General features: G+C 46.0%; 3 protein-coding genes across 3 annotated transcripts; 2 read left to right on the plus strand and 1 right to left on the minus strand.

The window, feature by feature from the left end:
- The first annotated feature begins 3,978 nt into the window (after positions 1-3,978).
- LOC123773264 (uro-adherence factor A-like) lies at positions 3,979-14,202 on the plus strand. Its single transcript, XM_069317806.1, has 3 exons — positions 3,979-4,102; positions 8,057-10,183; positions 13,988-14,202. The coding sequence occupies exons 1-3, from the start codon at positions 3,979-3,981 to the stop codon at positions 14,200-14,202; spliced, it is 2,466 nt and encodes an 821-aa protein (XP_069173907.1).
- On the plus strand, positions 13,803-15,872 carry LOC123773308 (fork head domain transcription factor slp1). Its single transcript, XM_045766913.2, has one exon. The coding sequence runs from the start codon at positions 14,349-14,351 to the stop codon at positions 15,684-15,686; it is 1,338 nt and encodes a 445-aa protein (XP_045622869.1). The 5' UTR covers positions 13,803-14,348; the 3' UTR covers positions 15,687-15,872.
- Positions 15,873-20,972: 5,100 nt separating this feature from the next.
- Positions 20,973-55,425, minus strand: LOC138359100 (streptococcal hemagglutinin-like). The gene is made up of 3 exons (XM_069317807.1): positions 54,654-55,425; positions 25,432-26,779; positions 20,973-21,423 (listed from the first exon to the last, which is right to left on the minus strand). Exons 1-3 carry the CDS (start codon positions 55,423-55,425, stop codon positions 20,973-20,975), a joined length of 2,571 nt encoding a protein of 856 aa, XP_069173908.1.
- Between the last annotated feature and the right edge of the window lie 16,664 nt (positions 55,426-72,089).

Below are 72,089 nucleotides of genomic sequence, written 5' to 3' on the forward strand. Positions count from 1 at the left end.
ACCCACATGGTCCCACCTCTACCCACCTGGCCCCACCTCCACCCACCTGGCCCCAGCTAGGTGTGGGTGTGTGTCAGGTGTGGGTGTGTAAGAGTCAGGTGTGGGTGTGTGAGAGTCAGGTGTGGGTGTGTATGAGTCAGGTGTGGGTGTGTAAGAGTCGGGTCTGGATGTGTAAGAGTCAGGTCTGGATATGTAAGAGTCAGGTGTGGGTGTGTAAGAGGCAGGTGTGGGTGTAAGAGTCAGGTGGGTGTGTGTGTGTAAGAATCAGGTGTGTGTGTGTAAGAGTCAGGTGTGGGTGTGCAAGAGTCAGATGGGGGTGTGTAAGAGTCAGGTGTGGGTATAAGAGTCAGGTGTGGGGGTGAGACAGAGGAAGCTACGAGTCTCAGTAGGGGGGGAGGGGGGGGGGGGAAGGTGTGAGGGGTCCCTGGGGTGGGGTAGGGTAGGGAGGGAGGGGGTGTCAGGGGCGGCCGTCGTACACACATCAGGGTGCAGTGGTCCGTGTGATGCCCCTGGACGCCTCCCCTCCCCCCGCTGTGTCCGCCATTTCCCCCCCTCTCCCTCACCCCTCACCCCTCCCCCTCCCCCTACAATGCTTCTCACCCCAAGAACCAACAAAATAACGAAATCATCTTCCAAGAAGTGTAACACTGCAACACAGCTCTGACAGTGGTGGAGCTGGGAGTTGTTCACGGGCCCGGCAGCTTGGTCTGCTCCGGTCAGCGCCAGGGCGTTGGGGCGCGCCGGGGCGTGGGGGCGCGCCGGGGCGTGGGGGCGCGCCTGGGCGTGGGGGCGCGCCAGGGCGCGGGAGGGCGTGGGGGCCTCCATGATGGACCTTCCTGTCACCAAAGAGGTGTTGAGGAGGCAGAGGGCGTGAAACAGTAATGGAGTGAAGAAGTGTGTATGAGCGGGGAGGCGGGCGCTGCTCTCTCACACGCATGGTTGGTGATGATACACACACACACACACACACACACACACACACACACACACACACACACACACACACACACACACACACACACACACACACACACACCTTCCACGTCTCCCAGAGGGTATAGACTCATTCCTCTCAATGTTTGTTGATGATCCAAAAATTATGAGAAGAATCAAGACAGATGAAGATAGACAGAGACTACAGGATGATCTGGACAGGCTGGAGGAATGGTCTAGAAAATGGCTGCTAAAGTTCAACTCAGGAAAGTGTAAAGTAATGAAACTAGGCAAAGGGAGCAGGAGGCTGAACACAAGGTACCATCTAGGAGGTGATATACTACAAGAATCAGAAAGAGAGAAAATTTTGGGGGTTGATATCACACCGAACCTGTCCCCAGAGCCCCACATCAAAAGGATATCATCAGCGGCATATGCTAGACTGGCCAACATAAGAACTGCCTTTAGAAACTTGTGTAAGGAATTGTTCAGGACCCTGTATACCACTTATGTCAGACCAATCCTGGAATATGCAGCTCCAGCCTAGTCCATACCTAGTTAAACACAAGACGAAGTTAGAGAAGATACAGAGGTATGCCACCAGACTAGTCCTGGAACTGAGAGGTATGAGCTACGAAGAAAGGCTAGGGGAGCTAAATCTCTCGTCCCTGGAGACAGAGGAGTAAGTGGAGACATGATAACCACCTGCAAAATTTTCAGGGAAATTGAGAGGGTGGACAAAGACAAACCATTTGGCACGGGTGGAACACGAACACGGGAACACGACACAGGTGGGAACTTAGTACCCAAATGAGCCACAGAGACATTAGAAAGAATTTACTCAGTGTCGGAATAGTTAATAGATAGATTGCTTTATGTAGTTAAGTAGAAACTGTGTATGGAGGCAGACTCCATACACAGTTTCAAATGAAGATATGGTAGAGCACAGTAGATCAGGGATCTGTATACCAGTTGATTGACAGTTGAGAGGCGGGACCAATGACCCACAGCTAATCCTCTACGAGCACAACTAAGTAAGTACAACTAGGCGAGTACACACACACACACACACACACACACACACACACACACACACACATACATACACATAATATGTAGTAAGGAAAGTAAGATAAGAGGGAGAAGGAAGAGGTGGAGTGGGAGAAGTTCTGCTGATAAGATAAGACTGGAGTTTTGAGATGGATATCCAGGGCTGTGAAGGTTATAGTGACTACATAACAGTCACCATAGCAATTGAAGGACAAAAACTTATAGTCATCTTGAGGTTATCTTGAGATGATTTCGGGGCTTTAGTGTCCCCGCGGCCCGGTCCTCGACCAGGCCTCCACCCCCAGGAAGCAGCCCGTGACAGCTGACTAACTCCCAGGTACCTATTTACTGCTAGGTAACAGGGGCATTCAGGGTGAAAGAAACTTTGCCCATTTGTTTCTGCCTCGTGCGGGAATCGAACCCGCGCCACAGAATTACGAGTCCTGCGCGCTATCCACCAGGCTACGAGGCCCCCTAACCACCAAATGACAAAATACACAGATAGGAATATAACAGAAACAACTTGGCCACCATCAATATAATAGAGAGAGCAACTTCTGTCGCTAGCAGGAACGAATCCAGACTACTAATCATGGAAGACTTCAACCATGGGAAGATAGATTGGGAGAACGGAGACCCACATGGAGGACCAGACACATGGAGAGCTAAGCTACTGGATGTGGCAAGAAGAAACTTTCTAAGCCAACACGTCAAGGGACCCACATGAATAAGGGAAGACAAACCAGCAATGCTAGAACTGATATTCACCCTGAATGAGTCGGATATAAGAGAAGTTAGGTTAGGTTAGGTTAGGTTAGGTTAGGTTAGGTTAGGTTCGAAGCTCCCTTGGGCATGAGTGATCACAGTGTATTGATCTTTGAGTGCCTGATAGAGCTAGGAGTATCTAAAAAAAAAACTAGAAAATAAAGGGCTGGCGTACCGAAAGGGAAATTATGAGATGAGGAAATTCCTAAGGGGTATACCATAGGACACAACTCATAACTAAGTCCATACAAGACATGATGGACTATGTCACCCAACATTATCAGGAGGCAGTAAACAGGTTTGTCCCGGCCCAAAAGAAAAAAAATTGGGAAGCAAAACAAGAAACTGTAGTTTAATAGGGCATGTATGGAAGCAAATGAATTGAACAAAACGGGGTGGAGAAACTTCCCAAATACCAGAACATCAGAAAGCAGAGAGAGAGAGAAATACCAGAGAACCAGGAATAAGTATGTTAGTGTGAAAAGAGAAGCAGAGAGAGAGTATGAAAATGATATAGCAAGGCCACAACCGACCAAAACTGCTCCACAGTCACATGAGGCGGAAAACAACAGTGAAAGAACAGGTGATGAAACTTAGAACGGGTGAGGACAGGTAAACAGAGAATAACAGAAGTGTGTGAAGAACTCAACAAGAGATTAACGGAGGTCTTCTCAGTGGAACGATGTGAAGTCCCTGAACTAAGAGAGGTGGCAGTAAACCAGGCGGCCTTGGAAGGGTTCGAAATTACCAGAGATGAGGTCAAGAGGCTTCCGCTACACATAAGGGGCATAACTGGCCGACCCCTCACAGTGTTCAAGAGAGAACTGGATAAGCCCCTCCAAAGGATACCTGATCAACCAGGCTGTGACTCATACGTCAGACTGCGAGCAGCCGCGTCTAACAGCCTGGTTGATCAGTTCAGCAACCAGGAGGCCTGGTCGACGACCGGGCCGCGGGGACACTAAGCCCCAGAAGCACCTCAAGGTAGCCTCAAGGTAGAGGCATCTGTTGGATCTGGACGTGAGAAAGGCTGTTGGGCCAGACGGAATCTCATCATGGGTACTGAAAGAGTGTGCAGAAGCACTGCTTGCCACTCGCCATAGTGTATAGTTCTATCATGCACCAGCTTTGGTCCTGCAAAATGACAAAAGTATTGATAGACTGGAAAAAATGCAAAATGAGGCACTCAGAATTCTATTTGGCTGTCCTATAACTACCAAAGTTCTCAACATGCGGAAAGAATTAAATATACTTAGCATTCGAGATAGAACATTTGAAATCAACCTTATGATGGGACTAAAGCTTCTGCGTGATAACAAAAACATTGTGTCAGTTGAACTGTTAGAACACATACGTAACGGAACTAGCGAGTCTAAATGGATTCAAAGAACAGCCACTCATTAAAATGATGGGACTGCACGATGTATATACAGATGAAAGAGTACAGCACTTCCTTCCACCCTGGCAGATAGTACCTTTTGACATCCTGACCCCTGCATACCCCACCAAGAAACTAATCACAAGCAACCCTCATGCTCAGCTTGCTGCTAAATTAAGCACCATAGAACACATTCACAATATACAAACTGAAAACAACATAGCACAGACCATATACACTGACGGATCACTCAATACAGCTACAGGGAGGGCAGGAAGTGCTGTTATTGCTTATCAGCCCGATGGCAGCACAATTCAAAGGAATATAAGAATTAGTAACTGGGCGTCCACAATGCAAGCCGAGTTGGTAGCAATACTGGTAGCACTCGAAATTATTGACAACACTGAAGTAGACAGCTTAATTATTTCCTACTCCCTTTCCTCACTACGAGCAATAAACAGTTTGGAATCAAGCAATAACGTGCTTGTCTCAGAAGCCAGATATAGATATATAAGAATACTTACCAAGAGGGTATATATAAAAATGTTGTGGATTCCTTCTCACATTGGCCTGCAGGAACATGGTAAAGTTGACGCCCTTGCTAAGGATGCAGTAAATAAAGACAGTATTGAACGGAATCTTGAGTTATCAAATAGGTCTCTTAAAAGTGTCATTAGACGAGAACTCCTGGATGGATTTGAAGAAAGCAGAACAGTGCAAACTGGAACTAGCAGGTCCATTGTTCATCACAATGAAATGTGTGAAGTAAAACATGTGTATGGGGCAAGTAACAAAGTCAGTAGACTAACAGATGTTGTCACAGCTCGTATAAGACTTGGCTACAAGTATCTCTGGCAGTTCGGCTTGTATAGGGATCTAGATGAAGTAAAGTGTAAAGTGTGTGGACAAAGACACGGACACACACTCGAACACTATATCTTGGATTGTAGTAAAATTGAGCCATTTAGAGATAAATCTAAGCTCACTCTGTATGATATGGCAACCGTTCTTATTACCATGGATAAAATACCTGAAATCCTTGCACTGTATCCACATTTTGCTTCCAGTAGATGAACGACATATGAGATTGGGAAGCAAGTAGTGTGTTGTGAGGACTAATAATAAACAGAAGCTCCCCTATGACTCTGTAATATCCCCATTGGCCAAACTATTATGTATTAGCGACAAGACCTACCATTAATGTATAATGACTTACTGTAAATATATAGCTCTTGAAATGGAACATTCTCTGTAACTAGCTGACATTGTAATTATAAGGTGTGAAGGATAGATGAAATTGTTTATGTAATAATCTAAGATGAGGTCTGATAAAGACCTTTTGTGCCCTCTGTAATGCTTTTGCGCTACCGCTCACAGGATGAGTATGGGGTTACCTTACCTTGAGGTGATTCCGGGGCTTAGCGTCCCCGCGGCCCGGTCGTCGACCAGGCCTCCTGGTTGCCGGACTGGTCAACCAGGCTGTTGGACGCGGCTGCTCGCAGCCTGACGTATGAGTCACAGCTTGGTTGATCAGGTATCCTTTGGAGGTGCGTATCCAGTTCTCTCTTGAACACTGTGAGGGGTCGGCCAGTTATGCCCCTTATGTGTAGTGGAAGCGTGTTGAACAGTCTCGGGCCTCTGATGTTGATAGTTCTCTCTCAGAGTACCCGTTGCACCTCTGCTCTTCAACGGGGGTATTCTGCACATCCTGCCATGTCTTCTGGTCTCATGTGATGTTATTTCTGTGTGCAGGTTTGGGATCAGCCCCTCTAATATTTTCCACGAGTAAACTATTATGTATCTCTCCCGCCTGCGATCAAGGGAGTACAGATTTAGGCTCTTTAGTCGGTCCCAATAGTTTAGATGTTTTACAGAGTGGATTCTAGCAGTAAAGGATCTCTGCACAATAACAACAATAAACTACTACATTAAACTAGCCGCCTCCGGCGGCAACAATCAAAATCAATACCAGAAAGTTGGAAGACAGCCATAATGTAGTCCCAGTACTCTAGCGTACCACCTTGTCTCCCAGTACTCTAGCGTACCACCTTGTCTCCCAGTACTCTAGCGTACCACCTTGTCTCCCAGTACTCTAGCAGGGAGACACACAGAAGGTACTGAACTACAGGCATACCTGGACTAAGGTGCATACCATGCAAGGTTATGGAGAAGAGTGTGAGGAGAACTAGCAGAAGATCTGGAGTGAGAGAACTTTGTAACACCACCACCACCACCAGCGTGGGACTCAGGGATGGTAAATCTTGCCTCAAAGGTTTAATTAAGAAAGTGTAGGGAGACAGATTATATTTTTGGACTGTCAGAAAGCCTTTGACACAAAAGCCCATAAAAAGTTGCTGCACAAGTTAAAGATGCAGACATGAGTGACAGGGAAGCACTCAAGGGGTCAAGGGAGTACCTAAGCAAAGGAGGACAGAGCGTCACTGTTTAGGGTGAGGTCTCAGAGGGGCGAGATGCCTTTAGCCAAGTCACACAGGGTTCAGTTCTCGAATTAATCCTGTTCCTAATATATGTAAATGAACTTCCAGAGGGAATAGATTAATTTCTTTCAATGTTTGCTTAAGACAGAGGAAGACAGCAGGAGGCTGCAAGATGACCTGGACAAACTGAAGGAATAGTCCAACAAATGGCATCGAGAGTATAACTCAAGCAACTGTAAGGTAATGAAACTAAGAGAAGGAACCTGGAGGCCACAAACAAGGAATCAATTGGGAGATGAAATCCTTCAAGAGACGGACAGACAGACGGATCTCGGGGTGGATATCACACCTGTCTCCTGAAGTCCTGAGTGAAAGTGACAGTGTAAAATTGTGTAGTAATACTTAGAGATATAATTATATGTTCGTATCCTGGCCGGGGAGGATTTACTGGGCGCAATTCCTTAACTGTAGCCTCTGTTTAACGCAACAGTAAAATGTGTACTTGGATGAAAAAACGATTCTTCGCGGCAGGGGATCGTATTCCAGGGACCATAGGATTAAGGACTTGCCCGAAACGCTACGCGTACTAGTGGCTGTACAAGAATGTAACAACTCTTGTATATATCACCAAAAAAAAAAAATATATATATATTATATATATATACATTATATATATATATATATATATATATATGTCGTACCTAGTAGCCAGAATGCACTTCTCGGCCTACTTTGCAAGGCCCGATTTGCCTAATAAGCCAAGTTTTCCTGAATTAATATATTGTCTTTTATTTTTTTCTTATGAAATGATAAAGCTACCCATTTCATTATGTATGAGGTCAATTTGTTTTTATTGGAGTTAAAATTAACGTAGATATATGACCGAACCTAACCAACCCTACCTAACCTAACCTAACCTATCTTTATAGGTTAGGTTACGTTAGGTAGCCGAAAAAGGTTAGGTTAGGTTAGGTTAGGTAGGTTAGGTAGCCGAAAAAGTTAGGTTAGGTTAGGTTAGGTAGGTTAGGTAGACGAAAAACAATTAATTCATGAAAACTAGGCTTATTAGGCAAATCGGGCCTTGCATAGTAGGCTGAGAAGTGCGTTCTGGCTACTAGGTACGACATATATATATATATATATATATATATATATATATATATATATATATATATATATATATATATATATATATATATATATATATATATATTAGTGAAGTTGATAATATATTGGTGAAGGTGTAATTACGTATAATTTATCCCCCCATTATTCCTTGCACTACTACTGGCCACAGCCAGTTCTGGAAACTTACCATCAACTTGGGGTTGCATCAAGATGAAGACGCTATAAGACACGTTAACAGCCAGTACCTCCTTACTGGCCCAAGCTGCCCTAACAACACCACCTCGTCACTGTCAATACTAAACAATAGTGTCAATTGTGATCATAATTGAGATCTCACAATCAACGAAACCCTCACTATCAATAGGTGACAGCATTATCAAGTGCTATTTCGTCATCAATGAAGCCCTCACCACCAACGGAGCCCTCACCACCAACGAAGCCCTCACCACCAACGGAGCCCTCACCACCAACGGAGCCCTCACCACCAACGGAGCCCTCACCACCAACGGAGCCCTCACCACCAACGGAGCCCTCACCACCAACGGAGCCCTCACCACCAACGGAGCCCTCACCACCAACGGAGCCCTCACCACCAACGGAGCCCTCACCACCAACGGAGCCCTCACCACCAACGGAGCCCTCACCACCAACGGAGCCCTCACCACCAACGGAGCCCTCACCACCAACGGAGCCCTCACCACCAACGGAGCCCTCACCACCAACGGAGCCCTCACCACCAACGGAGCCCTCACCACCAACGGAGCCCTCACCACCAACGGAGCCCTCACCACCAACGGAGCCCTCACCACCAACGGAGCCCTCACCACCAACGGAGCCCTCACCACCAACGGAGCCCTCACCACCAACGGAGCCCTCACCACCAACGGAGCCCTCACCACCAACGGAGCCCACACCACCAACGGAGCCCACACCAACGGTGCCCTCACCACCAACGGAGCCCTCACCACCAACGGAGCCTTCACCACCAACGGAGCCCACACCAACGGAGCCCTCACCACCAACGGAGCCCTCACCACCAACGGAGCCCTCACCACCAACGGAGCCCTCACCACCAACGGAGCCCTCACCACCAACGGAGCCCTCACCACCAACGGAGCCCTCACCACCAACGGAGCCCTCACCACCAACGGAGCCCACACCATCAACGGAGCCCTCACCACCAACGGAGCCCTCACCACCAACGTAGCCCTCACCACCAACAGAGCCCTCACCACCAACGGAGCCCTCACCACCAACGGAGCCCTCACCACCAACGGAGCCCTCACCACCAACGGAGCCCACACCACCAACGGAGCCCACACCAACGGAGCCCTCACCACCAACGGAGCCCTCACCACCAACGGAGCCCTCACCACCAACGGAGCCCTCACCACCAACGGAGCCCACACCACCAACGGAGCCCACACCAACGGAGCCCTCACCACCAACGGAGCCCTCACCACCAACGGAGCCCTCACCATCAACGGAGCCCTCACCACCAACGGAGCCCTCACCACCAACGGAGCCCTCACCACCAACGGAGCCCTCACCACCAACGGAGCCCACACCACCAACGGAGCCCTCACCACCAACGGGGCCCACACCACCAACGGAGCCCACACCAACGGAGCCCTCACCACCAACGGGGCCCACACCACCAACGGAGCCCTCACCACCAACGGAGCCCACACCACCAACGGAGCCCTCACCACCAACGGAGCCCTCACCACCAACGGAGCCCTCACCACCAACGGAGCCGTCACCACCAACGGAGCCCTCACCACCAACGGAGCCCTCACCACCAACGGAGCCCTCACCACCAACGGAGCCCTCACCACCAACGAAGCCCTCACCACCAACGGAGCCCTCACCACCAACGGAGCCCTCACCACCAACGGAGCCCTCACCACCAACGGAGCCCTCACCACCAACGGAGCCCTCACCACCAACGGAGCCCTCACCACCAACGGAGCCCTCACCGCCAACGGAGCCCTCACCACCAACGGAGCCCTCACCACCAACGAAGCCCTCACCACCAACGGAGCCCTCACCACCAACGGAGCCCTCACCACCAACGTAGCCCTCACCACCAACGGAGCCCTCACCACCAACGGAGCCCTCACCACCAACGGAGCCCTCACCACCAACGGAGCCCTCACCACCAACGGAGCCCTCACCACCAACGGAGCCCTCACCACCAACGAAGCCCTCACCACCAACGGAGCCCTCACCACCAACGGAGCCCTCACCACCAACGGAGCCCTCACCACCAACGGAGCCCTCACCACCAACGGAGCCCTCACCACCAACGGAGCCCTCACCACCAACGGAGCCCTCACCACCAACGGAGCCCTCACCACCAACGAAGCCCTCATCACCAACGAAGCCCTCACCACCAACGAAGCCCTCACCACCAACGGAGCCCTCACCACCAACGGAGCCCTCACCACCAACGGAGCCCTCACTGCTGCTGCAATATCAGATTTACCGGGCTATATATATATATATATATATATATATATATATATATATATATATATATATATATATATATATATATATAATATATATATATATATATATATATATATATATATATATATATATATATATATATATTGTATTTACATTATAACATGAATTTTAACATCATATTATGTATTTTAACGTGCACTTGAAAAATATATATTGTATTTAAATGCCATTAGAGATGCACTTTCCCCTTGAATAAATCACTTGCGATAAATATATGATAAAGCATACTTAATTTTTTCCTACAAAATATTCCATTAAGTTTGTTGCTAAATTACGAGGATATTTCGTGATTTTTTTCATAGTGTTTATTTAAAGATTTATTTAAAGTGATTTATTTAGGGGAAAGTGCATTTTTAAGTGCTCGCACATGCAAAATATATATTTTTTGAGCAAGTTTATGTTACTGTGGAAGAAAATACAATATATTGAATGTGGTCGAGGACCAACAACACTTGTCCTGTGGTAATGCCAACTGTGGTAATGTGTGTATAGAATATCTAACACACTTTGAGTTAGGAACACAGTTTCGTCCCCGTGCTGATACATCACTTTAAAATGTTCCCCCATTTTGCACCCGCTAGATAACGTAAGATTGGGGGTGGGTAGATGTTAATCTTCTTGTTTGAGGAGCTGTTCACTTGAGACAGTTAAGCAAGTCCCAGCTGTGTCTGGGTACAAGTGACAGGATGAACAACCCAGCGGGTTTTCTTCCTATTGGGGAGTGTTGTACATGCTGCTATGGCGGTGTGTCCACTCACAGGATGACTGGCGCTGCCCAATACTGTCACTATGGCGGTGTGTCGACTCACAGGATGAGTGACGCTGCCCAATACTGTCACTATGGCGGTGTGTCCACTCACAGGATGACTGGCGCTGCCCAATACTGTCACTATGGTGGTGTGTCCACTCACAGGATGACTGGCGCTGCCCAATACTGTCACTATGGCGGTGTGTCGACTCACAGGATGAGTGACGCTGCCCAATACTGTCACTATGGCGGTGTGTCCACTCACAGGATGAGTGGCGCTGCCCAATACTGTCACTATGACGGTGTGTCCACTCACAGGAAGAGTGGCGCTGCCCAATACTGTCACTATGGCGGTGTGTCCACTCACAGGATGAGTGGCGCTGCCCAATACTGTCACTATGGCGGTGTGTTCACTCACAGGATGAGTGGCGCTGCCCAATACTGTCACTATGGCGGTGTGTCCACTCACAGGATGAGTGACGCTGCCCAATACTGTCACTATGGCGGTGTGTCCACTCACAGGATGAGTGGCGCTGCCCAATACTGTCACTATGGCGGTGTGTCCACTCACAGGATGAGTGACGCTGCCCAATACTGTCACTATGGCGGTGTGTCCACTCACAGGATGAGTGGCGCTGCCCAATACTGTCACTATGGCGGTGTGTCCACTCACAGGAAGAGTGGCGCTGCCCAATACTGTCACTATGGCGGTGTGTCCACTCACAGGAAGAGTGGCGCTGCCCAATACTGTCACTATGGCGGTGTGTCCACTCACAGGATGAGTGGCGCTGCCCAATACTGTCACTATGGCGGTGTGTCCACTCACAAGATGAGTGGCGCTGCCCAATACTGTCACTATGGCGGTGTGTCCACTCACAGGATGAGTGGCGCTGCCCAATACTGTCACTATGGCGGTGTGTCCACTCACAGGATGAGTGGCGCTGCCCAATACTGTCACTATGGCGGTGTGTCCACTCACAGGATGAGTGGCGCTGCCCAATACTGTCACTATGGCGGTGTGTCCACTCACAGGATGAGTGGCGCTGCCCAATACTGTCACTATGGCGGTGTGTCCACTCACAGGATGAGTGGCGCTGCCCAATACTGTCACTATGGCGGTGTGACCACTCACGAGATGAGTGGCGCTGCCCAATACTGTCACTATGGTGGTGTGTCCACTCACAGGATGAGTGGCGCTGCCCAATACTGTCACTATGGTGGTGTGTCCACTCACAGGATGAGTGGCGCTGCCCAATACTGTCACTATGGCGGTGTGTCCACTCACAGGATGAGTGGCGCTGCCCAATACTGTCACTATGGCGGTGTGACCACTCACGAGATGAGTGGCGCTGCCCAATACTGTCACTATGGTGGTGTGTCCACTCACAGGATGAGTGGCGCTGCCCAATACTGTCACTATGGTGGTGTGTCCACTCACAGGATGAGTGACGCTGCCCAATACTGTCACTATGGTGGTGTGTCCACTCACAGGATGAGTGGCGCTGCCCAATACTGTCACTATGGCGGTGTGACCACTCACGAGATGAGTGGCGCTGCCCAATACTGTCACTATGGTGGTGTGTCCACTCACAGGATGAGTGGCGCTGCCCAATACTGTCACTATGGCGGTGTGTCCACTCACAAGATGAGTGGCGCTGCCCAATACTGTCACTATGGCGGTGTGTTCACTCACAAGATGAGTGACGCTGCCCAATACTGTCACTATGGCGGTGTGTCCACTCACAAGATGAGTGGCGCTGCCCAATACTGTCACTATGGCGGTGTGTCCACTCACAGGATGAGTGGCGCTGCCCAATACTGTCACTATGGCGGTGTGTCCACTCACAGGGTGAGTGACGCTGCCCAATATTGACCCAATGACAGTGTGTTCACTCACAGGATGAGTGACGCTGCCCAATACTGTCACTATGGCGGTGTGTCCACTCACAGGATGAGTGACGCTGCCCAATATTGACCCAATGACGGTGTGTTCACTCACAGGATGAGTGACGCTGCCCAATACTGTCACTATGGCGGTGTGTCCACTCACAGGATGAGTGGCGCTGCCCAATACTGTCACTATGGCGGTGTGTCTACTCACAGGATGAGTGACGCTGCCCAATATTGACCCAATGACGGTGTGTTCACTCACAGGATGAGTGACGCTGCCCAATAAACTTGCCCCTCGAGACATAGTTATAATAATAAACACATCGCTGGCCTGGTAACATCGCTAGTTACTAATAGAGTAACAGATGGCAGCACGTTATCTCACTACGCACTTCCATTTATTTAATGTAATTAATGTTAATAATGTAAAATAATAAAAAAAACTTATATATTTGTGAATTTTATGTAAAGAATATTCAGCAAATTTTTCGCACTCTGCTGAGTGCTTCGTCCAGGTCGGAGTGGGTGGTAAGGACCGGACGTCTAACGAGGCTGTTATCCTAGCTCCAATCCTCTTATCCTTCGTGACCGAAACCACTGCCTATTATGAACGTGTTTCCCATGTTATTATGTCTGGGATAAGACATTTCCATTACTACTAATGGTAATAATACAGATGCTAATAATAATTGACTCACAAAGGATACTGCGGCTCCGGTTACAGTGATTACTTAGCGAGTACAGTATTGATATATTTTACAAGCCAAAAATTATGCAGCCATCAGATACGCGAATGTAAAAAAAATATTTGGCAGAAAATGGGTGAATAATTTGTTATGGGCTGCGAGGGCCGGCGTGCCTGGCCGTGGGGAATACGGAGCCCACCCAGACGGCAAGAACAACACGTGTTAAGTCTGGGTTCATAATATTTGTGGAGCAGCTGAGGAGGGCTCCAGGTGGCCCTCGCCGCCTGCCTCGACCCCCGGCCTGGCACACATGGTGCCGGTGTGAGTGCCAGGCTCTCCTCGCCTGGCACTGCAGGGTTGAGGTGTGTGGCGTTGCATCAGCGTCGTGTAGATAGCAGATTTCCCTTATTGAGATCAAGTCACGTTCACACCTCAGTATTGAGGGCTTGGCGGACGCCGCCCCGCCCCCGCACGCGGCGCAACCAATCACGGCCCGCCGGCGCCAGTGGGCGGAGTCTGCGGCGCGAACAGCTGCTGGATTGGTGGAGCGGTAGAGGGGGCGGGACCAGTGGCGGCCGAGGGGGAGGAGCCTGGCGAGGAACAGGGTGGGCAGTACAAGAAGATCTCAATACCATTACAGACGGACAGTAACAGCTAAACCGTGGGGGCAGGAGGCAGGTTCCGCGGCCAGTGACACTCCGGACACCCATTATGGATTTTGATTTGTATCCAATTGTTGCGTGTGTGAAGGATTAGGGCGTGGCGGCGCCCTGGACCCACGCCCTGTTGTACTGACCATGTTAAGCGTGGCCGCGTGGGACGCCCGCTCAGCCATGGCCCGCACGCCACTCAAACACGCCTTCTCCATCAACTCCATCCTGCCGGAGACGGCGCTCGACAACCCCACCGCCATTCCTAGGGACGTGCCCAAGGACGAGCTCCTCATGGACGACGTGGAGATGACCACAGCGGACGACGACGACGACGACGAGGTGGACATTGACGTGACGGGCGCCGTCAGCCCCGGCGCCATGTCCGAGTCGGAGGCCGAGGACCACACCGACAAGGACGACAAAGACGTCAAGAAAGACGAGGAGAAGAAAGACGGAGAGGAGAAGAAGAAGCACGAGAAGCCGCCCTTCAGCTACAACGCCCTCATCATGATGGCCATCAGGTCATCGCCCGAGAAGCGGCTCACCCTCAACGGCATCTACGAGTTCATCATGAAGAACTTCCCGTATTACCGGGAGAACAAACAAGGGTGGCAGAACTCCATCCGTCACAACTTGAGTCTTAACAAGTGTTTTGTTAAGGTTCCCCGTCACTACGACGACCCGGGCAAGGGCAACTACTGGATGCTCGACCCCTCGGCCGACGACGTGTTTATCGGCGGCACCACGGGCAAGCTGCGGCGCCGCTCCACCACAGCTTCCCGCAACCGCTTGGCCGCCTTCAAGCAGTCCCTTCTCGGCCGCTTCGGCTGCTATCCACCCTTCGGCCTGGCGCCGTACGCTGCGGCTGCGGCCGCCGCAGGGCTCGGGGGAGCGCTGGCACCGGGCTCACTCCCCGTGTCCCTGCCAGGGGCTCTCCCGGGATCCCTGGCCTCAACTCCCCTGTATCAGCAAGCCACGGCTGCCGCAGCTGCCGCAGCCGCACTCTACCGCGGGTACTCTCCCTCGTACTATACCAGCCCGCTGCCCGCGGGTCCAGCCCCGCTGACGGGCCCAGCGCCGCCCGCGGGCCTCCCAAAGCCCACCGCCCTCACGCCCGCAGCCTCCCACCCGCCAACCACGTCGTTCAGCGTGGACCGCTTGCTGGCCGACACGCCCGTGAGTGGGCCGCCGTCGACGCTGGGCGGCCACCCATCCCTCCTGCTGGGCGGCCTGGCCGGAGCTCACGCCCTCTCCCACTACGACGTTTACCGGAACTCCCTGCTCTCCCAGGCGGGCCTCGGCCACACCCTGGGGGGCATGACCGCCGCCCTCGGCCCTGGCATGGTGGGCGGCGGCCTGGGGGTGGCGGGGGTCGGAGCCCCAGGCAGCCCCAGCACCAGCGTCGTCACCACCACCAGCAGCGACGGGACGGCCCGCCAGCCCGTATTCAAACCCGTGACGGTTGTGGCGCGGCCCAGCTAGTCGGGCCGCAGTGGGCGGCCACGGTGGGCGGCCACGGTGGGCGGCCAGGGGAGCTGTATATACTGTATGTATGTATGTCTGGTGTGTTGTCTTCAGTCCCTGACTGTGGCGCGCGCCAACGTTGTACAGCACTATGTGTATAAAAGTTGTAAATTATATATCGTAAAATAATAATTATTAAGACAGTTACGTGTTTTCTTACAAGCCTGCTGAACCAGCCCACGGTCCCTGCCCCTAGCCCACGGTCCCTGCCCCTAGCCCGCGCCTAGCTCCTGCCCTTAGCCCGCGCCTAGCCCCTGTCCCGCGCCTAGCTCCTGCCCCTAGCCCGCGCCTAGCCCCTGCTCCAGGCTCCCTACTTTCATTCCGCTCATATACTTGTTGAGGCCGCTTTCTCATTTCCTTGTTCGGCCTTCTAGTCCTCGCTATAGCTTGCCTCGCCTCCTTGCGCAGTCAGCTCCTAGCCTCTAGCCACGTATTTCCATCTCCCTTCCCTCCCTCCTATCAATGCTCGACGAGCTCCTTGCCTCCTCGTGGGCAACACACCTATCCTCTGTTCCTATCCATCTGCTACCTGTCTCTCCCTACGCGCTAGTAGCCCTGTACTACCGCGAACACACACTAACAAGTCATCAGTTGTCTGAAATCTATCTATTAACACCAGCGCGGATGGAGCTGTCTACGTAATAAACCATATTTTATAAAAGACATTTTCCAACGAACTCTAGAGCAGCTGTCAAGTGTCCGGCCCGCTGGGTGTGTTCAGCACGTGCCTGTGTCCGCCGTCAAGGCTCTGCGCATGTGTCCTGAGCTCTCTGGTGGCCCCGCTACACACACACACACACACACACCGTCCCTTATGCTGCACCACTTCACCACTTGCCTCCTCCACTGCTACACTCCCTAATCACCCACAAATGAAATTTAATCTACAATTTCCAACTAAAATTAAAATGTTTGCTAGCTTATATATATATATATATATATATATATATATATATATATATATATATATATATATATATATATATATATATAAATGTAACTCAATATTCTGCTAAGACTGCTGGATGCCTACTACTACTACTAATGTCATGCCAAATAGTCAGAACCGTAATACTTGGCCTAGAAGGCAAGATCCGATTAGACTAACAGGCCAAATGATTTTAGTTATTTTAAAATATTTCTTTCCGGATTGGTTCTTTCTAATAATAATACTCTGTTATATTAAGGGCATCAATTATAGACAGTAAGGTTATGTAAGGATAGGATAGGTTAGGTTAGGTTAGGTAGGTAAGGTTGGGTTAGGTAGGTTAAGTAAGATGAAATTCCTGTTAGTTTTCAATGAAATTAAAAAAAAATCAATTATGTATTGTAATTGAAAGCTGAATATATAATAAAAAATAATTGAGAAATATATTATTTCAGGAAAATTGGGCTTCTTACGCAACTTGGCCTATTAGGTATACAATATATATATATATATATATATATATATATATATATATATATATATATATATATATATATATATATATATATATATATATATATATATGTCGTACTTAGTAGCCAGAACTCACTTTTTGGCCTACTATGCATGGCCCGATTTGCCTAATAAGCCAAGTTTTCCTGAATTAATATATTTTTTCTAATTTTTTTCTTATGAAATGATAAAGCTACCCATTTCATTATGTATGAGGTCAATTTTTTTTTATTGGAGTTAAAATTAACGTAGATATATGACCGAACCTAACCAACCCTACCTAACCTAACCTAACCTATCTTTATAGGTTAGGTTAAGTTAGGTAGCCGAAAAAGTTAGGTTAGGTTAGGTTAGGTAGGTTAGGTAGTCGAAAAACAATTAATTCATGAAAACTCGGCTTATTAGGCAAAACGGGCCTTGCATAGTAGGCTGAGAAGTGAGTTCTGGCTACTAGGTACGACATATATATATATATATATATATATATATATATATATATATATATATATATATATATATATATATATATAATATTATATATATAATATATATTAGGGATACCACCTCTGATGCAATTGTAGGGACCCACAGCCTTGAAGAAGAAAATAAAGAGTATTCAGAAAAGACCTTGTGGAGTGTCACTAAACACTTTAATCTTTTCCCCTCATACCACCCCTATTTTTATATATATATATATATACATATATATATATATATATATATATATATATATATATATATATATATATATATATATATATATATATATATATATATAATATGTCGTACCTAGTAGCCAGAACGCACTTCTTGGCCTACTATGTAAGGCCCGATTTGCCTAATAAGCCAAGTTTTCCTAAATTTATATATTTTTCATTTTTTTTCTTATGAAATGATAAAGCTATTTATTCATTTCACTATGTATGAGTAAATAGTTATTTTTATTTGAGTTAAAACTAACGTAGATATATGACCGAACTTAACCAACCCTACCTAACCTAACCTAACCTATCTTTATAGGTTAGGTTAGGTTAGGTAGCCGAAAAAGTTAGGTTAGGTTAGGTTAGGTAGGTTAGGTCGTCGAAAAACAATTAATTCATGAAAAGTTGGCTTATTAGGCAAATCGGGCCTTGCATAGTAGGCTGAGAAGTGCGTTCTGGCTACTAGGTACGACATATACATATATATATATATATATATATATATATATATATATATATATATATATATATATATATATATAAGTTATTGTTGAATATGACAGAAAGTGTAAGATTAATAATTCTAACACGAATCTTCTCAATATTTCGTACGTTCTTCTTCACTGTCGAAGGTAATAGATAAATTAACTCTCCAAAATTCCATTCTTTATTTCTGGTCTGATGCCTGAACACATTTCGTAATGCTTATTACGTTTTCAAAGACTTAGTTTACACATAAAATACATCATACATCGTTTTGGGTGAGGTGACAGAGAATATGCCAGAACACGAAACAATGGGTATAAATTGAGTATGAAAAACATTAGAATGGAAGTAACTACAGAAGGCCTATTGGCCCATACTTCCTCTTGCTGCTTCTATGTTGGTTCAGGGTCTTGAAGTGGGTGGAATATAGTTGTGCATTAGTTGGCTGTTAATTGCTGGTGTTGACTTTTTGATGTGTAGTGCCTCGCTGATGTCGAGTCTCCTGCTATCGCTGTATTTATCGATGATTTCTGTGTTGCTTTTTAAGATTTCTCTGGTGATGGTCTGGTTGTGAGAAGAGATTATATGTTCCTTTATGGAGCCCTGTTGTTTGTGCATTGTTAATCGCCTGGAAAGAGATACCCTTTCAGTCATATTCAACAACATATGTTTACAAGAAAGACCGCTCCCAATATATTATATATTATATATTATATATTATATATATATATATATATATATATATATATATATATATATATATATATATATATATCGTGTTTCAATTTTAGAGGGGAAATAGAGGAATTTAATGTTTATTTACTCATTACCTAATTCGTGTCTTAAACTTGTAAATATATGGATTATATTGAAGGCCTGCAGTGGCTCCTTTGTTGGTACTACTGTTGACACTACCGTTGGTACTACTGTTGACACTACCGTTGGTACTACTGTTGACACTACCGTTGACACTACTGTTGACAATTGTTGGTACTACTGTTGACACAACTGTTGGTACTACTGTTGGTTCTACTGTTGGCACTACTGATGAGACTACCTGGATCATACCTGGTTGATGGGGTTCTGGGAGCTCTTCTAAACCCCAAGCCCGACCTGAGGCCAGGCTCAACTTGTAATAACTTGATCCACCAGGCTGTTACTTGGAGCGGCCCGCAGGCCCACATATCCAACTGGACCTGGCTGGTCCGGCACTTCTTGCAAGAACTTAAGTGGCTCTTGAATACATCCACCTCTGTTTCAGCAATATTGCTAATGCTTGCTGGGAGGGTGTTGAACACCTGTGGACCTCTGATGTTCAGACTGTGTTCTCTGAATGTGCCTATGGCACGTCTACTCTTCACTTTTTCTATTCTGTTTTGCTTCCATACCTTTCGTTACAGTATGTTGTTATTCTTCTGTGTAAATTTGGGACCTGGCCTTCAAGTATCTTCCCTGTATATATTATTTGATACCTTTCTCGTCTCCTTTCCAGCGAGAATATTTTGATAACTTTGAGACGGTCCCAATAATTTAGATGCTTTATCGTTTCTGTGCGTGCCGTATAAGTTCTCTGTCTTCTCTCTAATTCAGAGATCTCTCTGGAAGGGGAAGTGAGTACCGAGCAATACTCAAGACGGGACATCACCAGTGATTTAAATAGTATTACCATTACTGTGGGGTCTCTGGATTTGAACGTTCTCATAACCCATCCTATCATTGTCCTGGCCGCCGCCGCTATATTTGCTCGGTTATGTTCACTAAAAGTTAGGTCGTCAGACATCATAATTCCCAGATCTTTTACCTGTTGCTCTCCTTCTGAGTAGGTCTAATTGTGTCCTGTATCCTGTGCTTCGTTTAACTTTTTCATTTCCACCATACCTTACCCTGAGGTTACCCTGAGGTGCTTCCGGGGCTTAGCGTCCCCGCGGGCCGGAAGTTCCCAGCCCATACCTAAGTTCCTGTAACTTGTCACCGTTAATAGTCATGTAATTTTCACTTGAGCAATCGAATACCTTATTAATATCCGCCTGAAGGTTTTCAGTCTCTCCAACACAGGAAATTTTCATGCTGATTTCTGTCCCATCTGCAAAGGATGACACGAAGCTGCGACTAGTATTCTCGTCTATATCTGAGATAAGAATGAGCAATAGCAGTGGTGCAAGGACTGTGTCCTGGGGGTATCTTGAGGTTATCTTGAGTTGATTTCGGGGCTTTAGTGTCCCCGCGGCCCGGTCCTCGACCAGGCCTCCACCCCCAGGAAGCAGCCCGTGACAGCTGACTAACACCCAGGTACCTATTTACTGCTAGGTAACAGGGGCATTCAGGGTGAAAGAAACTTTGACCATTTGTTTCTGTCTCGTGCGGGAATCGAACCCGCGCCACAGAATTACGAGTCCTGCGCGCTATCCACCAGGCTACGAGGCCCCATAGGGGTACAGAGCCTTTCACTGCACATGGGCTTGATCTTATTTCAAGCCCAAGGGACACTCCTTGGGACTTGGTATTTAAGTGATGGTATTTGAGTGACCGTCACTCTCTGTATTCTGTTTGACAGAAAGATAAAAATCCAACGCCTCACTTTACCCGTTATACCTGTTGATCTCATTTTATGGACTATCACTCCATGGTCACACTACTGTTGGTTCTACTGTTGACACTACTGTTCACATTACTATTGACACTAATGTTGACACCACTGTTGGTACTACTGTTGACACCACTGTTGGTACTACTGTTGACACCACTGTTGGTACTACTGTTGACACCATTGTTGGTACTACTGTTGACACCACTGTTGGTACTACTGTTGACACCACTGTTGACACCACTGTTGGTACTACTGTTGACACCACTGTTGGTACTATTGTTGACAACACTGTTGGTACTACTGTTGACAACACTGTTGGTACTACTGTTGGTACTATTGTTGGTGCTACTGTTGACAGCACTGTTGGTACTACTGTTGACAACACTGTTGACACCACTGTTGGTACTATTGTTGGTGCTACTGTTGACAACAATATTGGTACTACTGTTGGTGCTACTGTTGACAACACTGTCGGTACTACTGTTGACAACACAGTACTACTGTTGAAACCACTGTTGACACTACTTATATATTTTTTTTTAATTTCGCCCCGAGGGCGAGTTTATTGGGCAGCGCCACTCATCCTGTGAGTGGACACACCGCCATAGTGACAGTATTGGGCAGCGTCACTCATCCTGTGAGTGGACACACCACCATAGTGACAGTATTGGGCAGCGCCACTCATCCTGTGAGTGGACACACCGCCATAGTGACAGTATTGGGCAGCGCCACTCATCCTGTGAGTGGACACACCGCCATAGTGACAGTATTGGGCAGCGCCACTCATCCTGTGAGTGGACACACCGCCATAGTGACAGTATTGGGCAGCGCCACTCATCCTGTGAGTGGACACACCGCCATAGTGACAGTATTGGGCAGCGCCACTCATCCTGTGAGTGGACACACCGCCATAGTGACAGTATTGGGCAGCGTCACTCATCCTGTGAGTGGACACACCACCATAGTGACAGTATTGGGCAGCGCCACTCATCCAGTGAGTGGACACACCGCCATAGTGACAGTATTGGGCAGCGTCACTCATCCTGTGAGTGGACACACCGCCATAGTGACAGTATTGGGCAGCGCCACTCATCCTGTGAGTGGACACACCGCCATAGTGACAGTATTGGGCAGCGCCACTCATCCTGTGAGTGGACACACCGCCATAGTGACAGTATTGGGCAGCGCCACTCATCCTGTGAGTGGACACACCGCCATAGTGACAGTATTGGGCAGCGCCACTCATCCTGTGAGTGGACACACCGCCATAGTGACAGTATTGGGCAGCGCCACTCATCCTGTGAGTGGACACACCGCCATAGTGACAGTATTGGGCAGCGCCACTCATCCTGTGAGTGGACACACCGCCATAGTGACAGTATTGGGCAGCGCCACTCATCCTGTGAGTGGACACACCGCCATAGTGACAGTATTGGGCAGCGCCACTCATCCTGTGAGTGGACACACCGCCATAGTGACAGTATTGGGCAGCGTCACTCATCCTGTGAGTGGACACACCGCCATAGTGACAGTATTGGGCAGCGTCACTCATCCTGTGAGTGGACACACCGCCATAGTGACAGTATTGGGCAGCGTCACTCATCCTGTGAGTGGACACACCGCCATAGTGACAGTATTGGGCAGCGTCACTCATCCTGTGAGTGGACACACCGCCATAGTGACAGTATTGGGCAGCGCCACTCATCCTGTGAGTGGACACACCGCCAAAGTGACAGTATTGGGCAGCGCCACTCATCCTGTGAGTGGACACACCGCCATAGTGACAGTATTGGGCAGCGACACTCATCCTGTGAGTGGACACACCGCCATAGTGACAGTATTGGGCAGCGCCACTCATCCTGTGAGTGGACACACCGCCATAGTTACACTATTGGGCAGCGTCACTCATCCTGTGAGTGGACACACCGCCATAGTGACAGTATTGGGCAGCGCCACTCATCCTGTGAGTGGACACACCGCCATAGTGACAGTATTGGGCAGCGCCACTCATCCTGTGAGTGGACACACCGCCATAGTGACAGTATTGGGCAGCGCCACTCATCCTGTGAGTGGACACACCGCCATAGTGACAGTATTGGGCAGCGCCACTCATCCTGTGAGTGGACATACTGCCATAGCAGCATGTACAACACTCCCCAATAGGAAGAAAACCCGCCGGGTTGTTCATCCTGTCACTTGTACCCAGACACAGCTGGGACTTGCTTAACTGTCTGAAGTGAACAGCTCCTCATACAAGGAGAGTAACATTTGTCAACCCTTAAAAGCTTACGTTATCTTGCGGGTGCAAAATGGGGAATCTTTTAAAATTAAGACCAGTATTAATATTTGACAAATAGTGTTTTCCTAACTCAAATAATGTGGGGTTTATTATTCTACACATATTTCTAATGTATCTCAGGTGTTCACATTCACGTAGATAGTGGTCAAGGCGGTGTCCGTCACTCTCACCACAGATTCTGCAACTCCGCTGATCAACTGTTGTTTCCATTCCATATCTCCATGGATATTAGTATCCAAGACGGATTCTCGCTATTACTGATTCTCTCCCTCGTCCTCCTCCTCTTCGTCCATAATGATTGGGATTGCCAGCTGCAACCATGTTGTACCATCGTATAGATTCACTGGTTTGTGCTTCTATCCTCCTTTCCTCAGTTACCTTGTCACGGTGATGTTGCCTGACAATACCTCTAATTTGTAGCAGAGTCTTGGGTATGAAGTATTCAATATGGTCTCCTTCAGCGCCTTCAGCAGCCAGCACATCTGCTCGTTCATTCCCACATATTCCAACATGGGAGGGGATCCCCAACATGGGAGGGGATCCACAGAAACTTGATGACTCTTCCCTGATTGGTAAGTACTCTCACAGCTCTCTTAATTTCAGCGACTATCGCAAGATTTTCTGCCCGATTTATAGTTAGGCTTTGCAGTGCTCCTTTTGAATCAGTGCAAATCACTGCACCATTAGTGTTCCGTTCAAGAAACCCTAACGCCATAACAAATGCAGTTAGCTCTGCTTGCGTTGAAGACGCATAGTTCTCAATACGCGCTTTTTCTTCATTTCTGCGTTGGAAAGTATTATCCTTGATTACCGTGTATGCTGCACCAGCCCTGCCATTGACAGGATTAGATGACCCATCAGTGTAGATTTGATCTAGTTCATCTCCGGCTTCTTTATAAATGTCCTCGAGATACTTGTGCCTCATTTCTTGTTGTATTATGTTGGATTTTTTCATTGCCATTTCATTTATGATAATCCTGCCTGAGTCATTCTTCCAGGGAGGTAACCTCTCTACAGGCAGGAGCTCACGGGCTTGCTCAAGCAGGTGAAGCTCTTCCAGGTAGCAGACTGATCTGTGATGCCATTTTTTGCTTCTCCTGTTTCCCCCTGAAAGTAGCACAGTGCTCAGTTTTTTCTTAGCAATATCATTGTAATGGGGATCTCTGGCTATCCTAATTGCAAGCTTAGCATTCAGCTCCTGAATTCTGCTTTTAACAGTGGGGAGGGACAACTCCTCTCGTAGATTAGACGTTTTGGCAGATCTTGGAACTCCAAGAATGATTGTCATGGCTTCATTTTGAATGCTTTCGAGCCTTTTCATATCGCTTTGGAAGTAGGTGCACAGAACTGGTGCGGCATAGTCTATGACGGAGCGCACATAGGCTGTGTACATCATTTTAAGCACGGCAATAGAGGCTCCATGTCCATTCCAGGTCATGGCTTTCAGTGCCCTGAGTCGACTTTTGCATGTTCCTATGAGTTGGTTGAGCTCCTCTTTCTTCCCCTTGTTAGAGCCGACAGTGACGCCAAGGTGCCGATAGTGGTCAACCCATTCAAGTGTTACACCATTAATTTGTAGTTCATCATTTTCTCCCCGCTTGTGATGAGAGTATGCCTTCGTCTTGCTTGTGGAGAGAGTGAAACCGAGCTCAATACATTTCCTTCCAAGGAGTTCAATGGACTGTTTAATTTTTCCCAAGGTGGGAGCTTGTATTAGGATATCATCTGCATATCCCACTTGTTGTGTTCCTTCCGGAAAATCAATATTTGCAATGGTGTTCATAAGTACATTGAATAGTGTGGGGCTTAAGACTCCGCCTTGGGGGGTCCCGAGTTCCATACTCATTGTTCTGGAGACTGCTCCATTGAAGCAAACCTTGGCTTTCCTTCCTGTGAGGTAGTCTTCAACCCATTTCATGAGTCTCCCCTTGACACCCATGCATGCAAGCTCGTCCAGGATCGCAATCCCCTGTGCTTTGTCGAAGGCTCCTTTGATGTCAACAAATAGAGTACCTAGCCGTGTCATTAGCCAAGTAATTAACTATACAATTTGCTGTGCTCCGTCCTTTAACAAATCCATAGACCCCCTCCCCTAACCTGCCTATTTTGTGCAACAGTCAGTTTAGGCTGATCCTTTCAATCATCTTACACCAACAGATGTGGTACATTGTTGATACCAACAAAAGTACCAACAAAAGTTGGTACTTTTGTCGGTACTCTTGTTGATACTACTGTTGACACCACTGTTGGTACTATTGTTGGTACTACTGTTGATACTACTGTTGACACCACTGTTGGTACTACTGTTGACACCACTGTTGGTACTATTGTTGGTACTACTGTTGGTACTACTGTTGACACCACTGTTGGCACTATTGTTGGTACTACTGTTGGTACTACTGTTGACACTACTGTTGGTACTACTGTTGACACTACTGTTGATACTACTGTTGACACCACTGTTGGTACTATTGTTGGTACTACTGTTGGTACTACTGTTGACACTACTGTTGGTACTACTGTTGGTACTACTGTTGACACCACTGTTGGCACTATTGTTGGTACTACTTTTGGTACTACTGTTGACACTACTGTTGGTACTACTGTTGACACTACTGTTGGTACTACTGTTGACACCACTGTTGGTACTACTGTTGGTACTACTGTTGGTACTACTGTTGACACCACTGTTGGCTCTATTGTTGGCACTATTGTTGGTACTACTGTTGGTACTACTGTTGGTACTACTGTTGACACCACTGTTGGTACTACTGTTGGTACTACTGTTGACACCACTGTTGGCTCTATTGTTGGCACTATTGTTGGTACTACTGTTGGTACTACTGTTGGTACTACTGTTGGTACTACTGTTGACACTACTGTTGGTACTACTGTTGACACTACTGTTGGTACTACTGTTGACACCACTGTTGGTACTACTGTTGGTACTACTGTTGACACCACTGTTGGTACTACTGTTGGTACTATTGTTGGTACTACTGTTGGTACTACTGTTGACACCACTGTTGGTACTACTGTTGGTACTACTGTTGGTACTACTGTTGGTACTACTGTTGACACCACTGTTGGTACTACTGTTGGTACTACTGTTGGTACTACTGTTGACACCACTGTTGGTACTACTGTTGGTACTACTGTTGGTACTACAGTTGGTACTACTGTTGGTACTACTGTTGACACCACTGTTGGTACTACTGTTGGTACTACTGTTGGTACTACAGTTGGTACTACTGTTGGTACTACTGTTGACACCACTGTTGGTACTACTGTTGGTACTACTGTTGGTACTACAGTTGGTACTACTGTTGGTACTACTGTTGACACCACTGTTGGTACTACTGTTGGTGCTACTGTTGGTGCTACTGTTGGTACTACTGTTGGTGCTACAGGACTGTGGCAGGCGTCGAGGGAGGCAGCGCTGGCAACATATACATCCCCCGCTGGGCTCTAGGGGACTCGAACCCTGGACCCACGTGTGCGAGACGAAGGCTCTATCGACTGAGCTATTGAGGAGTCCTAATAAGGAAAGCTTCCAGAAGCAGCATATCCAGGATTTTTTATTTTTATTTTACGGGTTTTTGCTAATAATTTTGTAGAAGGGCAGGATAATGGCAGGATATTACTAGGGGCTAACATAAGATATATATTATTATAGTAGGCCTGAGATAGCGCTTATCAGGTCTGGTATTTCATTCGTTTAACCAGATAGTATTAATACTGTCATCAATTGAGGATGACTATAACGGTACTCACAGCGGTACTCACGGTGGTACTCACGGTGGTACTCACAGGGGTACTCACAGGGGTACTCACAGGGGTACTCACAGCGGTACTGAAAACAAAAGCCTGGCATTCCGGAAGGGAAACTATGAGGGGATAAGACAATTCCTAACAGATATAACATGGGGAACAGAGCTCAGGGGAAAGACGGCCCAAGATATGATGGACTTCATCACGCAGAAGTGCAAGGAAGCAGCAGACAAATTTGTCCCGATCCAAAAGGAAACAATGAAATGAAGATGAGAAACCCATGGTTTAATCAGAGATGTAGGCTAGTTAAGCAGCAAAGTAAAAGGGCGTGGAGAAACTATAGGAATAACAGGACACTGGAGAGCAGAGAAAGATACCAGAGTGCCAGGAATGAATATGTCAGGATGAGAAGAGAGGCAGAAAGACAATACGAAAATGACATCGTAAGCAAGGCGGAACACACAACGGTACACACAACGGTACACACAACGGTACACACAACGGTACACACAACGGTACACACAACGGTACACACAACGGTACACACAACGGTACACACAACGGTACACACAACGGTACACACAACGGTACACACAACGGTACACACAACGGAACACACAACGGTACACACAACGGTACACACAACGGTACACACAACGGTACACACAACGGTACACACAACGGTACACACAACGGTACACACAACGGTACACACAACGGTACACACAACGGTACACACAACGGTACACACAACGGTACACACAACGGTACACACAACGGTACACACAACGGTACACACAACGGTACACACAACGGTACACACAACGGTACACACAACGGTACACACAACGGTACACACAACGGTACACAACGGTGCAGGTCTTGCTAACAAACTCTGGTGACTTCCGAAGAGAAAATATAAATATATAATAATTATATTTTTACTAAATGCAGTATCAGTAAATCTATTTGTAATAAAAAAAAATAAACTGAATGTTAAATATAATAAAAATGTACTTTTAAAAATATATTTTTATACTATAATATAATATATATATATATATATATATATATATATATATACAGTGTCAGACCACGGAGGAAGAATTGAAACAGGAATGTCCTTAAGTACTTTCGTATTTAATACTACATCTTCAGAAGGACGAGTTACAAGTACATAGATTTGGACATATATAGGCAGGAGAGAGGTGAAGTGAAGTGAGGTAGAATGATACAAATATGACTGGGGTTGGATGGGTATGAATAGAGGCAGCATCCTATGGGTCAATAGACCCGTACATGGATAATGATAGCATACGTACGTTAGAGAATATTAACACTGTCACATTTTTCATCATGTGTTAATTTTTGTGATTTACACTCACGCACACACCACGCGCGCGCGCGCGCACACACACGCACAACCCGAGTAAATGCAAAGTAATGAAACTAGGTGGTGGAAACAGGAGGCCAGACACAGGATACAGAATAGGAGATGAAGTACTTAATGAAACAGACAGAGAGAAAGATGTAGGAGTTGATATCACACCAAACCTGTCTCCTGAAGCCCACATAAAAAGAATAACATCTGCGGCATATGCAAGGCTGGCTAACATCAGAACGGCGTTCAGGAACCTGTGTAAGGAATCATTCAGAATCTTGTACACCACATATGTAAGACCAATCCTGGAGTATGCGGCTCCAGCATGGAGCCCGTACCTTGTCAAGCACAAGACGAAGCTGGTAAAAGTTCAAAGGTATGCCACTAGACTAGTCCCAGAACTAAGAGGCATGAGTTACGAGGAAAGGCTGCGGGAAATGCACCTTACGACACTGGAAGACAGAAGAGTAAGGGGAGACATGATCACAACTTACAAAATCCTCAGGGGAATCGACCGGGTAAATCAGGATAAACTATTCAACACTGGTGGGACGTGAACAAGGGGACACAGGTGGAAACTGAGTACCCACATGAGCCACAGGGACGTTAGAAGGAACTTTTTCAGTGTCAGAGTAGTTAACAAATGGAATGCATTAGGCAGTGATGTGGTGGAGGCTGACTCCATACACAGTTTCAAATGTAGATATGATAGAGCCCAATAGGCTCAGGAATCTGTACACCAGTTGATTGACAGTTGAGAGGCGGGACCAAAGAGCCAGAGCTCAACCCCCGCAACCATAATTAGGTAAGTACAATTAGGTAAGTACACACACACACACACACACACAAAAGCTGCATGAACGCACGAACCATAAATCAGTAAGAACTCTTTAGAACAGGATCAGGATTCGAACCCCCACCGCGCAGGATCACCCCAAAACGTACAGGACACTGTAGTTATCTCTCCTATGATCTGTTGTACCTAAATTTTGTTTAAAAACTGTATCTTAACTGTGCAGTTTAGGTACAGTTTAGGAACCTAAATTAGGTACAAATATGAAAAGCTAAACCTAAATTGCACCACGACTGTCGCCGGGGGCTGGTTAGTCATGGAGCTTAGTTAATATGGACCAGGACTAACTAATCCTTATAGACGATCGTTGGTGAGGTGGTCACGGCGCGCTTCTGGGTGATCCTGGGCGCCGGGGATTCGAACCCTGGTCATAAAAGTTCTAAGTGGTATGTGTGGTATTTAATTGGTCATGTCGCCTAACAAGTCGAATTTTCCTGAAATATTAAAAAAAAAATCACACAATATTTTCTGACGCAATGATAACGCTTTCTATCACAGTATATGATTTGGTATTTTTTGAGTCAAAAATAATATTGTATGAAGCCTATGCTAATCTAGGAGGGGCCTCGTAGCCTGGTGGATAGCGCGCAGGACTCGTAATTCTGTGGCGCGGGTTCGATTCCCGCACGAGGCAGAAACAATGGGCAAAGTTTCTTTCACCCTGAATGTCCCTGTTACCTAGCAGTAAATAGGTACCTGGGAGTTAGTCAGCTGTCACGGGCTGCTTCCTGGGGGTGGAGGCCTGGTCGAGGACCGGGCCGCGGGGACACTAAAAAGCCCCGAAATCATCTCAAGATAACCTCAAGATAAGATCTATCCTAACCTATCTTAACCTATTCTAACCTATCCTAACCCATCCTAGCCTAACCTAACCTATCTTAACCTAACCTATCCTAGCCAGACCTGACCTATCCTAACCTATCCTAACCTATATTAACCTATTCTAGCTTTACATTACTATGTCAGTACACTAATTCTTTTTTCTGAATATAGTATAGTAGTATTAATTGAAACCAAATTGAAAATAGATATTTGAGAATAACGAAAATCACTCTGTACGGTAGGCAAATGTGGCCTTGCATACTAGACCAAGTAGTGCGTTCTGGCTGTTACATTATATATATATATATATATATATATATATATATATATATATATATATATATATATATATAACTACCTTCCAGTAGCTGGCATAACTAGTATGCTTTAACCCACTACACCATCAGACCTTACAAAAGAAGTAGATAGTTCGAGATATATATCTCAAACATCTCCACTTCCCGAAGGCACCAGATGAGTGAGGGGTCAGTCTGCATTTTTCGTCAAGCCACTGTCAATGAGAGAACTCGTGTCCAGCTTATATATGCAGACTGACCCCTCACTCATCTGGTGCCTTCGGGAAGTGGAGATGTTTGAGATATATATCTCGAACTATCTACTTCTTTTGTAAGGTCTGATGGTGTAGTGGGTTAAAGCATACTAGTTATGCCAGCTACTGGAAGGTAGTTGTGCTTTCTGGGTTCGAGTCCCACTGGTGGGTGCTGTCCAAAGATTATTAATCTTCACTTGTGGTTTATGCAAGTATAGGCTTATATATATATATATATATATATATATATATATATATATATATATATATATATATATATATATATATATATATATATATATGTTGTTGAATATGACCGAAAGGGTAAGATTAATGATTCTAAATCTTCTTGAGTAGAGTCTCCTGCTATCGCTGTATCTATTGATGATTTCTGTGTTGCTTGTTAAAATTTCTCTGGTGATGGTCTGGTTGTGAGAAGAGATTATATGTTCCTTGATGGAACAAATGGTTTCTTGATGGTTGCACAAACAACAGGGCTCCATCAAGGAACATATAATCTCTTCTCACAACCAGACCATCACCAGAGAAATCTTAAAAAGCAACACAGAAATCATCGATAAATACAGCGATAGCAGGAGACTCGACATCAGCGAGGCACTACACATCAAAAAGTCAACACCAGCAATCAACAGCCAACTAATGCACAACTATATTCTACCCACTTCAAGACCCCGAACCAACATAGAAGCAGCAAGAGAAAATATGGGCCAATAGGTCTTCGGTAGATTCTTACACACTTATGTTCTCAAATGGAATATATACCCATTGATTCGTGTTCTATCTTTTATCACCTCACCCAAAAATATTTGTCATATCCCCTCACCCAAAACGAATATAAGCATGAAATGATGTCTGTAAACCTGTCTTTGAAAATGTCCTTGCGAAACGCTTTTAGGCGTCAGACCATAAATATAAAATGAGAAAATGAGCTTTGGAGAGTTAATTTTTCAATTACCCCCGATAGTGAAGAAAAGCGTAAGAAATATATGAGAAGATTCGTGTTAGAATCATTAATCTTACCCTTTCAGTCATATTCAACAACACATGTTAACAAGAAAGAATGCTTGCTACCAATTATATTATATTATATATATATATATATATATATATATATATATATATATATATATATATATATATATATATATATATATATATATATATATGAGAACCTGTGCTTGTTCTCCTGACAGTGAGGTGTTCTACTGGCCATAACGTTAGGCACCACAGAGAACTCATGTTCACTCTGATGTGAATATTATACATTTTCACTCGGCAGCAAATATTTTCCTCTTTTGGTTACGTAAACATATATATTTTAAAGCATCATTTGAGTGCATATATTTCTTACGTATAATATAATTTCTTACTAAGCTCCGCTGGGGCTCATATTTCCTGAGTGCAAGTATTTCCATGCTTCCACCAAGGGGGTGGAGTCAGGAGGTGGAGGGGGTGGAGTCAGGAGGGGGAGGGGTGGAGTCAGGAGGGGGAGGGGGTGGAGTCAGGAGGGGGAGGGGGTGGAGTCAGGAGGTGGAGGGGGTGGAGTCAGGAGGGGGAGGGGGTGGAGTCAGGAGGTGGAGGGGGTGGAGTCAGGAGGGGGAGGGGGTGGAGTCAGGAGGTGGAGGGGGTGGAGTCAGGAGGGGGAGAGGTGGAGTCAGGAGGGGGAGGGGGTAGAGTCAGGAGGGGGAGGGGGTGGAGTCAGGAGGGGGAGGGGGTAGAGTCAGGAGGGGGAGGGGGTGGAGTCAGGAGGTGGAGGGGGTGGAGTCAGGAGGGGGAGGGGATGGAGTCAGGAGGGGGAGGGGGTGGAGTCAGGAGGGGGAGGGGGTGGAGTCAGGAGGGGGAGAGGTGGAGTCAGGAGGTGGAGGGGGTGGAGTCAGGAGGGGGAGGGGATGGAGTCAGGAGGTGGAGGGGGTGGAGTCAGGAGGGGGAGAGGTGGAGTCAGGAGGTGGAGGGGGTGGAGTCAGGAGGGGGAGGGGATGGAGTCAGGAGGTGGAGGGGGTGGAGTCAGGAGGGGGAGGGGATGGAGTCAGGAGGTGGAGGGGGTGGAGTCAGGAGGGGGAGGGGGTGGAGTCAGGAGGTGGAGGGGGTGGAGTCAGGAGGTGGAGGGGGTGGAGTCAGGAGGGGGAGGGGATGGAGTCAGGAGGTGGAGGGGGTGGAGTCAGGAGGGGGAGGGGGTGGAGTCAGGAGGTGGAGGGGGTGGAGTTAGGAGGTGGAGTCAGGAGGTGGAGGGGGTGGAGTCAGGGGGTGGAGTCAGGAGGTGGAGGGGGTGGAGTCAGGAGGTGAAGTCAGGAGGTGGAGGGGGTGGAGTCAGCAGGGGGAGGGGATGGAGTCAGGAGGTGGAGGGGGTGGAGTCAGGGGGTGGAGTCCGGAGGTGGAGGGGGTGGAGTCAGGGGGTGGAGTCAGGAGGTGGAGGGGGTGGAGTCAGGAGGTGAAGTCAGGAGGTGGAGGGGGTGGAGTCAGGAGGGGGAGGGGGTGGAGTCAGGAGGTGGAGGGGGTGGAGTTAGGAGGTGGAGGGGGTAGAGTCAAGAGATGCAGGGGGTAGAGTCAGGAGGGGGAGGGGGTCGAGTCAGGAGGTGCAGGGGGTAGAGTCAGGAGGGGGAGGGGATGGAGTCAGGAGGTGGAGGGGGTAGAGTCAGGAGGTGGAGGGGGAAGAGTCAGGAGGTGCAGGGCGTAGAGTCAGGAGGTGGAGGGGGTAGAGTCAGGAGGTGGTGGGGGTAGAGTCAGGAGGGGGAGGGGGTGGAGTCAGGAGGTGGAGGGGGTAGAGTCAGGAGGTGGAGGGGGTAGAGTCAGGAGGGGCAGGGGGTGGAGTCAGGAGGGGGAGGGGGTAGAGTCAGGAGGGGGAGGGGGTAGAGTCAGGAGGGGGAGGGGGTGGAGTCAGGAGGTGGAGGGGGTGGAGTCAGGAGGGGGGAGGGGGTAGAGTCAGGAGGGGGGAGGGGGTGGAGTCAGGAGGGGGAGGGGGTGGAGTCAGGAGGGACAGGGGGTGGAGTCAGGAGGGGCAGGGGGTGGAGTCAGGAGGGGCAGGGGGTGGAGTCAGGAGGGGGAGGGGGTGGAGTCAGGAGGGGCAGGGGGTGGAGTCAGGAGGGGCAGGGGGTGGAGTCAGGAGGGGCAGGGGGTGGAGTCAGGAGGGGCAGGGGGTGGAGTCAGGAGGGGCAGGGGGTGGAGTCAGGAGGGACAGGGGGTGGAGTCAGGAGGGACAGGGGGTGGAGTCAGGAGGGACAGGGGGTGGAGTCAGGAGGGACAGGGGGTGGAGTCAGGAGGGGGAGGGGGTGGAGTCAGGAGGGACAGGGGGTGGAGTCAGGAGGGGCAGGGGGTGGAGTCAGGAGGGGCAGGGGGTGGAGTCAGGAGGGGCAGGGGGTGGAGTCAGGAGGGGGAGGGGGTGGAGTCAGGAGGGGGAGGGGGTGGAGTCAGGAGGGGGAGGGGGTGGAGTCAGGAGGGGGAGGGGGTGGAGTCAGGAGGTGGAGGGGGTGGAGTCAGGAGGGGGGAGGGGGTAGAGTCAGGAGGGGGGAGGGGGTGGAGTCAGGAGGGACAGGGGGTGGAGTCAGGAGGGACAGGGGGTGGAGTCAGGAGGGGCAGGGGGTGGAGTCAGGAGGGACAGGGGGTGGAGTCAGGAGGGGCAGGGGGTGGAGTCAGGAGGGGCAGGGGGTGGAGTCTAAATACCCCCCCTCCAAATGGGGGTGGGGGTAAATACCTAACAGTACTTACCTAAGAGTGACTACTGGGGAGTAAGCTCTAGCTCCTCACACCCAGCCTGACAGCCTTGTTGTACCCGTTGTTATTACTTAACTATTCCCACCTTCAAGTTCTTTGTCGCATCTGACCTTGAAGGTGTGGATGGAGGTGGCTTCCACAACTTCTTCTTCCTGTGTATTTCCACCTGTTGACGCCCCGTACAGGGGACCAGTATACCCTCACATTACTTAGACTCATATGTGTTTCAGGCTTCCACCTGTGTCCACCTGTCCTACCTTCTCCCTATCTGAAGAGGCTATCCTTCTCCACCTTATCTATTCTCCTCAGTATCTTGTATGCTGTGATCATATCCCCTATATTGCTTCTATAATTTATGGTTGTGAGATTAAATTCCACTAGCTTATTCTTGTAGTTTAGCCATCTTAGCTGTAGCATCAATCTGCTTGTAAACCTTTCTTACATTTGGGTCTAATGCTTCACAAGGTGTGGATACCATGCCGATGCTGCATACTGCAGTATTGGTCCCACAAATGTCGTGTAGAATACCTTATTTAGGTTTCTAAACAATGTTCTAATATTTGCCAGTGTCGCATATGCTGCCGATGTTATCCTGTTTGTGTGTGTCTCCGGTGTGAATGTTGGCGCTGTATCCACTCCTAAATATTTATCTCTTTCCAATTCCTGTAGTTGATCACCCTTTATGGTGTATATAGCTCCTGGTCTCGCCTCTTACTTTCACATATTCATTATCATACAGTTGCTGAAATTGAACTCCAGCAACTATTTGTTGGACCACTCCTGGAGTGTGTCAAGGTCCGCCTGTAACTTCCTGCGGTCATCCTCTGTTTTGACATTCCTCATCTACTTGGCATCACCCGCCAAAGTTGACACGTGCGAGCTTACTCCCTCGGGGCAGGTCCTTCACCTGAACCAGGAACACCATGTTGTTGTTGTTGTTGTTAAAGATTCGCTACCTGGAACAAAGTTCCAAGTAGCACGGGCTATGGTGAGCCCGTAGTGGAGTTATTAGCGGTCCCAGGACCCGGGGACTCAGGACCCGGGGACCCGGGACCCGGGACCCAGGACCCAGGACTCATCATACCCCACCACAGTGGAGGGAGGAATGCCTCACCACAGTGGAGGGAGGAATGCCTCACCACAGTGGAGGGAGGAATGCCCCGCCACAGTGGAGGGAGGAATGCCCCACCACAGTGGAAGGAGGAATGCCTCACCACAGTGGAGGGAGGAATGCCCCACCACAGTGGAGGGAGGAATGCCCCACCACAGTGGAGGGAGGAATGCCCCACCACAGTGGAGGGAGGAATGCCCCGCCACAGTGGAGGGAGGAATGCCCCGCCACAGTGGAGGGAGGAATGCCTCACCACAGTGGAGGGAGGAATGCCTCACCACAGTGGAGGGAGGAATGCCCCACCACAGTGGAGGGAGGAATGCCTCACCACAGTGGAGGGAGGAATGCCCCACCACAGTGGAGGGAGGAATGCCCCACCACAGTGGAGGGAGGAATGCCTCACCACAGTGGAGGGAGGAATGCCTCACCACAGTGGAGGGAGGAATGCCCCACCACAGTGGAGGGAGGAATGCCTCACCACAGTGGAGGGAGGAATGCCTCACCACAGCGGAGGGAGGAATGCCCCGCCACAGCGGAGGGAGGAATGCCCCACCACAGTGGAGGGAGGAATGCCTCACCACAGCGGAGGGAGGAATGCCCCACCACAGTGGAGGGAGGAATGCCTCACCACAGTGGAGGGAGGAATGCCTCACCACAGTGGAGGGAGGAATGCCCCACCACAGTGGAGGGAGGAATGCCTCACCACAGTGGAGGGAGGAATGCCTCACCACAGCGAAGGGAGGAATGCCCCGCCACAGCGGAGGGAGGAATGCCCCGCCACAGTGGAGGGAGGAATGCCCCGCCACAGTGGAGGGAGGAATGCCCCGCCACAGTGGAGGGAGGAATGCCCCACCACAGTGGAGGGAGGAATGCCCCGCCACAGCGGAAGGAGGAATGCCCCACCACAGTGGAGGGAGGAATGCCCCACCACAGTGGAGGGAGGAATGCCCCGCCACAGTGGAGGGAGGAATGCCCCGCCACAGTGGAGGGAGGAATGCCTCACCACAGTGGAGGGAGGAATGCCCCGCCACAGCGGAGGGAGGAATGCCCCACCACAGTGGAGGGAGGAATGCCCCACCACAGTGGAGGGAGGAATGCCCCACCACAGTGGAGGGAGGAATGCCCCGCCACAGTGGAGGGAGGAATGCCTCACCACAGTGGAGGGAGGAATGCCCCACCACAGTGGAGGGAGGAATGCCCCGCCACACAGAAATCACAAAAGCATGATGCATCAAATGAACAAATCCACAAGGGCCGTGATGAGGGTTCGAACTTAGCCCGGGATGATCCCAGACGCTGCCTTAGTCGACTAGGCCACGACAGGGTAAAATAATTGTAACCGGGAGTTCCATTGACCTCACACGGATCCTGCAGCCTCTCCGAGACACAAACCAAGGTTTTACGCAGTTCACCCCATGCGCTCGGGCTCTGCCCATAAGCTGTTCAACCTCTTCGCCCTCAAATCAAGTCAGTGGAACTTCCGGTTACAGTTCTTTTACCAAGTCGTGGCCTAGTCGACTAAGGCAGCGTCTGGGATCATCCCGGGCTAAGTTCGAACCCTCATCACGGCCCTTGTAGATTTGCTCGTTTAGAGAGCTCTTATTTCATAGTGTAATTTACTGCTATGGTCATGACATAAATAAAAACACCAAAGTGAGCAATATTCTCATCCCTTTCTTTCAGAATATTATAATATACCTGTTAACAGAATTATTTATGTGCAGCAAATATTACTGTTCAATTTCGTTGGCAGATGAATTGAGAAGTGAAGTCATTAATGTGGAACCACTCAGAGAGGGAGACCACGTGACTGGCTGGTTACTCACTTACTCTACACCATTAATGCTCAAGCTGTCTTATCAGATAAGGCTTTCCCAGTATTAACTAATATCTTGTAGTTATAATATAACACCGAGTAATATTGTGGTGAATGTCTACTAATTTATAATTTCGATTGATACACAATATATAAATAAACCATAATAATCCCAGAATGTGTGTGAAAGCGATTTGTGGGAATTTTTAAATCACACAGTCCATACATCATAGTTTGCTATCGAAAAATATAAATTACTATATAAATTAAATAAATATTAATCCTACAGGTCATTTTCCCCACAGGCCATCTGGGGAACAGGTTAAGAATCACTGTGACATTGGTCAGTCTTCTAGACACGAACCCTCTAACCAATGGGATTACTTGCAAGCTCAGCAAAAATTGTTTAACGACTCATCTCGTGCAAGAGTTCAGATTCCAACGGAATAATATCCTAAATCACTTTCTCTGGCCCTGGTATTTCTTCAGTGGGATAATTAGTCACTATGAACAATTCTCGAACCAGCCCGTGTGGACCATGCTAGGCGTGTTAAAGTAGTGTAAATGAGGACTAGAACCGCACGCAGCACCTGAGCAGGAAGGGCCTAATAGGCTCGCCTGCTCAGGGGTTGCGTGCGGTTCTAGTCCTCATTTACACTACTTGTAGAGTCTTCAGAACCAGTCAGCGTGGATTACGTTCCAGTTTGAAAGGACTAAAGAATCAGACATTCTGGATTATACTCAACTTAACATTGCATGCAGAACAAGGGAGTCTGGAATGAACTTTCCTATTACCTAAATATTACAAGAAAAACTACTGCAACACATTTCTGTAGCTGACTATCGTTGCCGTTTATATATTTATGAGTTTGATCCAAGAGGTAATCCTTGCATAATGAACATGTAATTGTAATCGAGGATTTATAGCGTAATTAAGCATGCAAATAATGAAAAATGGACAAATATTCATGAATAAAGCCTCGGAGTTCTGGCAAAATGTTTTATGCAAAAATTTTGATGTTATCTCAATAAATTATTCACTGTCAGCTTGCGACGCACAGCACTCAGAGTGTGATACATGCAACACATGGAGAGTGATACGGGCAGCGTTCAGAGTGCTACATGCAGCACTCAGAGAATAATACCTGCAACACTCAGAGTGATACGTGTAGCAATCAGTAAATGATACGTGCCACACTCAGAAGTAGTCAGAATAAAGTGGTATCAAATACTTTTTGGTTTTGAGCAAATTATTTGTTCTGTCTCAACAATGTTAGGGTCCTTAACAAGTCAGTCTCCGTGGTGTAGTGGTAAGACACATGCCTGGCGTTCCGCGAGCGCTTTGTCAAGGGTTCGTATCCTGGCCGGGGAGGATTTACTGGGCGCAATTCCTTAACTGTAGCCTCTGTTTAATGCAACAGTAAAATGTGTACTTGGTTGTAAAAACGATTCTTTGTGGGAGTCGTATTCCAGGGACCTGTCCCTTCCCATTTGGATTGAACGGTAGAGCGACGGGCTCGCTTCATGCAGGTTGGCGTTCAATCCCCGACCGTCCAGGTGATTGGGCACTACTCTTTCCCTCCGTCCCATCCCAAATCCTTATCCTGACCCCCTTCCAAGTGCTATATAGTCGTAATGGCTTTGCGATTTCCCTTGATAGTTCACTCCCTTCCCATTGCCTATTCCTTATTTCCCTTTCCCCTGCTTCCGTTCCTTCTCCTCCCCTCCCCTCTTCTCTACTCCCCTCCAACCAAAACCCTCCCCCTGCGCCACCTTGAGTCCCCTGACGCCTTTACCTAGAGTTTTCCCTCCACACATCCTCCCTTCTACTTGCCATAGATAAAGCCACTGTATCTCCTCCGTATAAAGCACGTATCTCCACCAGCAGTCCATCCACCTCTCCCTCCATTCACCCGATTGCTCCCTAGGCAACCCATGCACGCCCCATCTTCCCTCCACACACCCCCTCCCACACTCCCCCTGCACCCCCGTGCCCTACCCCTCACCCCCTCCCACACTCCCCCTGCACCCCCGTGCCCTACCCCTCACCCCCTCCCACACTCCCCCTGCACCCACGTGCCCTACCCCTCACCCCCTCCTATTCACCACTCGACAGTGAAATTTGAAATAAGTTCACCACTCTCCTTTTTCACATCTCTCATATTGTTTAAACAGTGTAATCATTACCTACATCCGTCCCACGAGACGAAGATGAGACGAAACAGTCTTAAACAGTAGATACTTCGCCTTACTCCACATCTTACCGCTCATCTCCTTATCAACCTCACTTACAGCTGCAGGCTAAGGCTTCACCTTATTTCCCTTCTTACAAGCAATATGTTGTTTCCAAACTAAAGTCATCTTTATTTATATATATATATATATATATATATATATATGACCCAAAAGATAAGATTAATAATTCTAACACGAATTTTCTCTTTATGTTTCTTCTTACTGTTGATGGTAATTGAAAAATCAATTCTCCAAAATTCATTTATTTTTCAAGTCTGACACGACGCCTGAATGCGCACTATTGGCATTGAGCCAATAGTGCTCAATGCCAATAGTGACTGCCCAGACAGGTAGAAGAGGAGCGTTGTCAACGCTTATGATGACCGTGCTCTCAGCCACAGCTCAGGATGGAAGCAAGTCAATGAAGAACTCTGAAGGGTAAGGCAGATCCTAATCAACAACGGCTTCTCCAATGGTTTTGTTGAAGACATCATAAAAAGAAAGGTGAAATGCCATGCAACCTCTAAAAAGTCAACTAACACAACACATGTACTCCCTATTAGACTATTTTACAAGAACTTCTTTTCCACAGCTCATAAAATGGAGGAAAGGGTCCTGAAAGATATTTTTTATAGGAACGTTATCCCTACAGACAAAAGTCAGAAGATACAATTGACGATTTATTATAAAACCAAAAAACGGCCAACCTACTCATGAAAACTCTCTAGACACAAAGCAGAACGCCTGAAAGGAGCCCCAAGAACTCGGTATATAAGCAAGACAACAACACCTCTTTCCAGGCGATTAACAATGCATAAGCAACAGGGCTCCATTAAGGAACATATAATCTCATCCCACAACCAGACCATCACCAGAGAAATATTAAAAAACAACACATAAATCATCAATAGATACAGCGATAGGAGGCGGCTCGACATCTGCGAGGCACTACACATCAAAAAGTCAATACTAGCAATCAACAACCAACTAATGCACAATTATATTCTACCTGTGGGAACCGACCTGTGAGATTTATATTTATTTAATTTATATGAATTTATATTTACGTTAATTTATATACTTCGATAGCAATTTGTATAATGATAAGTGGACTGTATTTCTGCAATAATCTCATAATCTCACAAATCGATCCTCTACACATTAGGGGGGTTTATATTAATTTAATTTATATATATGCAGCCATTCAAACTACAGTATTAGACTACATACATTGAAGAGGTTCCTTATCTTATTTGTACAGCAGGCTTTAGTCCACCAGGTATAACCAGGATGTAGACACCACATTTTCCTCGTGTGAGGTAGCTTCCAACACCCTGGTAACTGATGCACAAAGCATGCTTCCTCGTCTTGACCTGTCAAAAGGGCGCTAGCTGTAAAGCCAGAATCCTAATATATGACAACTATATCAGAGAAAACACTGTACAAGGAACCATATAGACCTGGGCTTAATTACCTTTAGTATGAGGCGATCTCGTGCTCTAACAGGATCACCCTACCTAATGACATTAATGCCCATAAATGATAGATAAACGGGTTTCGGCAGAACACTTAACTTGAATTTGTTGACAGCGTGTTGATGATGGTACACCTTTGGTTTCCATAACACTTCGTCCAAGTAAAATTAACAGGAGCCGAATTGCTCCCGTGCGCCTCTGGTCTCAATACAAACAATGCCTAACACTCCATACTACTGACGCTACTGGCCGACATTGTCCAGATATGATAGGAGCCGAATTTGCTCCATGCGTCCCGGAGGTGACAACAACAAAGCTGACCACTCCCTCACCCTGACGCTACTGGCCTACATTGTCCAGATGACAAAGTGATAGAAGGGTCACATTTACTCTACTTTAATACTGATAATTAAGTTAATTTATATGAGATGTTTTTATGATGGTAAAGTCCAAAGACTAATGTATTTAAGAATAATTCCCACCATAATAGGTGGTGAATTTAAAATAGTATGTGGTAATGATATCCCGTTTTCTATAGACGGTAATTCCACTACAAGTTACATTTTCTATGGGTAACTTGTTTATGGAATACAGCAGCAATTATCTGTCTGTATGATATTATTATTAAATGGTGTCGGATTTTCCGACACTACCCACTTCAAGACTCCGTACCAATATAGAAGCATCAAGAGGAAGTATGGACCAATAGGTTTTCTGCAGTTACTTCCATTCTTATGTTCTCTTATCCAACAAATACCCATTGTTTCGTGTTCTGTCTTGGGTTGTCATAATTTTGTTCAACTCACTCAAAACTGTTGTACGATATCACCTCACCCAAATGCGAGAATAAATATTGAAGCAAATGGCATGTTTACAGGTTACAGTTGTGTGTGTAAACTAAAGTCTTTGAAAATGTGACAGGTAATTACGAAACGCGTTCAGGCGTCACGTCAGACTAGAAATAAAAATGAATTTTGGAGAATTGATTTTTCAATTACCATCGACAGTGAGAAGAAACATAAAGAGAACATTCGTGTTAGAATTATTAATCTTATCTTTTCGGTCATATTTAACAATATATATTGTTACGATAATCTCCTTCAAGAGAGATTAGGCCTGCTCTTTCCTACCATCAAGGTACTTCAGTACATCTACAACATCTAAATACTACAAGCAAGTGTAGTAAATATTGAGTCAAATACATTTTGCCAGGCGCAAACATATCACACTCGCTCTCCCCTCCCTCGTCGCCGATCACCAAACTACCATTTCCAGCCTGCCTGCTTCTGATTGGTGAATCGACGTCTGCACCACTGCACCTCTGCACCTCAGCGCCCTCTACCTAGCCGATGTCTGGGCCTGAACCAGTCATTGAAGTTAGAATATCCTGTGCTCTCAAGCTGTAAGCAACCAACTGATATACGCTCTGTTTATTGGTGGATGTTCTCAGCGCTATATTCTCAGCACCTGTTAATCATTTTTCTGTCTTTATTTTGTTTCTAGAGTAGCGTCACAACAGTTTTATTTTTATGTTATATTTTTTTACTTGTTAATTTGCATTGTACATAGCCAAGGAATTGTCTTATTCATAATTTGTTTTTAAGTTAATTAAAGTTTCATTGTTCATACTATGTGTTTTGCGCGTCTTCTCTTACTTTACCACAGACAACAGCCAAGCAGTCGATCTTTTTTTTTTTAAATGTGATTAGGCGAGAGAACGAGAAAGAGAGAACTGGATAAGCACCTCCAAAGGATACCTGATCAACCAGGCTGTGACTCATACGTCAGGCTGCGAGCAGCCGCGTCTAACAGCCTGGTTGATCAGTCCAGCAACCAGGAGGCCTGGTCGACGACCGGGCCGCGGGGACACTAAGCCCCGGAAGCACCACAAGGTAGCCTCAAGGTAAGGTAGGCATTAACATCAGCCAAAGTGAGGACTGCATTACTATCTACACTTTCCCGTCACAAAATAAAATATATATATATATGTATGTATGTATGCGCATATATATATATATATATATATATATATGCGCATACATATATATATATATATATATATATATATATATATATATATATATATATATATATATATATATATATATATATATATATATATATATATATTTATATATATATGCGAAGAAGCTTGAATGGTCCCCCAAGAATATGTAGACTTGAGTAATCTACATGTAGACTACATTGTCTACACGTAGACAATGTAGACTTTTGTATTATTGAACTTAGACAAACCAGAAAGGTTTTCTATTTATGTCGCTAATGAAACCTAATCCCGCCGCCTTAGGCCAAATAAACACTGAGGTCCAATACAATAAGTATATGTGCTACACTAGGCCTAGAAATGTTTAAATTTGGATTTATCTTTATTTTCCCAAACTGTATAATGAATAGTACCAAATTCTACTCTCAATTAGTCCTTCAGGTCAATATTTGTACGACCGTCCACATAGTAATATATAGTACTATCTTATCAAGAGGATGAGTTGTTGTGATTGGCACCAAGTATCAAGACCGAACCTCCCCTCCCCCCCCCCCCTCCCCCCCCATCTACCTGTCCGGCTACAACAGCCAGCGTTAAGTCCAATACTAAGACTTATCTTGAATTGACGCGGATAATTCTGAGGTGCTGAGAAGCCTTTCATCGGGCGAGTAGCTGTTGCGGCCTCCATATTCTGCTCTTTGGCAGGCTCAACGATGCGCTTTGGCCTGCTCTGGGGAACGACGCCCGCCACTGCCCCCCGAATGAGAAGGCAGGAGGCAAACCGGGAGTCCCCCTAATATTTGACAATTTCCCTGGATATTTTAACTCTTGTAATCCCTACCTTCCTCTAATGACAATTATGTAAATATCTCTCGCTTCCTCAGTAAACATTCCAGTCACTGTAGTAGCTCACTTTATTAAGTCATCCACGGAACTCCGCAAGATTCTCTGGGTGAAAAGATCTGTTTCTAAGGCACAACAAATTGGTAGGTCTCTATTCTCGTCCTCACACACCCGAGGCTGTCTACAGTCCTCCTTTACATACTGATCTATCATCCTATATCTTATATTCCTCTTCTTATGCTGCGTCTCTAAGAATATATCTTCCCTCTCGTGTACTAACATAAAAACGTCAAATTTAACTGATCTTTCCACCCGGAGGCTGCTCAACTTTCTCGCCATCCTCTCTGAAGGCTTACATTTTCGTCCCATTTTCCATCATGTTTTAACTGTAATCTTACCCAGTCACCTCCGGGTCCCGCTGTTTGGCTCTGTAAAAGAAGGTGGACGATGTACCGGATGTGCATGTAACATATTTGAACAATCTTCTCTCGTACATACAGCAATGAAGCGCATCAATGACTGGGCAAGTACAACTCAAACCGAACTTGCAGGCATATACCTTGCCACTGAATTTTTAAAAGACAAAGGCAGTGGACTTATATACTGTGACTCGCAGAGTGCACTCCTGGCACTGAATGCACATAGTAGTGAAACCCAGAAAATAGTCAGTGATATTCGAATGAATGTTTTAGCTGCTAAAGAAAACAGATTTGAGATTAAATTCCTATGGATACCATCACATGTTGGCATCTCAAGGCATGACACTGTTGATATGCTTGCAAAGACAGCCTGTAAAAAAACAGTGGTAGAAATTGATATGGGTGTTTCATTAGCAGTGACAAAGAGAATACTTAAACAAATATCTAATGAAGATCTCACCGACCTAACAAATTCACAAAGACCGGAAAGTTGTAGCATTAAATATTATGATAGATATCGTGAGGAGACATTCACATATGGGACAAATAGAACAAGAACCCGGCAATGTGATGTTATAGTGGCCAGAATACGCCTGGGATATAGACGTATCTGGCAGCTTTCTCAAAACCCAAATGTCGAGTACACAATGTGTCAACTTTGTGAAAGAGAAAACATGCACTCTCTTGAACATTATATTGTAGAATGTCCCATATTGACTGACTTTCGCCCTCCTGGGCTAAGGTATGCTGAACTCTGTAGTTACTATATGAGTACTGGAACACTTGATGATATATTGGACTTGTATCCAAAATTGACCATGTAATGTATCAATTATACAATGTATGTATGTGATGTAACTATATAACCTGAGCTTGTAAAAGCACCTTAATCACCTTCAATCATGTTAATTGTTAATTTATTAATTGTTAATTTTATTATTTCTAAAAATGTTAATTTTAATTTATTAAGTCTTGTAAAAAAATATAATAATCAGTTTTCATACTTTTTCAGGTAAGATGTCAATAGCTCATCGTGTGACAGGAATCCACCAATTCTTAAGGTACGTAACTATTTCGTTCTGTTTCCATGGCTGCCGTATTATGAGTTGTGGAAACTAATCATATCTTAGAAGTCTGATTAGTCACTTCATAAACAAAGGTGCTATGACGTCGAGGAGGACCGTCTAGGTGACATCAGCAGAGATACGATGTCTCAGGTCACTAGTGTTAGTGTAAGCTGGGTTTATCCGGGGAAAGGTGTGGCGTCAAGCATTGCCTTACAGGAGTCGTAGTTGTAGGGTTAAAGGGGCTCTTAGTGAATGATTTCTGGGGAAGATTACTCCCGTGTACTGGGTGTGTGGAGGCACTTGCGGGTGAAATACGTCCAGCAAGCGTTGTCAAGCTGCCTTGCGAATCAGAACTGAACTGGCCGGTCAATTTGCGTAGAGGACTGAGTAGAAGGTCGCTATATACAGGTCTGGTGTAGGTGGTGAAGAGAGTACTGAAGAACAGTAGAGTAGATTAAACTTTTCTTGACCGACCATCTGTTATTTTGTTTGATCTGTCAGGCATCTGAATTGGTGGCAAACAAGTTACTTTGTTATAAGCTTATAAGTGTAAACAGATGTAAACTTGTTCCCAGAGACACACAATGTAGCACAATGGATAAATTCACAAAATTATGGGCAATCAGGTATGGTGATTGTCGCAGGACTCGTCCTAAATATTGGAGAGTAGTGAGGGTGTTGAGGGGAGCAGAGGTGACTGGTGCTGCTGGTGGGTGTAGTGACAGGTGAGGGTGTTGAGGAGAGCAGAGGTGCTGCTGGTGGGTGTAGTGACAGGTGAGGCTTTGATAAAAACGTGCATAGAATGCAACATGAAGGTAGATTACCAACAGAGCTTTCAATGCCAACTCTGTTCAGCAGCCATACACAAAAAATGTGCCAACATGACTAACAATTCAAGGAGAAATGGTCCCAGTGACCACTCTGTGTACTGGCTCTGCAAAAAGGATGATGTAACTTTTTTGAAATTGATGGAAATCCTGGATAAAACTCCCGCCGAAAACACAGAATTACTAATTAATGCCTGCATAGCAATTTCTAATGTCTTCAAACAAACTGTACATGACAGCAAGGTACAACCAGCTGTGGGACAGAGCGCGGTGGCAGCGGCGCCTGAGCAGGGCGCGGAGTCGGGGCCGCCTGAGCGGGACGCGGTGTCCCAGGCCCCGGAGCAGGGCACAGTGTCGGGGACGCCGCAGCAGAGTGCGGTCCCTGGCAAAGGGAAACCAACAATACAAGGCCCCAAAATCTGCTGGTATTACAAATGGGCTACCTGTAAGCATGGGGAATCGGGAAGAATAAATGGAACATGTACATACGATCACCCTAGAAAGTGCAGAAACCTCCTCAATACAGGTAAATGTACCAAAAGCTGTGAATTCTTTCACCCAGAAATTTGCAAGAACTCTTTGGACAGGAAAGAGTGCTTCAATGCTGAATGTCCAGCTTTTCATATAAGAGGTACCAGGCGAATAAAACCGACAGACTACCACTATGAAAACAGCCACTACTCCATCGACCGGGATAATTTTTTAGCAAGAGGAGGAGGAGAAGAATGGCTAAAAATGACCAGACTCTACCACCAACTCAGACAAATGCTAGAGAGGACGCAAACACAGTGGCCTCCTTACCAGAGCCTCAGATATTAACACCAATTAAAGCATCCAGCACTTCCACTAACACGATAACATCATTTATATTTGCCAACATCCAGGGTATAAAAACACGCAAATCCAACAAAGTTCACTTTATAGATGGTCTCCTTCATGAGGCAAATGCAGTGTTTGCAGCCCTAACAGAAACTCACACAAAGGACTACCTTGATGGTGAAATATGGATCTCAGAATACAATCTCTTCAGATGTGATAGGAAACACCGGCTTCAGGGTGGGGTCAGCCTCTACATCAAAGACACACTCATCTGTACTGAGCTGCTAAACACCACAAATGATATGGTGGAAGTGCTGATAATCAAAATAGAGATCCTAACTGTAGTTGTTGTCCTTGTATATAAGTCACCGGAGGCAAACCCTCAGCAGTTTAAAGACCAACTAATGAAAATAGAACACTGCTTGGAAAACCTCACAAATCCAGCTCCGAACATCATCCTGCTTGGGGACTTCAACGTACGGCACCTGAAATGGAAGCACCTGGCTAATACAGTAATATCAGAAAGAATACCAGGAAGTAGCCTAAATGAACAGGCACATGCAAATGACCTGCTACGGATGTGCGACAGGTTTGCATTAAACCAGCAAATAGTACAACCAACTAGGAAGGAGAACACGCTGGACCTCATTTTCACTAATAATGATGAGTTGATCGGGAACATAATGATTACAAATACCTGTTACTCAGATCACAACTTAATTGAAGTTCTGACAACCATGGGGAATGGACCTTCAAAACCAGTCCAGATTCCCGGTGGAGGAGATTTCAGCAAATTCAACTTCAATAATAAACAGATAAACTGGGAGCAAATAAACTAGGCCTTCACAGAAATAAACTGGGAAGAACAGCTAGAAAATGCAAACCTGAACCAGTGCCTGGAAAAAATAAGCTCAGTAGCACTAGAAACATGTTCAAACCGCATACCCCTAAGAAAAAAGAGAAAGAGATGCAGATTGGAACGGGAACGTCGTTCCCTATATAGGCGAAGAAAACGAATCGCGGAACAACTTGAGAGTCGCACCTTATCTCAAGAACGGCGAAGAAGGTTAGGTAGAGAAATAGAAACAATTGAACGGAAGCTACAAGAATCATACAAAACCCTGGAGAGGCAAAGAGAGCAAAAGGCCATCAGTGAAATAGAGAGAAATCCGAAATATTTTTTCTCCTATGCAAAATCAAGATCAAAAACCACATCTAGTATCGGGCCCCTGCGAAAGGGAGATGGAACTTTCACCGATGACAACAAAGAAATGAGCGAGTTACTGAGGAAGAAGTACGACTCTGTTTTCAGTGAGCCATTAAATGCACTAAAGATTGATAACCCAAATGAATTTTTCATGGATATGATACCAACATCAAATCATATATCAGACGTCGCCCTATCCCCACTAGATTTTGAAGAAGCCATAAACAGTATGCCTATGCACTATGCACCAGGCCCGGATTCTTGGAACTCCATATTCATCAAGAACTGTAAAAAAACCACTATCGCAGGCCCTTCACATTCTGTGGAGACAAAGCCTAGATACTGGCGCTATCCCTGACATACTAAAAACAGCAGAGATAGCACCACTCCATAAAGGAGGAAATAAGGCAGAGGCAAAAAATTACAGACCGATAGCACTAACATCGCACATCATAAAAATTAAGAGTGCTAAGAAGTAAGATCACAAAATACATGGAATCACAGCATCTCCATAACCCCGGACAACATGGTTTCAGAACAGGGCGCTCTTGCCTGTCGCAGTTGCTCATCCACTATGATATGGCATTAGATGCTATGGAAGACAAACAAAACGCTGATGTAATTTACACAGATTTCGCAAAAGCTTTTGATAAATGTGACCATGGCGTTATTGCACATAAAATGCGTTCAAAAGGAATTACCGGAAAAATAGGCAGATGGATCTACAATTTCCTGACTAACAGAACCCAATGTGTAATAGTCAACAAAATAAAATCCAGCCCATCAACCGTGAAGAGCTCAGTCCCCCAGGGTACTGTGCTTGCTCCAGTACTTTTTCTCATCCTCATATCGGACATAGACAAGAACACAACCTATAGCACTGTATCATCCTTTGCAGATGACACTAGGATCTTCATGAGAGTAGGCAACATAGAGGACACGGCGAACCTCCAGTCAGATGTAGATCAGGTCTTTCTATGGGCTACAGAAAATAATATGGTGTTTAACGAAGATAAGTTCCAGCTCACGCGCTATGGAAAAAATGAAAATATAAAAACGGAAACCACGTACAAAACTCAGGCAAATCATAACATAGAACGAAAAGGCAATGTAAAGGATCTGGGTGTACTCATGTCGGAAGACCTTACCTTTAAAGAACACAATAAAGTAGCCGTCACAACTGCAAGAAAAATGACAGGTTGGATAACAAGAACTTTTCACACTAGAGATGCTATACCGATGATGATACTTTTCAAAACGCTTGTGCTCTCTAGAGTGGAGTACTGCTGCACAATGACAGCACCTTTCAAAGCGGGAGAAATTGCTGACCTGGAGAGCGTGCAGAGATCCTTTACTGCTAGAATCCACTCAGTAAAACATCTAAACTATTGGGACCGACTAAAGAGCCTAAAACTGTACTCCCTTGAGCGCAGGCGGGAGAGGTACATAATAATTTACACGTGGAAAATATTAGAGGGGCTGGTCCCAAACCTGCACACAGAAATAACATCACATGAGACCAGAAGACATGGCAGGATGTGCAGAATACCCCCGTTGAAAAACAGAGGTGCAACAGGTACTCTGAGAGAGAACTCTTATCAACATCAGAGGCCCGAGACTGTTCAACACGCTTCCACTACACATAAGGGCATAACTGGCCGACCCCTCACAGTGTTCAAGAGAGAACTGGATAAACACCTCCAAAGGATACCTGATCAACCAGGCTGTGACTCATACGTCAGGCTGCGAGCAGCCGCGTCTAACAGCCTGGTTGATCAGTCCGGCAACCAGGAGGCCTGGTCGACGACCGGGCCGTGGGGACGCTAAGCCCCGGAAGCACCTCAAGGTAACCTCAAGGTAACGTGATATACATACCGAAACATGACACATACTGTGTGGTAACACATACCGCGAGGTGACACACATTAACATGTGATTCATAGTGGCAGATGGTGACACATCAACCCGTTCTCGCAAATTTAGTAAGTCAATATTGACTTATTAAATATGTGCATAGGTGACATACTTAACATAATAGTTTCCCTTGAAAAGCTTCATAGAAAACACCGACCTTACCTAACCTACTTAGTATGTTAAGATAAGCATCTTATTGCTTTGTAATTACAATTATTACCTAACCTATACCTATAATAGGTTAAGTAACAATTGTAATTACGAAGCTATAAGATGCTTATTTTAACATACTAAGTAGGTTAGGTAAGGTCGGTGTTTTCTATGAAGCTTTTCAAGGGAAACTATTACGTTTAGTATGTCACCTATGCACGCAACTAATAAGTCAATATTGACTTATTAAATTTGCGAGAACGGGTTGGACACATACACATGATACACACACAGGTAACACATACTGAGACACCTACACACAGACACGTGACACATAGGGACACACGCGCATGTGTTCTCCCGGGCTCTCAACACATAATGACCCAAATATACACGAAACCATCGATAAATAGTTAGTTATCAATCTTATAGTTATCAATAGTTATCAATAGTTATCAATAGTTATCAATAGTTATCAATAGTTATCAATAGTTATCAATCAACAGTTATACAAGTATTTATATACAAAAATTACGTCAATGTTAACAAATAAATTAAAATGAAATAATAATTAACCAATTCAAAATACAACTAATTAAAGGCATGTGTTGGGTAGTTACTGACATGTGTTGGGTAGTTACTGGCGTGTGTTGGGTAGTTACTGACATGTGTTGGGTAGTTACTGACATGTGTTGGGTAGTTACTGGCGTGTGTTGGGTAGTTACTGACATGTGTTGGGTAGTTACTGACATGTGTTGGGTAGTTACTGACATGTGTTGGGTAGTTACTGGCGTGTGTTGGGTAGTTACTGGCGTGTGTTGGGTAGTTACTGACATGTGTTGGGTAGTTACTGACATGTGTTGGGTAGTTACTGACATGTGTTGGGTAGTTACTGACATGTGTTGGGTAGTTACTGACATGTGTTGGGTAGTTACTGGCGTGTGTTGGGTAGTTACTGACATGTGTTGGGTAGTTACTGACATGTGTTGGGTAGTTACTGACATGTGTTGGGTAGTTACTGGCGTGTGTTGGGTAGTTACTGACATGTGTTGGGTAGTTACTGACATGTGTTGGGTAGTTACTGGCGTGTGTTGGGTAGTTACTGACATGTGTTGGGTAGTTACTGACATGTGTTGGGTAGTTACTGACATGTGTTGGGTAGTTACTGGCGTGTGTTGGGTAGTTACTGGCGTGTGTTGGGTAGTTACTGACATGTGTTGGGTAGTTACTGACATGTGTTGGGTAGTTACTGACATGTCTTGGGTAGTTACTGACATGTGTTGGGTAGTTACTGGCGTGTGTTGGGTAGTTACTGACATGTGTTGGGTAGTTACTGACATGTGTTGGGTAGTTACTGGCGTGTGTTGGGTAGTTACTGACATGTGTTGGGTAGTTACTGACATGTGTTGGGTAGTTACTGACATGTGTTGGGTAGTTACTGACATGTGTTGGGTAGTTACTGACATGTGTTGGGTAGTTACTGACATGTGTTGGGTAGTTACTGACATGTGTTGTGGTGTTACTGACATGTGTTGGGTAGTTACTGACATGTGTTGGGTAGTTACTGACATGTGTTGTGGTGTTACTGACATGTGTTGGGTAGTTACTGACATGTGTTGGGTAGTTACTGACATGTGTTGGGTAGTTACTGACATGTGTTGGGTAGTTACTGACATATATAATATCTAACATAACTTAAATATGGGACCAAGTGACCTATTATATAAAAATGTCTTTCAAAACCCAATAAAATATTAGTTTGTCGTGGTCGTTCAGGTGGCAATATTATTCCTCTCAAAACAATTGATAACAAACTGAAATAGAAGCAGAGTGGTTGAGTGGGTGTTGCTCTCTAGGATCAGTAGGAGTAGATTGATCAACAATCTTAGTGATTAGAGAAGCAAGAGGTTATTTACGATGATTAATCAGTAAACAAATCCAAATGTGACAGTGATTCGAATCCTAACATGAATTATAGGAGTCACAAAGGGCTGTTTCTGTTTATATCTACTCCAACTTACTTATATGTCTAGCTTACGCTTGAAACAATCCAGTGAGTTACTTTCTTACCCGTGTTACCCGAAAGGTTTAACCTTAAATTAGAAGCAATATATCCAAACCTGTATTTACCCAGGTCTTTCCTGAATCTAAACTTATCCAATTGATATCCATTGTTTCACGTTCTATTTGAATATATATATATATATATATATATATATATATATATATATATATATATATATATATATATATATATATATATATGTCGTACCTAGTAGCCAGAACTCACTTCTCAGCCTACTATTCAAGGCCCGATTTGCCTAATAAGCCAAGTTTTCCTGAATTAATATATTTACTATAATTTTTTTCTTATGAAATGATAAAGCAACCCTTTTCTCTATGTATGAGGTCAATTTTTTTTATTGGAGTTAAAATTAACGTAGATATATGACCGAACCTAACCAACCCTACCTAACCTAACCTAACCTATATTTATAGGTAAGGTTAGGTTAGGTAGCCAAAAAAAGCTAGGTTAGGTTAGGTTAGGTAGGTTAGGTAGACGAAAAAACATTAATTCATGAAAACTTGGCTTATTAGGCAAATCGGGCCTTGAATAGTAGGCTGAAAAGTGCGTTCTGGCTATTAGGTACGACATATATATATATATATATATATATATATATATATATATATATATATATATATATATATATATATATATATATATATATATATATAACAATGTCAGACCACGGAGGAAAATGAAACAGGAATTTCCTTAAGTACTTTCGTATATTAAATACATCTTCAGAAGGAATCAAACAGTTATACAAACAGTTTAATATACGAAAGTACTTAAGGAAATTCCTGTTTCATTTTCCTCCGTGGTCTGACATTGTCACATTCTTAATCACGTGTTTATTTTCGTGATATACACACACACACACACACACATATATATATATATATATATATATATATATATATATATATATATATATATATATATATATATATATATATGTCGTACCTAGTAGCCAGAACGCACTTCTCAGCCTACTATGCAAGGCCCGATTTGCCTAATAAGCCAAGTTTTCCTGAATTAATTGTTTTTCAACTACCTAACCTACCTAACATAACCTAACCTAACTTTTTCGGCCACCTAACCAAACCTAACCTATAAAGATAGGTTAGGTTAGGTTAGGTAGGGTTGGTTAGGTTCGGTCATATATCTACGTTAATTTTAACTCCAATAAAAAAAAATTGACCTCATACATAATGAAATGGGTAGCTTTATCATTTCATAAGAAAAAAATTAGAAAAAATATATTAATTCAGGAAAACTTGGCTTATTAGGCAAATCGGGCCTTGCGTAGTAGGCCAAAAAGTGAGTTCTGGCTACTAGGTACGACATATATATATATATATATATATATATATATATATATATATATATATATATATATATATATATATATATATATATATATATATATATATATATAAAATACTTTATTAATACCCCTTTCATTACATACTATTATCCATTACCCTTAAACATTCTAGAGAATAGTAAATTAATCTTTTGTAATCTCCCTTCATAAGAGAGCTTCCCCGCATCCCATTACAAATCCTTATCCTGACGCCTTCCCAGTGCTATATAGTTGGGAAAATTTGACGTTTTCCGCTGACAATTCCCTCTGAGCCGCGGCGACTTAGTGAAGAGTCTATACTGAACCTAACTTGGGGCCCTACCTTGAGGTGCTTCCGGGGCTTAGCGTCCCCGCGGCCCGGTCGTCGACCAGCCCTCCTCGAGGCTAGGACAGGTAGAGCTGAACAATAGCTGTTGTTGATGAGCTTGGGCTTATGGTCCATCAGCCTCTGGAGGGCTATTATGGCCACCACAACGTCCTGACCAGCTAGTAAGTATACTTGTGTCCAGGACATGTATGGTGAACCTTGTAGAGAACGCGGCCACTAATTACCACTGATCTTCTGAAAGATTACCTTGCGTGATCTTGGGAAAACTTCGGGGCTTGCTTCCTATAATCTATTATAATTGTATTTAGCCATATTTTTGTTATGGAGAATATGAATAAGTACTTGAAAGTATTCTTAAGAATGTTTGGACAAGCAATAACTTCTTAATGGGTTTATATTGTACAGTTTTAGGAATAGTGATAATTATACTGAGCTTTTCTTAAAGGAAAATGGAGTCCTGCTGCTTATATACGAGTATATTTATAGTTTCATTGTTAACAAAAGTATAACAGATATATAAAAAGGTGAAAACTCTTCATGAAAAGAAATCGAAAAAAAAAGTATAAATAGTGTTTTGCCGTATAAGCAACAAAGAAATGTGAAGTTGTAACCTTTGGTTCATGTTAAAAAAATATTCACAAATTAAGGAAAATACCGATATTATACTGTGAGACTTTTGTCACTGTTGCAGTGATGACACGCCTCGTGCCTGGCTTGTGTTGTGTCACTGTAACAGTGATGACACGCCTCGTGCCTGGCTTGTGTTGTGTCACTGTAACAGTGATGACACGCCTCGTGCCTGGCTTGTGTTGCGTCACTGTAACAGTGATGACACGCCTCGTGCCTGGCTTGTGTTGCGTCACTGTAGCAGTGATGACACGCCTCGTGCCTGGCTTGTGTTGCGTCACTGTAACAGTGATGACACGCCTCGTGCCTGGCTTGTGTTGCGTCACTGTAACAGTGATGACACGCCTCGTGCCTGGCTTGTGTTGCGTCACTGTAACAGTGATGACACGCCTCGTGCCTGGCTTGTGTTGCGTCACTGTAACAGTGATGACACGCCCCAAATCTGGCTTGTGTTGCGTCACTGTAGCAGTGATGACACGCCCCATGCGTGGCTTGTGTTGTGTCACTGTATCAGTGATGACACGCCTCATGCCTGGATTGTGTTGTGTCACTGTTGCAGTGATGACACGCCCCATGCCTGGCTTGTGTTGCGTCACTGTAGCAGTGATGACACGTCCCATGCCTGGGTTGTGTTGTGTCACTGTAACAGTGATGACACGCCTCATGCCTGGATTGTGTTGCGTCACTGTAGCAGTGATGACACGCCCCATGCCTGGCTTGTGTTGCGTCACTGTAGCAGTGATGACACGTCCCATGCCTGGGTTGTGTTGTGTCACTGTAACAGTGATGACACGCCCCATGCGTGGCTTGTGTTCTCCTAGTGTCATCAGTGTATTCTTAAAGACTTGACGGAACGCATCAGTGAAAAACAGTGACACGCATGAATATTACGATCATAAAAGTGTAAATACAGCAAGTGCGAGATTTTTCAGAGTAAAAAAAAAAAATAATGAAATTCCAGAGTTACAAAACCATATTTTCCTCACTAATTCAGTCACTAATGCATCTCTGTCGATATTTTAAAGTTCAAGTTTTAACTTAAAATTAAATTCATTTTGTCGACAAATTTTACCTTCAGATTCAGCTGTTTTGTAAATGAATCAATTGGTTCTCAGGATTATACCAATCAATCCAAAGCAACATCTCCAAAATAAGTTTGTCTAAGGTTAAACTGTCTGCACACTTTATGAATTTTGCAGTTTCTCCAAATAAACTGAATTTAGAAAAATTGAAATAAAATCAGCATTTGAATCAATGAAGTTCAGATATTGCGTTTGAAGGTTCTGCATGCCAGTTTTCTCAGGAATGTCAAGATCTATCATTTTACATTCTTTAATGAATGCAAAGAGGAGCTTTGCGAGCCATTGTCAACCATATCTAATAAATCATTAGTCATGCAGAGTGCCAGAGTTGTGGAAGGTAGCTAATGTGGTTCAAAATTTTAAGAAAGGAGATAGATCAATTGCGTCAAACTATCGGCCAATTAGCCTAACGTCTATTGTGAGGAAAGTGACTTGAATCGATAATTGCAAATACCATTCGTCTTCATCTTGAAAAACATAAATTAATAAATGATTCACAACATGGGTTTACAAATGGCCGTTCATGTTTAACAAATTTGATATCTATTTATTCTAGCATAGTTGAGGCAGTTGATAGTGGTAAGGATTGTGATGTTGTGTACCTTGACTTTAGCAAAGCTTTTGATACAGTGCCACATGGAAGACTGATTAAAAAGTTAGAGGCTCATGGTATTGGGGGTGCTATATTAATCTGGATTAGGGCATGGCTATACTGAAGGAAACAGTTAGTATAAATGATGTTAAGTCAGAGTGGGAAAATGTTGTAAGTGGAGTGCCTCAAGGCTCTGTCCTGGGACCTCTGCTATTCAGCAGTCGCTAACTGTCGCTGGCACCCCAGACACCACCAGTCACGCCGGCCTCGCTAACTGTACCAGAGTGTAACAACACATGCCTAGACTGGTCCCCCTCAGAGTGACACAAGGGGCCCCGACGCTAAGCAAAACAAGGCTGATATTGACATTAAACAGCATCATTGTGGCGGCGGGATGAGTACCTCTCACTGATGACCGCGTTCACACCACTCACAATCACACTCGCGGCTCAGCCACAATCCAAACACCTCAACCAAATACCCTTGGGGGTAGAGGCCAGAGTATCGGCTCCCACTCCACGCACGCACGCACGCTCACACACACACACACACACACACACACACACACACACACACACACACACACACACACACACACACACACACACACACACACACACACACCAGCTTCACAAAAAAGCAAGGATGGATATTAATCAGGAGAGTTGGAGGGTCCGGGTTAATATACGAGCCCCCCCCCCCACCCCCAGCTCTCAACACCACGTGGGGCGACCCCCTACTTTAACCCCCCCTTACTCTCAACACCGGGAGGGGCGCCCCCCTCACCTAACACCACAAGGACCCTCCAACCCCCCCCCCATTGCCTCTCAGAGCCGAGCCCAAACAGAATAACTGTCCCCCACAATTTACAATAATAGGGGACAATTTTCCATCTAAACTGTCGCCAATAGATCTGGGAGGGAAGGGAAAGGGATGGAGGGAGGGTGAGGGAGAGGGGAGGAAGGAAGGGAGGGGGTGGGGGAGAGGGGATGAAGGAAGGGAGGGGGTGGGGGAGAGGGGAGGAAGCAAGGGAAGGGGGGGAGGAAGGTAGAGAGGGGAGGAAGGAAGGGGGTGAGGGAGAGGGGAGGAAGGAAGGGGGTGGGGGAGAGGGGAGGGAGGGTGGGGGAGAGAAGGATGAAGAGGAGACATGATGATCAGTTCGAGAGTTGAACAAGTCGAGTTGACATGTTGATAGAGAACCCCGGAGGGGTTCGATCCCCGTAGACATGAAGAGGCAAGAGAGCCACAACAGACATGAAGGAGCAAGATAGTCAGAAAAGAATGACTCGAAAGGTACTCCATAAAAGATACTCCATAAGGTACCCCATACAAGGTACACCATAAAAGGTACACCATAAAAGGTACCCCATAAAAGGTACCCCATAAATGGTACTCCATAAATGGTACTCCATAAATGGTACTCCATAAAAGGTACTCCATAAAAGGTGCTCCATAAAAGGTGCTCCATAAAGACGGCCAAAATCACTACAAGACATAACTTGAGAAGCAGCTTCCTCCAGACACACACACAAGGTTGAGAGAGAGATCACAAGCACTATACTGGGACTCCTAACAAGAGGATGGGATGTGTCTGGGATGCTCCCGGACGTAGGTTCGAATCCTCGTCACGGCCCTTGTGGATTTGTTCCTAACAAGAGGTTATCTTGAGGTTATCTTGAGATGATTTCGGGGCTTTAGTGTCCCCGCGGCCCGGTCCTCGACCAGGCCTCCACCCCCAGGAAGCAGCCCGTGACAGCTAACTAACTCCCAGGTACCTATTTACTGCTAGGTAACAGGGGCATTCAGGGTGAAAGAAACTTTGCCCATTTGTTTCTGCCTCGTGCGGGAATCGAACCCGCGCCACAGAATTACGAGTCCTGCGCGCTATCCACCAGGCTACGAGGCCCCTAGTATAAACCTCTAGACCTACCTCTAGGCCCCTAGAGGCTTTAGTAGTCAGCAGTTAATATTATTCTTCGGCTTAATTTGCTCACTTTAGGTTCCATTTACATCGAGCAGTTCAGGTCGTCAGTTATGTGGGAGCGTTCCTAGTTAGTGCCAGGTACTATGACTCGGCCATACTGGAGACAACGTAAACGGGGCTATATTCTCCTTAAAGGTGTAGAGTAAGGGCAGGGATGGTTGAGAAATAAGAATGCATTAAATGGTATAACACCGAGGATATACTTAGTCTGCTTCAAACACCAGATGACAGGTGCAAATCTTTGAAGATATGATGAACCAAAATTGGTTTAATATTTACATTTATGGGACAAGTTACCGATTATATTTATAAGTGAGGTTAGGTGGATATTAATGAGATGCCTCGTATGGGTCAATATGTCTTCTCCAGTCTCCTCAGTTGTGGTGTTCTAAATGAGTGACTACGACAGCTAGAAGACAAAATATGGATATAAGCTGGAAACTGGATTTGTTTCTTTCACACCACTGTGAATATTCGCTCACACATGTGCTTCGTGTGTGTGTGTCCAGGTATATGTGGCTGCTAGTGTTGACAGTCACATGTAGTGTGTGTTTATTGCCCGTACACAGCTTAACGTATCTCATCTTTGTATAATATTAACTTCGTTGAAATTAAATGTTATTTTTAGATTCTTTATTAAATCTTTTTACCCCCGGTTACCTCTAGAAAGGGCAGCTTCCGATCATTCTCAAAAGAGAATGATGGAAAGCTGCCCTTTCTAGAAGTAATCATCACGGAAAGGAGCGGAGGTTTCCACACTGCAGTCTACACTAAGGGAACATAGGAATGTGCCTCAATCCCAATAGTGACTGCCCAGACAGGTACAAGAGGAGTGTTGTCAACATTTACGTCGACCGGGTTCTCAGCCACAGCTCAGGATGGAAGCAAGTCGATGAAGAACTTTGTAGGGTAAGGCAGGTTCTAGTCAACAATGGCCTCTCTAATGGTTTTGTTGAAGTCATCATAAAAAGAAAGGTGAAATGCCATCCAACCTCTGAAGAGTCAACTAACACAACGCTTGTACCCCCTATTAGACTATTTTACAGGAACTTCTTTCCACGGCTCATAAAAATGAGGAAAAGGTCGTTAATGATATTGTTAATAGGAACGTTAACTCTACAGACAAAAATCAGAAAAAACAAATGACAATTTACTATAAAACCAAAAAAACGGCCAACCTACTCGTGAGAAACTCCGCAGACACCAAGCAGAACGCCTTGAAGGAAACCAACGTCGTCTATACCTTCACATGCCCACTTGGGGACTGTCAGCCCCAAAGAACTCAGTATATAGGCAAGACAACAACGTCTCCTAGGCGATTAACAATGCATAAACAACAGGGCTCCATCAAGGAACATATAATCTCTTCTCACAACCAGACCATCACCAGAGAAATCTTAACAAACACAGAAATCATCGACAGATACAGCGATAGCAGGCGGCTCGACATCAGCGAGGCACTACACATCAAGAAGTCAACACCAGCAATCAACAGCATTAATGCACAACTATATTCTACCCACTTCAAGACCCCGAACCAACATAGAAGCAGCAAGAGGAAGTATGGGCCAATAGGCCTTCTGCAGTTACTTCCATTCTTATGTTTCCATATCCAATTTATACCCATTGTTGCGTGTTCTGTCTTGTGTTTATCACCTCACTCAAAACGAGTATAAGTGTGATGTATTTTGTGTGTAAACCTAAGACTTTGAAAATATAACACGCATTACGAAACGCGTTCAGGCGTCAGACCATAAATCAAAATTAATTTTGGAAAATTGATATTTCAATTACCATCGATTGTGAAGAAAAGCATAAGAAATATTGAGAAAATCCGTGATTGAATTATTAATCTTACCTTTTCGGTCATATTCAACATATATACATATTATATATACATATTCAATATATATATATATATATATATATATATATATATATATATATATATATATATATATATATATATATATATATATATATATATATTCTCAGCCTACTATGCAAGGCCCGATTTACCTAATAAGCCAAGTTTTCATGAATTAATTGTTTTTCGACTGCCTAACCTACCTAACCTAACCTAACCTAACTTTTTCGGCTACCTAACCGAACCTAACCTATAAAGATAGGTTAGGTTAGGTTAGGTAGGGTTGGTTAGGTTTTGTCATATATCTACGTTAATTTTAACTCCAATAAAAAAAAATTACCTCATACATAATGAAATGGGTAGCTTTATCATTTCATAAGAAAAAAATTTGAGGAAATATATTAATTCAGGAAAACTTGGCTTATTAGGCAAATTGGGTCTTGTATAGTAGGCTGACAAGTGCGTTCTGGCTACTAGGTACGACATATATATATATATATATATATATATATATATATATATATATATATATATATATATATATATATATATATATATATATATTATAACCCATTATACTGAAATAAAAGTACTAATATTAAATATTTGCTGGAAAGTCCAAATATGTCGTTATGGACAACTATTAAGTAGACTTTTGTATTATTGAATTTGGACAAACCGGCTCTGTTTATATTTCTCGTAAGACATAGGACGAACCTAACCATCTTAGGCCTACACACTGTATCTGAGGCCTAATATAGGCACACATGACCTGAGAATGTTTTAGGCTTTTCTTCTGGCTGTATACAAATAACTGTACAAAAAGTGGTACTGTGGAGCTCCAGTACCACATAGGGGTACTGTGGAGCTCCGGTACCACATAGGGGTACTGTGGAGCTCCAGTACCACATAGTGGTACTGTGGAGCTCCAGTACTACATAGTGGTACTGTGGAGCTCCAGTACCACATAGGGGTACTGTGGAGCTCCAGTACCACATAGGGGTACTGTGGAGCTCCAGTACCACATAGTGGTACTGTGGAGCTCCAGTACCACATAGTGGTACTGTGGAGCTCCAGTACTACACAGTGGTACTGTGGAGCTCCAGTACCACATAGGGGTACTGTGGAGCTCCAGTACTACATAGGGGTACTGTGGAGCTCCAGTACTACACAGTGGTACTGTGGAGCTCCAGTACCACATAGGGGTACTGTGGAGCTCCAGTACCACATAGGGGTACTGTGGAGCTCCAGTACTACACAGTGGTACTGTGGAGCTCCAGTACCACATAGGGGTACTGTGGAGCTCCAGTACTACATAGTGGTACTGTGGAGCTCCAGTACCACATAGTGGTACTGTGGAGCTCCAGTACTACACAGTGGTACTGTGGAGCTCCAGTACCACATAGGGGTACTGTGGAGCTCCAGTACTACATAGTGGTACTGTGGAGCTCCAGTACCACATAGTGGTACTGTGGAGCTCCAGTACTACACAGTGGTACTGTGGAGCTCCAGTACCACATAGGGGTACTGTGGAGCTCCAGTACCACATAGGGGTACTGTGGAGCTCCAGTACCACATAGGGGTACTGTGGAGCTCCAGTACTACACAGTGGTACTGTGGAGCTCCAGTACCACATAGTGGTACTGTGGAGCTCCAGTACTACATAGTGGTACTGTGGAGCTCCAGTACCACATAGTGGTACTGTGGAGCTCCGGTACCACATAGTGGTACTGTGGAGCTCCAGTACCACATAGTGGTACTGTGGAGCTCCGGTACCACATAGTGGTACTGTGGAGCTCCAGTACTACACAGTGGTACTGTGGAGCTCCAGTACCACATAGGGGTACTGTGGAGCTCCAGTACTACATAGTGGTACTGTGGAGCTCCGGTACCACATAGTGGTACTGTGGAGCTCCAGTACTACATAGTGGTACTGTGGAGCTCCAGTACCACATAGGGGTACTGTGGAGCTCCAGTACCACATAGGGGTACTGTGGAGCTCCAGTACTACATAGTGGTACTGTGGAGCTCCAGTACCACATAGTGGTACTGTGGAGCTCCAGTACTACACAGTGGTACTGTGGAGCTCCAGTACCACATAGGGGTACTGTGGAGCTCCAGTACTACATAGTGGTACTGTGGAGCTCCAGTACCACATAGGGGTACTGTGGAGCTCCAGTACTACATAGTGGTACTGTGGAGCTCCAGTACCACATAGTGGTACTGTGGAGCTCCAGTACTACACAGTGGTACTGTGGAGCTCCAGTACCACATAGGGGTACTGTGGAGCTCCAGTACTACACAGTGGTACTGTGGAGCTCCAGTACTACACAGTGGTACTGTGGAGCTCCAGTACCACATAGGGGTACTGTGGAGCTCCAGTACTACATAGTGGTACTGTGGAGCTCCAGTACCACATAGTGGTACTGTGGAGCTCCAGTACTACATAGTGGTACTGTGGAGCTCCAGTACCACATAGTGGTACTGTGGAGCTCCAGTACTACACAGTGGTACTGTGGAGCTCCAGTACCACATAGGGGTACTGTGGAGCTCCAGTACTACATAGTGGTACTGTGGAGCTCCAGTACCACATAGTGGTACTGTGGAGCTCCAGTACTACACAGTGGTACTGTGGAGCTCCAGTACCACATAGGGGTACTGTGGAGCTCCAGTACTACACAGTGGTACTGTGGAGCTCCAGTACTACACAGTGGTACTGTGGAGCTCCAGTACCACATAGGGGTACTGTGGAGCTCCAGTACTACATAGTGGTACTGTGGAGCTCCAGTACCACATAGTGGTACTGTGGAGCTCCAGTACTACATAGTGGTACTGTGGAGCTCCAGTACCACATAGTGGTACTGTGGAGCTCCAGTACTACACAGTGGTACTGTGGAGCTCCAGTACCACATAGGGGTACTGTGGAGCTCCAGTACTACACAGTGGTACTGTGGAGCTCCAGTACCACATAGGGGTACTGTGGAGCTCCAGTACTACATAGTGGTACTGTGGAGCTCCAGTACCACATAGTGGTACTGTGGAGCTCCAGTACTACATAGTGGTACTGTGGAGCTCCAGTACCACATAGGGGTACCGTGGAGCTCCAGTACCACATAGGGGTACTGTGGAGCTCCAGTACCACATAGGGGTACTGTGGAGCTCCAGTACTACATAGTGGTACTGTGGAGCTCCAGTACCACATAGTGGTACTGTGGAGCTCCAGTACTACATAGTGGTACTGTGGAGCTCCGGTACTACATAGTGGTACTGTGGAGCTCCGGTACCACATAGTGGTACTGTGGAGCTCCAGTACCACATAGTGGTACTGTGGAGCTCCGGTACCACATAGTGGTACTGTGGAGCTCCAGTACCACATAGGGGTACTGTGGAGCTCCAGTACCACATAGTGGTACTGTGGAGCTCCAGTACCACATAGTGGTACTGTGGAGCTCCGGTACCACATAGTGGTACTGTGGAGCTCCAGTACCACATAGGGGTACTGTGGAGCTCCAGTACCACATAGTGGTACTGTGGAGCTCCAGTACCACATAGTGGTACTGTGGAGCTCCAGTACCACATAGTGGTACTGTGGAGCTCCAGTACTACATAGTGGTACTGTGGAGCTCCAGTACCACATAGTGGTACTGTGGAGCTCCAGTACCACATAGTGGTACTGTGGAGCTCCAGTACCACATAGTGGTACTGTGGAGCTCCGGTACCACATAGTGGTACTGTGGAGCTCCAGTACCACATAGGGGTACTGTGGAGCTCCAGTACCACATAGTGGTACTGTGGAGCTCCAGTACCACATAGTGGTACTGTGGAGCTCCAGTACCACATAGTGGTACTGTGGAGCTCCAGTACTACATAGTGGTACTGTGGAGCTCCAGTACCACATAGTGGTACTGTGGAGCTCCAGTACCACATAGTGGTACTGTGGAGCTCCAGTACCACATAGTGGTACTGTGGAGCTCCAGTACCACATAGTGGTACTGTGGAGCTCCAGTACCACATAGTGGTACTGTGGAGCTCCAGTACCACATAGTGGTACTGTGGAGCTCCAGTACTACATAGTGGTACTGTGGAGCTCCAGTACCACATAGTGGTACTGTGGAGCTCCAGTACCACATAGTGGTACTGTGGAGCTCCAGTACCACATAGTGGTACTGTGGAGCTCCAGTACCACATAGTGGTACTGTGGAGCTCCAGTACCACATAGTGGTACTGTGGAGCTCCAGTACTACATAGTGGTACTGTGGAGCTCCAGTACCACATAGTGGTACTGTGGAGCTCCAGTACCACATAGTGGTACTGTGGAGCTCCAGTACCACATAGTGGTACTGTGGAGCTCCAGTACTACATAGTGGTACTGTGGAGCTCCGGTACTACATAGTGGTACTGTGGAGCTCCAGTACCACATAGTGGTACTGTGGAGCTCCAGTACCACATAATGGTACTGTGGAGCTCCAGTACCACATAGTGGTACTGTGGAGCTCCAGTACCACATAGTGGTACTGTGGAGCTCCAGTACCACATAGTGGTACTGTGGAGCTCCAGTACTACATAGTGGTACTGTGGAGCTCCGGTACTACATAGTGGTACTGTGGAGCTCCAGTACCACATAGTGGTACTGTGGAGCTCCAGTACCACATAGGGGTACTGTGGAGCTCCAGTACCACATAGGGGTACTCTCGACCCAATACTCAATAGTTACAAAAAGTAACTTAACATAAACATAACAGTATTTTTACAACTGTTAATTTTATATTGATGGTTTCGTTTGTATATAAACACCTTCCAGCATCAGCTGGAGGGTGAAGCAACACTACATCAACTCATCTTTCCACTGTACTTGTTGGGCGTCTCATCAACAATGTGACGTCTTCAACACATACACGCGACACTAACAACACACCTATGATAAGTTTACATGCTTAAACCAAGACGTTTATATGTATGGGTTCACCTTACATTACTATTAAGTAGTTCTTCATCGTAGAGAACAACGCAAACTAGAGGTGATTGTTGTCTAACTGTAGTTAATGGTGGTTCAATGGGTCTGTTCTCCTCCCTCTGGGTCAAAGGTGGGCTGTCAAACACCCGTATGCGCAATGTTGAATTCATTTGAATGTTGATTAGTTATCAACTCTCTAATGATAATGATCTCAAGAGGTCAAAGACTGGTTTGATCACAGATGAGTCTGATGAGTGCGGTGGCCTTAACGATGGTTCAGGATGACATCGTAGTACTAACAGTGTTTGTGGTTAATTCCTCCATTGACAGGGACGTGTAGAACCGCCTACTCGTTGTATCAGTGTGTGTCCAATATGACCTACTGGTTAATGTGTGTGGTGTGTGTGGTCTGTGTGTGTGTGGTGTGTGTGTGGTGTATGTGTGTGTGTGTGTGTGTGTGTGTGTGTGTGTGTGTGTGTGTGTGTGTGTGTGTGTGGGTGTGTGGTGTGTGTGTGGTGTGTGTGGTGTGTGTGTGTGTGGTCTGTGTGTGTGTGGTGTGTGTGTGTGGTCTGTGTGTGTGTGGTGTGTGTGTGTGTGTGTGTGAGTGTGTGTGTGTGTGTGGTCTGTGTGTGTGTGGTGTGTGTGTGTGTGTGGTCTGTGTGTGTGTGGTGTGTGTGTGTGTGGTGTGTGTGTGTGGGTGTGTGGTGTGTGTGTGGTGTGTGTGGTATGTGTGGTGTGTGTGGTGTGTGTGTGTGTGTGTGTGTGTGTGTGTGTGTGTGTGTGTGTGGTGTGTGTGTGTGTGGTGTGTGTGTGGTGTGTGTGTGGTGTGTGTGTGTGTGTGGTGTGTGTGTGTGTGTGTGGTGTGTGTGTAGTGTGTGTGTGGTGTGTGTGTGTGGTGTGTGTGTGTGTGTGTGTGGTGTGTGTGTGTGTGGTGTGTGTGTGTGTGGTGTGTGTGTGGTGTGTGTGGTGTGTGTGTGTGTGTGTGTGGTGTGTGTGTGTGTGGTGTGTGTGTGGTGTGTGTGGTGTGGGTGTGTGTGTGTGTGGTGTGTGTGTGGTGTGTGTGTGGTGTGTGTGGTGTGTGTGTGTGTGTGGTGTGTGTGTGGTGTGGGTGTGTGTGTGTGTGGTGTGTGTGTGGTGTGTGTGGTGTGTGTGTGTGTGTGGTGTGTGTGTGTGTGGTGTGTGTGTGGTGTGTGTGGTGTGTGTGTGTGTGTGTGTGGTGTGTGTGTGTGTGGTGTGTGTGTGGTGTGTGTGGTGTGGGTGTGTGTGTGTGTGGTGTGTGTGTGGTGTGTGTGGTGTGTGTGTGGTGTGGGTGTGTGTGTGTGTGGTGTGTGTGTGGTGTGTGTGGTGTGTGTGTGTGTGTGGTGTGTGTGTGTGTGGTGTGTGTGTGGTGTGTGTGGTGTGTGTGTGTGTGTGTGTGTGTGTGGTGTGTGTGTGTGTGGTGTGTGTGTGGTGTGTGTGGTGTGGGTGTGTGTGTGTGTGGTGTGTGTGTGGTGTGTGTGTGGTGTGTGTGTGTGTGGTGTGTGTGTGGTGTGTGTGGTGTGGGTGTGTGTGTGTGTGGTGTGTGTGTGGTGTGTGTGGTGTGTGTGTGTGTGTGGTGTGTGTGTGTGGTGTGTGTGTGGTGTGTGTGGTGTGTGTGTGTGTGTGGTGTGTGTGTGTGTGGTGTGTGTGTGGTGTGTGTGGTGTGTGTGTGTGTGTGGTGTGTGTGTGGTGTGTGTGGTGTGGGTGTGTGTGTGTGTGGTGTGTGTGTGGTGTGTGTGGTGTGTGTGGTGTGTGTGTGGTGTGTGTGGTGTGTGTGTGTGTGTGGTGTGTGTGTGGTGTGTGTGGTGTGTGTGTGTGTGTGTGGCACACCTCAGTTGGTCAGAGGCGACAGAGATGTTATTTATAATGAGGGAAGTAGTATGAGGATTGTCTTAATATATCATAAAGATGAATCTCTTGCGTTTGCACTGCAAGATTTATAATTCCTGTCAGTTAGATCAAGTAAATGAATTTTTAAATTTCAATACAATGTCTTATAATCGGAGAGAGAGAGGGACAGATGCGATATCCATTTTTCTATTCGTAGGTCCTGGGTTAGGTTAGGTTCGGGCAAGTTAGTACAAAGTGAGGAGAGGCCGGGCAGCACCAGGAGCCTACAAGGACAGTCACCATACAACTCTACCTCTTTCACCAACCTGCAAGAGAGCATATATTATTAGTAGATTAATGAGCCTAACGTGCCCAACACCAGGGGGGCTTCCTCACCACCACCAGTGGTGGTGGTGACCAGTGGGCCAGAAATAAGCCTTGGTGATAGGACTGGTGACGACTCGTGTGGTGAGGATGCCTGGTGAGCCTCAGTGAACCCTTGACACTGAGTAGGGGGTTCGGAACCCTCTTATTAAGACGGCAGCAGCGAAACCTTCAAATGCACAAATGGCTTCGTTAATATTTTTACATCATTAAAATAGGGGGAATTGTTAACATATTTGCCTTACACAACCTCCACCATAACCACCACACTCAGTGTCTCCAGGAACCTCAGAGGGGAGTGGGAATCCCCCCACCAGCAGGCCAGCACCCCCAGTGAGGATTGTAACAGAAGCCTCCCACCATCCAACACCACACCCATCCCCCACCAATTACCTGCACCTCCCCAGACAGTAAAGTTCCTCTTCAGACAATGACCCCCATGTTCCCTTGCCCCAGGCCCCCCATGTTCACCCCCCCCCCATGCCCTTCTTCCCCAGGTCCTCCCTGTTCCTGCAACCCATGCCTTTTCCCCCTGTTTTTCCAGCCCATACCCTTCCCTCCCAGCCCCATCCCCTCCCCAGGCTCCCCTACCCTCCCAACCCCTGGCCTCCCTGCCAACACACCCTAGTCTCCCCCTACATACCCCAACCCGTGACCTCCCACCACATGCCCCTCCTGCTCCCCATCCCGTGCCCTAATTAACCCCCAACCCCAGACTTCCCTCAGCCACACCACCTAAGACCTCCTAGCCCCCCTGTACCAGATCCTCCCAGCCCCCCCTCACACTCCAGACCTCCTAGGTCCTTCCTAGGCCCTCCCACCCCAGACATCCTTTGTCTCCCTCCCCCAGTGGCTTCAACAGAAAATGAGAATGGAAAGAAGAGTCAGCTTCAAGGTCATGTACTCTAACATAGATGGGATTACAAGCAAGGCTAGTGACCTTAGGGAAAGAACACAAGAGTTAAACCCAAATGCAATTGGGGTCACAGAAGCAAAGCGGTGAACTCTCAAGAATCATAACGAATGCGGTGTTTCTCCAGGACTACACTGAAATAAGGAAAGAGAGGGAAGGAAGGGGAGGAGGCAGAGTGGCTCGACTGATGAGAAAGGAATGGAGTTTCGAGATGGTTATTCTGGGCTGTGAAGGGTTTAGAGACTTCATAACAGGCACCATGACAATAGGAGGACCAAGAGTAAAAGTAGCAGTGATATATAATAATAATAATAATAATAATAATTTTTATTTAGGCAAAGGTACATACATAAAGAGATTTTACAAAGTTTGTTGGCTTTATAGATAAGAGCTAGTACATACAATGCCTAAAGCCACTATTACGCAAAGCGTTTCGGGCAGAAGGGACAGAAGGGAGGATATAACCCTCCACCCAATGACAGAAGACCCAGGACCCAGAAACAACATGGCAGTTAACACTATAATTGAGAGGGCAGCCGCTGCTGCCTGTACAAATCGATCCCATCTGCTCATCATGAGGGACTTTAATCATGGAAGGATAGACTGGGAGAACAAGGAACCACATGGAGGTGAGGAAACATGGAGAGCAAAACTGTTGGAGGTGGCGACTAGAAAAGTTTTAAGTCAGCATGTCAAGGGTCCCACGAGAATGAGAGACAATGATGAACCAGCAAGACTCGACCTAGTATTCACTCTGAACGATTCAGACTTAAGGGAAATCGGTCTTGAAGCCTCCGTGGGTATGAGTGATCACAGTGTACTGTTGTTTGAATATCTGGTCGAAGAAGGGTTAATGTACTCAAGCAAGGGACCAGAAAGCAAGAGGCCGGAAGGGAAACTATGAGAAGATAAGAAAATTCCTAACTGATATAGCTTGGGAAACAGAGCTCAGAGGAAAGACGGCTCAAGACATGATGGACTACTTCACACAAAAGTGTAAGGAGGCAGCAGACAAGTTCGTTTCAGTCCAAAAGGAAAAAAAATGAAATGCAGACGAAACACCCATGGTTTAATCAAAGATGTAGGCTAGCTAAGCAACCAAGTAAAAGGTGGTATAGAAACTATAGAAACAGAACACTAGAGAGCAGAGAAAAATACCAGAGCGCCAGGAATGAATACGTCAGGGTGAGAAGAGAGGTAGAGAGGCAATATGAAAAAGACATAGCGAGCAAGGCAAAGACTCGACTCAAACTGCTGCATAGCCACATCAGGAGGAAAACAATAGTGAAGGAACAGGTAATGAAACGGAGGATAGGGGCAGAAAGATTCACTACAAATGACAAGGAAGTGTGCGAGGAACTCAAAGAAATTCCAGAAGGTCTTCACCTCAGAGCAAGGAGAAGTCCCAGAGATAAGAGAGGGAACATCTAACCAAACACCACTAGAGGAGTTTGTGATTACCAGTGGGGAGGCTAGGAAGTATCTGCTAGATTTAGATGTGACAAAGGCTATAGGCCCGGATGGAATCTCACCATGGATTCTAAAGGAAGGAGCAGAAGCTCTGTGCCTGCCAATTTCCATGGTGTACAACAAATTACTGGCAACAGGTGAACTGCCAGAAATTTGGAAGACGACTAATGTAGTCCCGATATACGAGAAGGGTGATAAGCAGGAGGCACTGAACTACAGGCCAGTGTCCCTAACCTGCATACCATGCAAGCTGATAGAAAAGATTGTGCGAAGAAAGCTAGTGGAACATCTGGAGCGAAAGAACTTTGTAACACTATATCAGCATAGGTTCAGAGATGGCAAGTCCCGGCTCAGATTTAATTGAGTTCTATGACCAGGCAACAAAAATTAGGCTGGGCAGACCGAATATTTCTGAACTGCCAGAAAGCCTTTGTCACAGTATCACATAAGAGACTAGTGCACAAACTGGAGGTGCAGGCAGGAGTGAAAGGGAAGGTACTCCACTGGATAAGGGAGTACCTAAGCAACCGGACACAGTGAGTCACTGTGAGGGGTGAGGTCTCGGAGTGGCGAGGCGTCACCAGTGGGGTCCCTCAGGGATTAGTCCTGGATTTATACTGTTTCTGATATACGTAAATGATCTCCCAGAATGAATGTTTCAATGTTTGATGATGATGCAAAAATTATGAGGAGGATCAAGACAGAGGAAGATAGTATGAGACTATAAGATGACCTAGACAAACTGAAGGAATGGTCCAACAAATGGCTACTAAAGTTCAACCAAAGTAAATGTAAGGTAATGAAACTAGGAGGAGGAACTAGAAGTCCAGACACTGAATACCGAATGGGAGATGAAGTCCTTCACGAAACGGACAGAGAGAAAGATCTAGGAGTTGATATCACGCCAAATCTGTCTCCTGAAGCCCACATCAAAAGAATAACATCAGCGGCGTATGCGAGGCTGGCTAACATCAGAACGGCTTTCAGAAACCTTTGTAAGGAATCATTCAGAACCTTGTATACCACATATGTAAGACCAATCCTGGAGTATGCGGCCCCAGCATGGAGCCCGTACCTTGTCAAGCATAAGGCGAAGCTGGAAAACTTTCAGATGAATGCCACTAGGCTAGTCCCAGAACTAAGAGGCATGAGTTACGAAGTAAGGCTGCGGGAAATGCACCTCACGACACTGGAAGACAGAAGAGTAAGGGGAGACATGATCACAACCTACAAAATTCTCAGAGGAATTGACAGGGTAGATAAAGATAAACTATTCAACACTGGTGGTACGAGAACAAGGGGACACAGGTGGAAACTGAGTATCCACATGACCCACAGAGACGTTAGAAAGAACTTTTTCAGTGTCAGAGTAGTTAACAGGTGGAATGCATTAGGCAGTGATGTGGTGGAGGCTGACTCCATACACAGTTTCAAATGTAGATATGATAGAGCCCAATAGGCTCAGGAATCTGTACACCAGTTGATTGACAGTTGAGAGGCGGGACCAAAGAGCCAAAGCTCCACCCCCGCAAGCACAATTAGGTGAGTACAATTAGGCGAGTACAATTAGGTGATTACACATCCCCCCCCCTCAATATGTCAACAAGGGCAGTGTTGCCACGTCTACCTGTCCCGGGGTTGCACGATGCTAATGACCCGCTCCACGCCTCCCCTCGCTCCCTTGGCACTCCCTGGCCCTCATCCCTCTCATAAATCACCAGCCATTGGCACCCTTGCTGCACCGCCTGGCTCCCGCCCGAGTGCCAGACACGGAGGTGTTCACTGGTGCTTCTTGTGTGGCACGCGTGGCACTCCACTTATCTAGGGCCATTATAGTGGTATTCACAGTGGCTTGTTAATTATGATCTGTTTGTAGTAGGTAGGTGGCACTCATTAGCTACTGTGAGTTATGGCACCTCACAGTGGCACTCATTGATGGCCGTTATGGCACCTCACAGTGGCACTCATTGATGGCCGTTATGGCACCTCACAGTGGCACTCATTGATGGCCGTTAATTATGGCACCTCACAGTGGCACTCAATGACACGCGTGACTTAAGGCACATGTCAGTGGCACTCATTGACAGGCATGAGGTAAGTAACCTCACAGTGGCACTCCTTGACAGGTGTGTGTTAAGGCACATCTCGGTGACATTGACAGGCATGAGTTAAGGCAGCTCACAGTGGCACTCCTTGATTGTCCAGGCTGGTGCTCAAGGCTGATTTAGGGATAGTCAACAGGAAGTCCCCAGCATGAGGAGCTTGCCCAGCTAGGAGGCGCGCTCTTTCCTTCCCAGAAGCTGCCTCCAGCAATGCTTTGGCGATGTTCTCCACTATGGGGCTGTCCCATTTCCGAACTGTCCGTATGGA

The sequence above is a fragment of the Procambarus clarkii genome, chromosome 89 (genome assembly GCF_040958095.1).
Source record: "Procambarus clarkii isolate CNS0578487 chromosome 89, FALCON_Pclarkii_2.0, whole genome shotgun sequence".
NCBI classification, from domain to species: Eukaryota; Metazoa; Arthropoda; class Malacostraca; order Decapoda; family Cambaridae; genus Procambarus; species Procambarus clarkii.

Bases quoted from the DNA above. Each gene is read 5' to 3' on its own strand.
- LOC123773264 (XM_069317806.1), top strand. From the start codon at position 3,979: ATGCGGAAAGAATTAAATATACTTAGCATTCGAGATAGAACATTTGAA. The intron at 4,103-8,056 runs GTAACGGAACTA...CACTATCAATAG, and splicing joins TGAACTGTTAGAACACATAC to GTGACAGCATTATCAAGTGC. The intron at 10,184-13,987 runs GCTATATATATA...TTCACACCTCAG, and splicing joins TGCAATATCAGATTTACCGG to TATTGAGGGCTTGGCGGACG.
- LOC123773308 (XM_045766913.2), top strand. From the start codon at position 14,349: ATGTTAAGCGTGGCCGCGTGGGACGCCCGCTCAGCCATGGCCCGCACG.
- LOC138359100 (XM_069317807.1), bottom strand. From the start codon at position 55,425: ATGGGGCGTGTCATCACTGTTACAGTGACACAACACAACCCAGGCATG. The intron at 26,780-54,653 runs GTATTTTCCTTA...TTTCCTTATTAG, and splicing joins AGTCTCACAGTATAATATCG to GACTCCTCAATAGCTCAGTC. The intron at 21,424-25,431 runs GTACTTTTGTTG...TGTTGTCAACAG, and splicing joins AAAAGTACCAACTTTTGTTG to TAGTACCGACAGTGTTGTCA.